The 72,089-nt window shown below is 38.1% G+C and overlaps 2 protein-coding genes and 1 long non-coding RNA gene across 4 annotated transcripts; 1 reads left to right on the top strand and 2 right to left on the bottom strand.

Moving 5' to 3' along the window:
• Nucleotides 1-46,169: 46,169 nt before the first annotated feature.
• On the top strand, nt 46,170-54,027 carry LOC120438210. Its single transcript, XR_005611722.1, has 2 exons — nt 46,170-46,210; nt 52,873-54,027. It is a non-coding gene; the product is annotated as an uncharacterized LOC120438210 (long non-coding RNA).
• LOC120432692 (H-2 class II histocompatibility antigen, E-S beta chain-like) lies at nt 53,474-58,335 on the bottom strand. Its single transcript, XM_039608617.1, has 5 exons — nt 58,281-58,335; nt 57,838-58,110; nt 55,193-55,406; nt 55,033-55,100; nt 53,474-54,926 (listed from the first exon to the last, which is right to left on the bottom strand). Exons 1-5 carry the CDS (start codon nt 58,333-58,335, stop codon nt 54,745-54,747), a joined length of 792 nt encoding a protein of 263 aa, XP_039464551.1. The 3' UTR covers nt 53,474-54,744.
• A 2,336-nt stretch (nt 58,336-60,671) lies between these two features.
• On the bottom strand, nt 60,672-62,863 carry LOC116334044 (RLA class II histocompatibility antigen, DP alpha-1 chain-like). Of its 2 annotated transcripts, none has more exons than XM_031757347.2 (4): nt 62,733-62,863; nt 62,396-62,644; nt 61,434-61,718; nt 60,672-61,176 (listed from the first exon to the last, which is right to left on the bottom strand). In XM_031757347.2, exons 1-4 carry the CDS (start codon nt 62,788-62,790, stop codon nt 61,028-61,030), a joined length of 741 nt encoding a protein of 246 aa, XP_031613207.2. In that variant the 5' UTR covers nt 62,791-62,863; the 3' UTR covers nt 60,672-61,027. The 2 variants fall into 2 exon arrangements, with proteins under 2 accessions (XP_031613207.2, XP_039464549.1); XM_039608615.1 differs by having other exon boundaries at nt 61,434-61,613.
• Between the last annotated feature and the right edge of the window lie 9,226 nt (nt 62,864-72,089).

Below are 72,089 nucleotides of genomic sequence, written 5' to 3'. Positions count from 1 at the left end.
GTGTGTGTGTGTGTGTGTGTGTGTGTGTGTGTGTGTGTGTGTGTGTGAGAGAGAGAGAGAGAGAGAGAGAGAGAAAGCCTTTTATGGGATGATCTCATTGTAAGATTTAAATTCAATATATTTAGACTGGTTGACTGAATTGGATCTTGTGTGTGTGTGTGTGTGTGTGTGTGTGTGTGTGTGTGTGTGTGTGAGTGAGAGAGAGACAGAGAAAGCCTTTTAATGATTCAATATAGTTAGACTGGTTGACTGAATTTGATCCTGTGTGTGTCTGTCTGTGCATGTGTGTTACCATATGTGTACATATATGTGGTTGTGTGACTGTTATACTTTTTTTTTTTGCTGGTTTTTTTTTCATTTAACAATTACATTTGAGGGACCCTTAGCATGTTCAGCATTTTTCAGCTGTCCATTTTGCTTTTCCAATTTTTCTATTTAGGTTATTACTATTGTGCTAAGTCATAGCATTTCTGCTGCTTTCCAGTATTTGTGCTAAATACAGCATTTCTGCTAAATCATACTATTTCTTCTATTTCATCAGATTTGTGCTAAATATAGTGTTTCTGCTACAGCATAGTATTTCTGCCAAATATAGTATTTTTGATTAATTATAGTTTTTCTACCAAATCATAGTACAGTTTTACTGCTTTTTATATGGCTTCTAAGACAACCAATCATATCCGAGGGCTTGCACATTCAAATTTGCATATTGTTGCCTTCATGGCTTCCCAGCCAGCCAATCATATCTTAGGCCTTGCACATTCAAATTTGCATATTGGGGCAATCATGGCTTCTAAGACAACCAATCATCTATGTCCTATATCTATGATGTTTCATATTTTTATTTTAAATGGTCAACATTTCAAGATTCTCCCATGTCTTCTGAACACAACGGTCTAAGATTGACCGTTGTAGCCCCTCTGGTTAGGAATTTATGGCTGTTTGTTTGAGGGGAGTCCTCACTATGACAAATAGACTGCAAAAATCCTGTCTCTCTCTCTGTGCTGTAAAAGCCTGCACTTGGTGCACCAGTTTTGGCAGGAAAAAGCACACAGCCCCTCTGATTGGTGGATTCAAATTGAGAATCTCACAGCTGTTTGACTGACCTAGAAACATGCTGTTAACAGCCCTTGTTCACTTGCTGATGCTATGTGTGTGTGTGTGTGTGTGCGCATGTGTGTGTGTGTGTGAGTGTGTGTGTGTGTGTGTGTGTGTGTGTGAGAGAGAGAGAGAGAGAGAGAGAGAGAGACACACACAAAAAGCCCTTTTAGGGCAGCATCTCATTGTTGGATAAAAATATAATATATTCAGACTGGTTGACTGGCATAGACCCTTGTGTGTGTGTCTCTCTCTGTACATTTGTGTATCCATATTTGATTTTGTGTGTATTTGTTGATTTGTGTATCCATATTTAATTTTGTGTGTAACTGTTGGCTGTTCTTATTTGTATTTCTAAATGTATTTTTATTTTATTTTTTCACAGGTGAACAACAAAATTAGTTTTGAGCAAACATAACCATGGTCCTTTTTATTCAGCTTGTCATTTTACCTTTCCAATATTTTCACTTAAGTTATTACTATTCTGCTCAATCATAGTATCTGTTCTAAATCATTGTTATTGAGCTATATTGTAGGATTTCTGCTAAATCATAGTATTTCTACTATATTATATTTTTCTTTCTAAATATATCATTTCTGCTATAGAGTAGTATTTCTGTAATGTTTAAGAATGTTTGGCTAAATATATTCTTTCTGTTATCTTATACTATTTCTCTGAAATTCTTGTATTTTGGGGAAGTTATCGTGTTTTTGGTAAGTTACAATATTTCTGCTAAGTTCTGCTATGCTATTGTATTTCTGCCAAGTATTATGTTTCCTCTAAGATATTGCAGTTCTGCTAAGTTACTACATTTTAGCAACGTTCCTTTGCTTCCGCAAAGTTTTTACAATTTCTGCAACTTTTCAGCTTTTTCAGCTAGTTTCAGCTGACAGCTTCAGCGTTCCAGCATCCACACTGCATTTTCGCAGGAAATGCAAATTTTTCTAGTTATTATTATTATTATTGTGTGGATGCTTTATGCATCCACACTATTGAGTTCCTGTTTCTCTTTATTCTTTATACTTTATTATTCTAGTTGCCACTTTTTGTACGTTTTTTGGCACTTAACTACTTTAACAATTTTCAGCCGATTTTCACCGTTCAAATTTTAAACTATTCTGCTATTTCTGCTAATGATGGCTATGACTTTTGGTATTTTATGCTATTATACTTTTTAAAATATTAAGCTTTTTTCCTTTAATTTGTCCCATTGAAATGAATGGGAAACTTCTGCCATTCTGCTAAAACTTGCTTGTTTTTGAAACTTAACTACTTTTTCCTACTTTCACGTAGAACAACCATTCAAACTTTAAAATGTTCTCAAATTATTGGGCTATTCAGGAATAAATCAGCTTTTTCAAATCTTTTATCGTTTTATTTTTATGCCTCTTAAAGTTTTGAGTTGCAAAATTGTGATTTTCACAAAATACATGCGTTGTTATGGTTGCTATGCACTTGGCTTCCAGTGTGCCACTGAAGGTTTTGCAGTCTTCTCTTCATGTCCGAACAACTTCTTGCTACTTACTCAATTTTCACTCAACTTCCACAAATTATACATCAAAACGTAGGTATTTTTGCTGGCTTTCCGAAGATGTCACTATCATGGTTGTCAGATTTATAGAATTTTGGCAAATCTCCTCAGACCAACACAAAGTCTCAAAACTCTCCATAGAAAGTCAATGGAGAGCTTGTTCAAAATCACCGCTTGATTTCTGTAATGAGAGGCATATTCGAATCGTCATATCTCCTAACGAAGCAAAGTTAAGAAATAAGGCTTGTCCCAATATATCTTCAGACACTCCTGACGCTCACAATTCAAGAATTTTTTTCTCACCTATTACCGTTCTGAAATGAGTTAGACTTGTTTGAGGGTAGGAAATTAGTCCTTCGCTCAGATTTCTTCAGATTTCAAACTCTGGAAATGAACCACTTTTTTCTCTCGTCATATCTTTTTTGATGGATTTCCACAGAGACCTGAAAATTTCCATGACTGTTCACCAAAGCCTGCTTTCTCTTACGGTGAAAAAATGATATTGATACTCCAAATAGATTTAGAGTTAGAAAGCGTTGTTTGAGGGCAAGTCAAGGCAGTTTTTGCTTTGCTCTACTCAGTTATGGTGCATTAGAAGTCAAATATCTTTAATAATTCATATTTTAATGATAAATTGTCAACACTTTAAGATTCCCCATCTCTTCTGAACAAAACGGTGTAAGAATGACTGTTCTAGCCCCTACGGTTAGGAAATTATGGCCATTTGTTTGAGAGGAATCCTCACTATGAGAAATTCACTGCAGAAATCCTGTCTCTGTGCTCTGTGTGTGTAAAAACGGCTGCACCTGTTTTGGCGGGAAAAAGTGCACAGGCTCTCTGATTGGTGGATTCAAATTCAGCAGCCCCAGGCTGCTTGACTGAGCTAGAAACTTGACTTCTCTCTCCCTGTGTGTGTGTGTGTGTGTGTGTGTGTGTGTGTGTGTGTGTGTGTGTGTGTGTGTGTGTGTGTGTGTGTGTGTGTGTGTGTGTGAGAGAGAGAGAGAGAGAGAGAGAAAGCCTTTTATGGGATGATCTCATTGTAAGATTTAAATTCAATATATTTAGACTGGTTGACTGAATTGGATCTTGTGTGTGTCTCTGTGTGTGTGTTTTTCAGCTGTCCATGTGTGTGTGTGTGTGTGTGTGTGTGTGTGTGCTGAGAGAGAGAGAGAGAGAGAGAGAAATACCCTTTTATGGGATGATCTCATTGTAAGATTCAAATTCAATATATTTAGACTGGTTGACTGAATTGGACCTTAATGTGTGTGTGTGTGTGTGTGTGTGCTAAAACAGAGAGAGAGAGAGAGAGAGAGAGAGAGAGTATTCCTGCTTGTTATGGGATGATATCATTGTAAAATTTAAATTCAACATATTTAGACTGGTTGACTGAATTGGATCTTGTGTGTGTGTGTGTGTTTGTGTGTGTGTGACTGAGAGAGAGAGAGAGAGAGAGAGAGAGAGAGAGAGAGAGCTTTTTATTGGCTTGTTATGGGATGATATCATTGTAAAATTTAAATTCAACATATTTAGACTGGTTGACTGAATTGGACCTTGTGTGTGTGTGTGTGTGTGTGTGTGTGTGTGTGTGTGTGTGTGTGTGTGTGTGTGTGTGTGTGTGTGTGTGTGTGTGACATGAGAGAGAGAGAGAGAGAGAGAGAAAAAGCCTTTTTCTCTGGGATGATATCATTGTAAAATTTAAATTCAACATATTTAGACTGGTTGACTGAATTGGATCTTGTGTGTGTGTGTGTGTGTGTGTGTGTGTGTGTGTGTGTGTGTGTGTGAGAGAGAGAGAGAGAGAGAGAGAGAAGCCTTTTTATGGGATGATCTCATTGTAAGATTCAAAATCAATATATTTAGACTGGTTGACTGAATTGGATCTTGTTTGTGTGTGTGTGTGTGTGTGTGTGAGAGAGAGAGAGAGAGAGAGAGAGAGAGAGCCTTTTTTTTATGGGATGATCTCATTGTAAGATTCAAAATCAATATATTTAGACTGGTTGACTGAATTGGATCTTGTGTGTGTGTGTGTGTGTGTGTGTGTGTGTGTGTGTGTGTGTGACAGAGAGAGAGAGAGAGAGAGAGAGAGAGAAAAGCCTTTTTATGGGATGATCTCATTGTAAGATTTAAATTCAATATAGTTAGACTGGTTGACTGAATTTGATCCTGTGTGTGTCTGTCTGTGCATGTGTGTTACCATATGTGTACATATTTGTGGTTGTGTGACTGTTATACTTTTTTTTGCTGGGTTTTTTTCATTTAACAATTACATTTGAGGGACCCTTAGCATGTTCAGGATTTTTCAGCTGTCCATTTTGCTTTTCCAATTTTTCTATTTAGGTTATTACTATTGTGCTAAGTCATAGCATTTCTGCTGCTTTCCAGTATTTGTGCTAAATACAGCATTTCTGCTAAATCATACTATTTCTTCTATTTCATCAGATTTGTGCTAAATATAGTGTTTCTGCTACAAAATAGTATTTCTGCCACATATAGTATTTTTGATTAATTATAGTTTTTCTACCAAATCATAGTACAGTTTTACTGCTTTTTATATGGCTTCTAAGACAACCAATCATATCCGAGGGCTTGCACATTCAAATTTGCATATTGTTGCCTTCATGGCTTCCCAGCCAGCCAATCATATCTTAGGCCTTGCACATTCAAATTTGCATATTAGGGCAATCATGGCTTCTAAGACAACCAATCATCTATGTCATATATCTATGATATTTCATATTTTTATTTTAAATGGTCAACATTTCAAGATTCTCCCATGTCTTCTGAACACAACGGTCTAAGAATGACCGTTTTAGCCCCTACGGTTAGGAATTTATGGCTGTTTGTTTGAGGGGAGTCCTCACTATGAGAAATAGACTGCAAAAATCCTGTCTCTCTCTGTGCTGTAAAAGCCTGCACTTGGTGCACCAGTTTTGGCAGGAAAAAGCACACAGCCCCTCTGATTGGTGGATTCAAATTGAGAATCTCACAGCTGTTTGACTGACCTAGAAACATGCTGTTAACAGCCCCTGTTCACTTGCTGATGCTATGTGTGTGTGTGCCCTGTCTGTGGTGTGTGTGTGTGTGTGTGTGTGTGTGTGTGTGTGTGTGTGTGTGTGAGAGAGAGAGAGAGAGAGAGAGAGAGAAAGAAAGACACAAAAGCCCTTTTTAGGGCAGCATCTCATTGTTGGATAAAAATATAATATATTCAGACTGGTTGACTGGCATAGACCCTGTGTGTGTGTCTCTCTCTGTACATCTGTGTATCCATATTTGATTTTATGTGTATTTGTTGATTTGTGTATCCATATTTAATTTTGTGTGTATCTGTTGGCTGTTCTTGTTTGTATTTCTAAATGTATTTTTATTTTATTTTTCACAGGTGAACAAAATTAGTTTTGAGCAAACTTAACCATGTTCCTTTTTATTCAGCTTGTCATTTTACCTTTCCAATATTTTCACTTAAGTTATTACTATTCTGCTCAATCATAGTATCTGTTCTAAATCATTGTTATTGAGCTATATTGTAGGATTTCTGCTAAATCATAGTATTTCTACTATATTATATTTTTGCTTTCTAAATATATCATTTCTGCTATAGAGTAGTATTTCTGTAATGTTTAAGAATGTTTGGCTAAATATATTCTTTCTGTTATCTTATACTATTTCTCCTAAATTCTTGTATTTTTGGGAAGTTATCGTGTTTCTGGTAAGTTACAATATTTCTGCTAAGTTCTGCTATGCTATTGTATTTCTGCCAAGTATTATGTTTCCTCTAAGATATTGCAGTTCTGCTAAGTTACTACATTTTAGCAACGTTCCTTTGCTTCTGCAAAGTTTTTACAATTTCTGCAACTTTTCAGCTTTTCAGCTAGTTTCAGCTGACAGCTCAGCATTCAGCATCCACACTGCATTTTCGCAGGAAATGCAAATTTTTCTAGTTATTCTAGTTGCCACTTTTTTTATTATTATACTTTTTATTCTAGGCACTTTTTGTATCTATCTACTCCACAATTTTCAGCCGATTTTCACCGTTCAAATTTTAAACTATTCTGCTATTTCTGCTAATGATCGCTATGACTTTTGGTATTTTTGCTATTATACTTTTTAAAATATTAAGCTTTTATGCTTTTTTTTTGTCCCATTGAAATGAATGGAAAACTTCCACAATTCTGCTAAAACTTGCTTGTTTTTGAAACTTAACTACTTTGTCCTACTTTGACCTAGAACAACCATTCAAACTTTAAAATGTTCTCAAATTATTGGGCTATTTATGAATGATTCAGCTTTTTCATATCTGTTACCATTTTCATCTTATCCCTGTTTAAGTTTTCAGTTTCATTTTTGTGATTTTTCACAAAATACATGCGTTGTTATGGTTGCTATGCAGTTGGTTCTAAGTGAGAGCCACTGTACCTTTGGCAATTTTCTCTTCATGTCCGAACAACTTCTTGCTACTCGCTCAATTTCCACTCAACCCACACAAATTATACATCAAAACGTAGGTATTTTTGCTGGCTTTCAGAAAATGTCACTATCATTGTTGTGGGATTTATAGAATTTTGGCAAATCTCCTCAGACCAACACAAAGTCTCAAAAATCCCCATAGAAAGTCAATGGAGAGTTCGTTTAAAATCACCGCTTGATTTCTGTAATGAGAGGCATTTTGAATCGTCATATCTCCCCAACGAAGCGAAGTTAAGACATGAGGCTTGTGCCAATATATCTTCAGATACTCCTGATGCTCACAATTCAAGAATTGTTTTCTCATCTATTACCATTTGGCCATGAATTGGGTTTGTTTGAGGGTAGGAAATTCGTCCCTCGCTCAGATTTCTTCAGATTTCAAACTCTGGAAATGAGACACTTTTTCTCTCGTCATATCTTTTGATAGATTTCCACAGAGACCTGAAAATTTCCATGACTGTTCACCAAAGCCTGCTGTCTCTTACGGTGAAAGAATGATATCGATACTCCAAATAGATTTAGAGTTAGAAAGCGTTGTTTGAGGGCAAGTCAAGGCAGATTTTGCTTGCCTCTACTCAGTTATGGTGCATTAGAAGTCAAATATCGTCAATAATTCATATTTTAATGATAAATTGTCAACACTTTAAGATTCCCCATCTCTTCTGAACAAAACGGTGTAAGAATGACTGTTCTAGCCCCTACGGTTAGGAAATTATGGCCATTTGTTTGAGAGGAATCCTCACTATGAGAAATTCACTGCAGAAATCCTGTCTCTGTGCTCTGTGTGTGTAAAAACGGCTGCACCTGTTTTGGCGGGAAAAAGTACACAGCCTCTCTGATTGGTGGATTCAAATTTAGCAGCTCCCAGGCTGCTTGACTGACCTAGAAACTTGATTTTCTCTCCTGTGTGTGTGTGTGTGTGTGTGTGTGTGTGTGTGTGTGAGAGAGACAGAGAGAGAGAGAGAGAGGCGAGAGAGTTTTTTATGGGAGCATCTTATTGTATGATTTAAATTCAATATATTTAGACTGGTTGCCTGAATTTGATCCTGTGTGTCTCTCTGTGCTTGTGTGTTTCCATATGTGTCCATATTTGTGATTGTGAGACTGTTATACTTTTTTTGCTGATTCTTTTTCATTTAACAATTACATTTGAGTGACCCTTAGAATGTTCAGCATTTTTCAGCTGTTCATTTTGCTTTTCCAATTTTTCTATTTAAGTTATTACTATTGTGCTAATTCATAGCATTTGTGCTGCTTTTCAGTATTTGTGCTAAATACAGCATTTCTGCTAAATCATACTATTTCTGCTATTTTATAAGATTTGTGCTAAATACAGCATTTGTGCTAAATCATACTATTTCTGCTATTTTATAGGATTTGTACTTAATATAATATTTCTGCTTAATTATAGTATTTGTGCCATTTTATAGTATTTGTGCTAAAACATAGTATTTCTAGTAAATGCAGTATTTCTGGGTAATCATTGTATTTCTATATATTTCTGCCAGGTCCCCAGGGAGTCAGTCCTAATATTCAAATTTACATATCAGGACCTGGACGGCTTCCCAGCCAGCCAATCATATCTGAGTCCTGGCACATTCAAATTTGCATATTGGGACCTTCATGGCTTCCCAGCCAGCCAATCATATCTGAGTCCTGGCACATTTAAATTTGCATATTGGTACCTTCGTGGCTTCTAAGCCCCCACCAATCATCTATGTCATATATCTCTAATATTTCATATTTTTATTTTAAATGGTCAGCATTTCAAGATTCCCCTATGTCTTCTGAATAAAATGGTCTAAGAATGACTGTTTTAGCCCCTACGGTTAGAAATTTATGGCTGTTTGTTTGAGGGGAATTCTCACTATGAGAAATAGACTGCAAAAATCCTGTCTCTGTGCTGCATGTGTGTAAAAGCCTGCACTTGGTGCACCAGTTTTGGCGGGAAAAAGTACACAGCCTCTCTGATTGGTGGATTCAAATTCAGCAGCTCCAGGCTGCTTGACTGACCTAGGGACATACAGGAAACACAGTATGCACAGCCACTGTTTGTTCACTTGCTGCTGCTGCTGCTGTGTGTGTGTGTGTGTGTGTGTGTGTGTGTGTGTGTGTGTGTGTGTGTGTGTGTGTGTGTGTGTGTGTGTGTGTGTGTGTGAGAGACCCTTTTTATGGCAGCATGTCATTGTAGGATTCAAACTGATTATATTTAGACTGGTTGACTCGATTACATCCTGTGTGTGTCTCTCTCTGTGCATTTGTGTTTCCATTTGTGTCCATAATTGTAATTGTGTGTATCTGCTGGCTGTTATTTCTTTCTTTTCTTTTTTTTTGTCAATTTTTACCTTTCAACAAGCACATTTGAGCAACCCTTACCATCAGCATTTTTTCAGCTGTCCATTTTGCTTTTTCAATTTTTCTATTTAAGTTATTACTATTCTGTTAAATCATACTATTTCTGCTATTTTATAAGATTTATGCTAATTATAGTATTTCTGCTTAATAATAGTATTTCTGCTGAATTATAGGATTTCTACCAAATCATAGTATTTCTGCTACTTTTTGGTATTGGTGATAAATACAGTATTTCTGCTAAAACATAGAATTTCTGCTATTTTATAGGATTTGTGCTAAATGTAGTATTTCTGCCAAATACTATGATTTCTTCAAATCATAGTATTTCTGCTAAATTATTATGTTTCTCTTAAGTCACAATTTTTTTTTGCTAAGATGTGATGCTACTGCTCCATGTCTGAAATACATTACAGAAAGCCCATGTCTCTGTCGGTGTGAGCAAGGGATGCAGCTGCACTGACAGGGACAACTACATAGCCTGATGAAGCAGACAGAAGTGACAGCTCTGATTGGTGGATTCAAATTGAGCAGATCCAGGCTCTTTGACTCTCATAGATACAGCTGAAAATATAAAGCTGAAAAAAAAAAAACCGGAAAAAGCCAATGTCAGTGTTTGAAGTTTTTAACTTCTAATAACTTTACAGAAGTGTGTGTGTGTGTGTGTGTGTGTCTTTGTCTGTGCTTGTGTGACTCAATTTTTATTCGTTGGTGACCAGCATCCATTAGTGTATTCAACTTGACCAGATTCAGACTGATTGACTGGCATAGAAACACACAGGACACGTTTGTTTGTCCCTGTGTGCCCTTGTGTGTGTATGTTTGTATGTATGTCTGTGTTTATGCTTGCATCCATGTTTTTGCACATTGTTTTCTGAATATGGGTTATTTATCACTGTGTGTGTTTGTCCCTATTTGTAAACATTGCTAGGCATCTAATTTTTGCCTTAGCTTTGTGTATCTGCTGGCAGTTCCTCTGTAACATTTCTAATGTTTCTGACAAGTTTTCACAGTTGAACAACAACTAATTTTTTGAGGAAACTTCAGCTTTTTGAAGCTGGCTGTTTTGCATTTCCAATATTTCCGCTAAATTATTACTTTTATGCTAAATTATTACTTTTCTGCTAAATTATACTATTTCAGCTCCTATGTTGCATTTCTACTATGTGTTACTATTATACTACTGTATATTAAGTTATACTCTTACACCATTTCTTCCTGGTTTTTAGGTTTGCGCTACATATTAACATTTCTGCTGTATTACAACACTTCTGCAATGTTGTACTACTTCTTCCAAGTTACTATGTTTCTGCTGAGTTACAATATTTCTGTAACTAACATAAATTTTAGCAGGCCTCAACCCGCCATGCATGTTAACCAGGTAAAATAAATATTTATGTAGATATTTTGCAAATATTTATTATTCATTTTTTAGGAGCATAGTGCTTTTTTCCAAATTCAGGTGAAGGCCCTTTATGCGCTGAAAGCCCAAAGGTGATATAAGGATCAGTTTTGTTTGATACATGGACAATTCAAGTTCAGCTTTTCAATTCATTTAAGAGAGACCTTCAACTGGATGTTTTTACTTTTTGTTATTTTTAAGAGTTCAAAATGTGTCCATTACATAAATAAAATTTCATTTACTTTGTAGCATTTCATGGATTTCATAAGCAAAACAGTATAGTTGTTTATACAGAGTATAAAGGTAAAAAACAATGTGTGAAGTGTTATCTTCATTTCAGATGTCAAAAAGTATTTGTGGCTCCCAGTGTTTTCTTTTTCGTGCAAATCGGGTCCAAATGGCTCTTTGGGTCTTAAATGTTGCTGACCCCTGGTTTAGATGGTTGTCTTTAAAACCTTCACTGAAGAGTCTTGTTGGAGAAAGCCACACCTTTACCTCACTGCAGCAGGGGTGAACAAGTGGGTGCAAGTCTATTTAGGTTAGAATCCATATGATTATAACCAATATGTATTAGAATAAAATAAATAAATGTGCAATGAACATGTCAGGAGTCACTGTTGAAAACCCTCATGGCAGTGGGGTTAAAGTACCTCCTGAACCTCTGATTCCTGCAGTGCAGCGAGGCGAGCCTCTGCAGCTCCTACTGTCCTGTGAGGATGCTTAGGTGAACACCAACACCAGCCCCTTGGTTTTGTTGTTCAGGAGAAGACTGTTCTTATTACTCCAGCCAGTTAAATAAATATATCATAAAACAGTACATTTTAACATAATGACCTTATATTTATTCATGACTTTTAACCATAATTTCAAATTAAAATAATCATGTTTGAAATATTTATTCAACTTATAGAATTAAATCTCTGCTAGTTGTTTTCTGTTCCAAAAATATCTAGTTTAATACTATTTAAATTTACATATATTTTTGTAAATTACACAAAATTGGCATTTTCAATGCCAATGCCATTACACAAAAAATTGGCATGGCGGAGTTTCCCACTACCCGTGAATGCCTCTTATTTTACGTCTCTGGCTGACTCCTGAATCTCCTCCCACTCTCTGCTTGATCCCTGCCGGTAAGCGCTGCTTCTCTGTCTCTCTTTTCTCAAATAAAATGTCTATAAGCTGTTTGAGTGATTTACCGAGTTGTTGTTAGTGACTTATAAAGCCAGTCTAAGTATAAGTCATATTAAAGTAACACAATGGCTGCTTTGTTAGTGAAACGTTGTAATTTTAGTATTTAAAAGGAGTGTTTGGTAAGCTAGCCCTAACAACAAAGTGCTAACGCCTAGCCTAGCTCCTATAGGCCCAGTGCAAAATGTATTTGGTTCATTTGATTGTTTAATACAGTTATTGTGTTGTATTTGGTTCATTTGGTGTGTTAGTGTTTCTGAGTCTCTTAGGGAAGCTGAAGTTAGTTCTCCTCTTCACAAATCAGTCAGTTAAAACGGCCTCATTCTATAGGTTATAAGGTAATAAGCTGCCATCTTAGAACCACTGATAAGCTGCTGAAGCAGCAGGGTCGGTAACTTCAAAGGAGCCATTTTACCGCCTCTGACAGAAGGCCGGGAGAAAAAGAGTAACGTGCCTGTGCCGGTGTGTCTGTGTTGTGGGTTAATTAACAGAAGGAGAGAGAGAGTGAGGATAAAACACATAATATAAGAATAATAACATTTCTTAACAAGAAGAAGTTTTTTTTTTAATTAATCAATTTTAGTTTTTAGTTAAATTTTAAGAACTGTTTAACAAACACTAGTTTGTGCAGACTGGTTTGTTTTTAAAGTAAAACCTACACCTGCAGCTCTGTTTAATTTTTCACAAAGTGAGAAGTTAATAAAATATAAAAAAGGCCACCTTCAAATAAATAAAATGCTGCAGTGCGCCATTAATATTATTAATATGATATGTACATATTTAAAACAACAGCATATTAAATGATACTAAATGATACTGTGTGCAGGTGATAATATTTTTAGGAAGCAGAATTTGAATGCAGACCAACTGAAATGTTGAAGCCTACAAATATATCATCCAAGCTTTCATTTATGATTGTTCATGCTTTTAAATTAAACTTTATCAATTTGATAAAGTGTGCAGTGCTAGGTGTAGCAAATCATTGCTTATTAAATCTGTGTTATCTAATAGCACCAAACTAATAGAGCTATCACATAACTGAGAAACTTGTGTGGCTTATTACAAATGGATGAAACCACATTTTACCTTAATGAAGACAGTAATCTTTAATAAGGTGTAGAAAAAAAGAGGTGAGTTGTTTGTTGCTGTGGTAAACAAAGAAGTGTACTGAATCTTTTGGACTACACAGATTGATGTAGTATTGATTGTGATGCTGATCTGAGTTGTCTCATTCTGTATTTTTGTGCTTTGTCTTTTGTTACACAGAGTGAACGAGATCTTTGGTTTTGCCTTTGCTGGTAAGTAAACAGTGATTGTAACTGAAGCAGTATGAACCTGGCATTGCGTAGCACATTTGACGACTTACATACAGTAGTTTGACCTTTTGTGATATGTTTCCATTTACTGATTGGCAAACACACAGGATTTGTGACCTGTAGCAGCAAAGCCCCCACACAGGACCCCTCTGACTCTCCCTGAAAATGTCCCTGAAGTTTAATAGCCCATTTATGTATGATTTAAATTTCTTATGGCTTATCAAATCTAAACATAACTAAATGTCAGATGTCTTTATACAGTTGTTCATTTTCTCCTTATGTTTGTGGATTTAAGTAGCAGACAAAACAATGAAAGTGTTTTAGGGGAGTCAGTATAAGTGGTTGCTCAAACACTTAAGAGCTGCACAGGTATTGATTTATATTGTCTGTCAAATTCTGATGTATTACATTAAAGTCAGAACATTGTAGAAGTATTTTGCCTGACTCGGTATAAGTAATAGCTTTAACAGTAATAAAAAACGAAGAGAACCAGAGGTGTGAGTGGACATTGTTAGGTAAATTACAGCCAGTGTGTCTAATTAGTTTATTACTTATTTAGTGAATATAATGTGTTTTAAAATTAGATAGAAAAGTTGCCAAAAAGGTACACTGCAAAAATTCATAAATATTCCTAGCAACGGGTACAATGAAATGACTTTTTAGTGTAATATTTTAAGACATTTAATTTTAATTACAAAACATGGTGCACCTCTGCTATTGTAACATGTTAATATTTAAATGTATTTTAAGATTTATATATTCATGTCAGACATGATGAGGTTTTCTGTTGCTTCTGATTTATATAATTACTTTGTATCTAACATTTTTAAAAGTTTTGGTTTTTCACACTTTATTAGCACTGACCTGTTGTAGAAAATGTTGGAGCCACAAGGCTTCTGTGTAGGAAATATTTGGTATATCCTGCACTTGTGCCAATTGATGGCTGTTCTTTGCATTTCTGTAGTAATGAATGCTTTTATTACACATGCCATGTGAGACGCTGCAGTTCATTTATCTCCTCTTTACACTACAGTAAGCTCATAAAGCCTTAAAGTAATTGAGGATTTTACTAGTTAATTTATGTCATAGTGAATTGGATTGTGTGTGAAGAGGCTCAACAGTCTGAATCATCAAACAGTGATCTGATGAATTGTTTCCTTTCTCTAGACTGCTGATCTGATCGTCTCAAGTCTGGTAAGTAAAGGTTTGTCTGATGTGCAGTGCTAGGAAATGTTTCTCATTATAGGAGATTCAGTTTAGTGCTGTGAGTCAGCACAGCTCTTGGCAATTATCAAATAATAGAAAAGTCTATGAAAACATTTCCAGACTTACAAATCTCTCTTATCATCATACTACATTTTTAATTAGGCCCTAATATCGGCCATGCTAAGTTTATTGTAGATTTAGCGGGTGTGTGTATTAAACATGCCCCATATTTGACTGAAATATGTAGAAACTGCTGTATAGGAGTCATCTGTCTCCAAATTTTTCATTTTGCCAAAAGTCATACTGAGTAAATTATTTTTACTTTTATGTTAACGGCTCCCCAGACATTATGATATAGTGTTGTACCAGGTAAGTACACACAGAATCGGGAATTTGAGACCTTTGGGCATTTAGGAACATGTGAGTTGAGTGCATGTGAAGTGTTTAAACCAGGTGGTCTGAAACTGTCTGCTCTGACTTCATTGTGTGGGTTTAGCTTGACCATATAATGTTTACAGTAAGTTACTGTAGCACCACATCTTGGTTTACAGACTCTGTTTGTTTTATTGTGTTAATAGAATGCAAAATATCCTTAGAAATGTTCCACCACCATATGTTAAACATTTTCATTCAGTTGAATCTAATAATGTACTGTACAACTCTTCAGTGTGTAATGATATATATGTTCTGTATTTTTTCGGACTGTAAGGTGCACTAAATTCTAAGGCACATTAAGTCAAACAAAACAGATAAGTCAAACTTTATTCAACTCATTTACAATAACTCTCAAAATTGTTCAGTTGTAAGACATAAAATACAGAACAATTCACTCACTTTTCAGGATTTGTGTATTGATGAATGTGGATTGATCAGTTTGAAATCTGCTTCATAAGCATGGCTCTCAACAGGTGCCAGGCCCTTATACACACACACCATATTATGTTGAAGCACAGTACTGAATTACTCTACGAGGGTGCTGACTATGGTAGCCATGCTCCGACAATACATCAAGTGGTGCTGCTTTGTAGCTTACCAAAGTCATATTAAAACATTTGACAGATGCCGTGAGTGCCGTGTACCACATAGAATTGGTTTGAAATCAGTAAACACAACCATACATAAGGTGCACTGTCTATTTTTGAGAAAATTAAAGGCTTTTAAATGTGCCTTATAGTCTGAAAAATACAGTAAAGCCAGGTTTATTGGAAGTGTGTCTAATTCCACTTTCTTTCTGTCTTACAGGTGACCTGCTGCAGAAAACCCTCTCCCTCTATCATTAACAAGCAATTCAGTCTGTCCTATCACTCTCCCTCTCCCTGCTCCATCTTTTTGACAAGCCATTCTATCTTCTATCATTTCTCCGCCATGAGCTCTATCTAAGTTGACAAGCTTGAACCTGAGTTGAAACGCAATCCTGTGACTTGAAATCAAGTTTTACCAGAATCTAAGTTTTTGGAATTGAAGTTACCAGAACTTCGTCAATCTGTTTTCAGAATTCTGAGAGATCTCCGCTCTCACTGCTCCATCTTTCCTGTCGTTAAACTCTCTCACATCCAGTCATTTTGCTGGAAATTACAAGTAAAAGTTGAATATACAGTAATAGAATTACAGTACAGTAGAACTCACTGTAGAAACTACTTACAGAGCCCTACATTTGTCATTTTAATTTTTACATTACACTTTGGAATAAACACTGATAGCTTGGCTTACGTGTGCAGTTACTTTGATAAATTATATAAAATACACACCTTTTTCAAGGTTTATTTGTAATAAGATAATCTGGTTATTTTGTAATACATACATTCAGACTTATATTCACATAAATAATAAATTGGATCCAAATATATTTTTCAAGTCTGTTTCATTGGCTATAACATTTGACTACAAGTTTATACTATTATTATTTAAGGACAAACCCTTTTTGTCACTCAGTGTAAGTATTCAGTTACAGTTGTCATCTAGAGGCTGCCCTGAGAACCCAGACTTCCTGTTTCCTGACTGCTGCAGAACGTCCAGCTGAAGAATCCCCATAGCCTGTCATCTGATCACCACACCATCACAGCTCCTTATATTTGCTTTAAATTTTAAATATCTGAAAGATTTACACAGTCTACTTAAAAGCTAAGAGTTTAATTATAGCCTGTTGATTGTTGAGATTTATTCTGCATATTACTTTACAGAAGTATAGACCAATTTGTTATCCAGTCTGGTTAAAAAAAATAGAAGTAATAATATACAGTTTTTGAAAAAGGTACAATAAAACAGACCAAAGTGTTTTCAAAGAACTTTAAATAAGTTAAACTAAATATTGAGTTTGTATTTAAGTGAGCCTTTTACATCAATTCTGATAAAGCTCTGATTTAAGAGAAAGTTGAGGAATCAGTTTTCAGTGTTTACAGGTTGAGTTTTGTTTACATTTGTGTATAAATACATATAAGGTCCAGTTTGTACTTGCACAAAATGCCAAGAAAAAGTCAAAGGTCACAGTCCCAGAAGCTTAGATGGCAAAAGCAGAAAGAACAGGTAAATGTTTCTCAGAGCGGTGAGGAGGTAAAGGTGTCTGTTACAACTATTCCCAGTCCAGAAGTGCAGAGCAGCGTTCAGACAGCCGCAGTGTCTTATGCAGATGTGGTAAAGAGAGGTGTTCCCTCAGCATGTGTGCCAGATGCTAAAGTACAGCAGGTAATCCAGACTGAACCCCAGGTAACTGTGCAAACGCAGCATGATGGAGAAGCTCCAGGACCGTCTCATGTACAGGTTACAAACAATGAAAGTCGTCCACGAGTGAGTAGCATCTGTGCGTCCCGAAGCCAGGCCGCTGCTAAGTATGGAAAGTACAGGAATCAGCAATGCATGGCGAACAGTTTGGTTTTCCTGTCATTCTTACACGAGGATGAATTCATTACCAGAGCAGATCTAAACCGTGTGTTGGACAAAGGCCATGCCGTGTATTCAGATGCCAGAAAGAGGTTTGTGAACAGCGTGTTTCTCGCCTGTGATGAGCTTCCCACAGTGGTCACCAGCCGCAGACACGAGTATCAAGTGGACATGTCTCAGTTTGCTCATTATGGCACATTTGATGGTACAGATCATTTTCCGAGCCTTGAACAGGGACTACAGTGTTTGGCTTCAGCGGTTCGCTATGCTTTGCTAGTCATGGGAGGAACCGTCATTGCAGTTTGCAGGCTGACTTCAGGTGAATACGCATACTTTGACCCTCACCCACGTAAGTCTACAGGAATGCCATTGTCGCTAGCTGTAAGTGGTGGAACTGCAGTTATGTTAAAATTCACACGTCTTAACGACATGATTGACAGGATCAAACGCTTGTACCGAATGTTTAGCATCGCGCCATCCTGCACTTATGAGCTACAGCCTGTCGAGTTTCACAGTGAAAACCCTGCTGACCAAAGAGATGCTGATGAAAACAGACAAACAGCTACAACTGTTCCAGCACCAGTTTTAAATGAACCTGAATTTGAAACCCCAAAATCCACTGAGCAGACACAGAAAACTGTGACCGACACTTTAGCCACTGAAGTGATGTCATCCAGAGTGGATTATTCAAATGAGCCAGCTGCTGAGCTGAACAATCGTCCTTCTGATTATTTAGAAATAGAAACCTCTGCATCTTCTGTAAGAGACACTCAGGTAACAAAAGAATCTGTTCCTCAGAATGATTTAAACACTGCCTCCTGTTTGACTGAGACAACAGAGGAACTCTCACATAAACTGTTGAAGCTTAATAAACAGCAAAGGAGAAAGATTAGGAGACGATTATTGGTCCAAGAAAAACTACCACAGAGAAAGGAAAATCAGAAAAAGAAAGAAAGACAGATGTACACTTTTGATGAAAGCTTTAAGGCAAAGAAAAAAGATTCTAGTAGAAAGTCTCATGATTCTGATCACAGTAAGAAAAAGAGTGTGTACAAAAATAATCTGTATAAACTCAATGCTACATATAGAGAGAAACAGAGAGAACATTTTAGAAAAATCTATAGAGATAGTGCTAAAATTAGAGAGAGAAAAGAGAACGTGTCATAAGGATGTATAAAGAAGATTCGTTATTCCGAGAAAAGCAGAAGGAGCGTATAACAAGAACATATAGAGAATCTCCCATTTTCCGAGAAAAGCAGAAGGAACGTATAACAAGAACATATAGAGAATCTCCCATTTTCCGAGAAAAGCAGAAGGAGCGTATAACAAGAACATATAGAGAATCTCCCATTTTCCGAGAAAAGCAGAAGGAGCGTATAACAAGAACATATAGAGAATCTCCCATTTTCCGAGAAAAGCAGAAGGAGCGTATAACAAGAACATATAGAGAATCTCCCATTTTCCGAGAAAAGCAGAAGGAGCGTATAACAAGAACATATAGAGAATCTCCCATTTTCCGAGAAAAGCAGAAGGAGCGTATAACAAGAACATATAGAGAATCTCCCATTTTCCGAGAAAAGCAGAAGGAGCGTATAACAAGAACATATAGAGAATCTCCCATTTTCCGAGAAAAGCAGAAGGAACGTATGAGAAAAACATATAAAGAATCTTATAGACAATCTCCTATGTTCAAAGAACAGCAGAAGGAACGTCTAAGAAGAAATTACAGAACTTGTGCTGGATTCAGAGAGAAACATAAAGCTTACATGAGGTCATATGTATATAATCTATATAAAGAAAGTGAAGAATTTAAACAGAAAAAGCGATCTTACATCACTAAACGTTATGGAGAAGAGAGACAATTTCAGCAGAAACACAAGGACAATATGAGAGAACGAATGAGAGTAAAATATTGGAACGGTTTTTCTTTTTAGACAGATGCATAATATCAGATGTGCAATGAACATAAAAAGAAAATATCGTCAGATGCATCGACCAGCTGAAAGTTTACAGTGTCATCCAGATAACAGTTTAATGAATGAGGCCATATCTCGTTTCAGATCAAACATTAAGTCAGCACCATCTTATGTTTGTACTGTTTGTCTAAAAGCTTCTTTTCCTAATCAGGTGAAAATCTGCAAAAGAGAAAATTACTCAAAACACCAAACTGTAGCTCAGCAGTGTCTAACTGGTAAATTTGTTCATGTGTGTGATGAAGCATGTAATGATCAGTGCAGCTTTCCTGTTGAGAGAAAAAAGGAGTATATCTGTCACACGTGTCACAGTTCCCTCAAAAGTGGACGCATGCCAAGGCTTGCTGCTGTCAATGGTTTAGATCTGCAGGATATTCCAGCTGAACTGTGTGATCTCAACATTCTGGAGAGACATCTGATTGCCAAATGCATCCCATTTGCAAAGATTATTCCACTTCAAAGGGCAGACAAAGACTCATACGTGGTAATGTGGTGTGTGTACCATCTGAGGTCCAACAAACAGTTGACTGTTTGCCTCGGCTCAGAAACCAATCACAGATAATGAGGATCAAGTTGAAAAGACGACTGTGCTACAAAGGCCATCAGCTGTTCCAGACTGTCACCTGGTCTAAACTGATCCAAGCCCTGCGTAAACTCAAACAGATTCATCCACAGTACACAGATATTGTTATCAGAGATGATGCATTGCTTTGTGATCCCACGTTACCTGATGATGACAGCAGTGATGAAGCCAGCATGGCAAGTGATGATTATGATGAAGCAGATTTAATGGAAATTGACAACTATGAAAAAGATGCCCTTTGTGTGAAACTGAGTCTGAAAGTGAACAAGATATTGATATGCAATCCTGTGATGAACAACCAGAGGAACAAAATCCAGAGGAACCAGAAAGTGATTTGAACAATGGAGGTTTTGCTCTAGAAAGTTGCCTGCAGCCTGTAGACATTTCAGAAGAGATTCTCTCTTTCACTGATAACACATATTGTGTGGCTCCTGCAGAAAGAAACAATCCTGTTAGCTTCTTCAGAACTCCTCATTTGGAAGCCATGGCATTTCCTGTGCAGTTTCCTACTGGTCAGAATACACTGGATGAAAAGAGACGTCTTAAACTCACACCAAGTGCTTACTTCAAGTCAAGGCTTTTCAACATTGATGCAAGATTTGCTAAAGATACAAATTACCTGTTTTTCTCACAGTTTGTCACTGAAATACACTTGGCTAATTCCAGCATGACAATACAGCTAAGGAAAGGTAAAACTATGACCAAAGATGGACGCAAAATCACATCAGGAATGTTACAAAGTAAGACAGAAGTAGAGAAGCTGGTAAGAAATAAAGATGCAATCAGATTTATGCAGCCACTCAGAGGAACTCCAGCTTACTGGCAGAAAACTACAAGAGATCTATTCAGTATGGTTCGTCAAATAGGAACACCTCAGTTCTTTGTCACTTTCTCTGCTGCTGAGATGAGATGGCCTGAAGTGATTCAAGCAATAAAGAGACAGCAAGGTGAAGAGGTTGATTTTGAAGCCCTGGACTGGTCAGAAAAGTGTGAAATTCTAAGATCAAATCCAGTAACCACCATGCGAATGTTTGATAAGCGTGTTGAGGCTTTGTTCAGAGATTTGCTTTTTCTCCTGCACAGCCCCTTGGTGAAATCATTGATTACTTTTACAGAGTTGAGTTCCAGCACAGAGGTAGTCCGCATATACACATGTTGCTGTGGATTCGAGAAAAGGTAGAAGTAGATGTGGATGACGACCAAACTGTCTGTGACTTTGTGGACAGATACATCTCAGCTCAACTCCCTGATCCAGAAAAACAGCCTGAACTGCACAAAAAGTCACTGAACTACAAAAGCACAGCAAAACCACACAAAGACATGCTTTAAGAGTGTGAACTCTGGTTGTAGATTTGGCTTTCCAAAACCACCAGCCACAAGAACAATGATTGTGAGACAGGATGAGGATTCAGACACTGAAGCTGCAAAAGCCAAACTCAGACCTTTGATGAACCTGCTGAAGGAACCTGAAGCTGCTTCTCTCACCATAGAGCAGATTCTGTCACGATGCAACTTGACAATGAATGAGTATGAACAATGCCTCCAAGACATAAACAAGAAAACAGCTCTTATTCTGAAACGTGACCCAAAGGACTGTTGGATCAACAATTACAACCCAGACCTGCTTGAAGCCTGGAACTCTAATTTAGATGTCTCGTTAATATTGAATGCCTATTCATGTATAGAATATCTCTGTAAATATATAACGAAGAAAGAATCTGGCCTCTCTGAATACCTGAAGACAGTTATTGATAACTCTGATAAGAACACGGTCAATGAATGTGATGAAATGAGAGCTGTGATGCAGGCTTATTCAAAAAGAGAGAAATCAGCGCACAGGTGTGTGTGACTCGAGTCTGTGGCCTAAAAATGAAAAAATGTTCCCGCAGTGTTGTATTTGTACCAACAGATGATAACCCAGTAAAAATGAGTCGCCCGATGAGCTACCTGGAATCCACAACACATGACAGTTGTAATATTTGGATGACAAGTTTGAGTGATAAATACAAATGCAGACCTGAGACACCAGAATATGAGGAAATGTCCCTGGCTGATTTTGCTGCCCTGTGCCGGTTGGTGAGTGGTCCAAATGAAGGAAAAGATGTGCTTCCTCTTCTAAACCAGCTTGGATTTGTACAAAGGCGAAAGAATGATAAACCAGCTATAATCAGGTATTACCACTGCTCACAAGAAAAAGATCCCGAGCAATATTATGGTCGACTGTTGAGACTTTACCTTCCACACAGATCAGAGCAGGAACTGAAACCACAAGGATTCCAAACCTATCAGTCCTTCTACAACTCAGGTTGTGTACGACTTCCATGTTCAGACCACAGTGAGTCTGTGAAAAGGGTTGTGAAGAGAAATAAAGACAAGTATGAGAAGAACTCTGAGGATATTGAGAGTGCACTGGAAGAGTTTGAACAAAATAGGGACGTTGTGATTGATGAATGGTGTAATCTGGCTCCTGAATCTGAAGTTGTGAGGTTGCAATGTGATGAGAATCTTCCTGAGAGACATTCTGATGATGAGAATGAACAGGAGAATGTTCCCGACTACAGTCGTCAGTCTGATGCTGTAACAGAGATCAGAGCCATCAGAGAACAACCTGCAGTCGATCCAGCTGTGGTACGTGTAATGTATCAGAATCTGAACCAGAAGCAGGCCTGCGTGTTCTATGCTATAAGAGACTGGTGTATTCAGCGAGTTTGTGGTTTGAACCCAGATCCATTTTTCTTCTATATCAACGGTGGTGCAGGAACTGGAAAGTCACATCTGATTAAATGTATTCACTCTGAAGCATCAAAGATCCTGAGCAGACTGCCTGCTAATGCAGAAGAAGCTGACATATCAAATCCAACTGTTTTACTGACTTCATTTACTGGGACAGCAGCTTTTTCTATCAATGGCTCTACGTTACATTCTCTACTGAAACTACCCAGGAGTCTGAAACCACCCATTCAAGGACTTGGTAACCAACTGGATGAAGTCAGATCTGAGCTTATGAATGCTGAAATTATTGTTATTGATGAGATTTCGATGGTTTCAAAACCCCTTTTTGCTTATGTGGATGCAAGACTGAAACAAATCAAAGGCACTCAGAGACCTTTTGGTGGAATGTCAGTTTTAGCTGTTGGAGATTTTTACCAGCTGCCACCAGTGCGACAGTCTAAGCCTCTCTGTGTTTATGATCCAGAACAGATTGACCTATGGCAGGAACATTTTCAGATGATCACTCTAACCGAGATCATGCGTCAGAAAGATGATGTGGCCTTTGCAGAGATGTTGAACAGGATTAGAATCAAAGAAAAGACAGATGAGCTTTCTCAGTGCGACAGAGATTTGTTGTCACAGGCTGTGACTGCACCAGAAGAATGTCCAATCGAGGTCTTACACATTTATGCCACCAACAAGAATGTGGAATCCCACAACACAGATACGCTCAAGAAGCTTCATTCAAACATTATAATCATCAATGCAGACGATTTCCAGAAGGATAAATGTACAGGCAGAATGGCACGAAGAGACAGACCATTTACAGGTGGGCGAAATGATTTACCCGACACCCTGAATGTTGCTGAAGGAGCTCGAGTGATGCTGACCAGAAACTTGGACACACTAAACGGTTTGGTCAATGGTGCTTTTGGTATACTGATAAAGGTGGTGAGATCTGAAAATGATGGACAAATAATTAAACTGGGGCTCAGAATGGACAACCGGCAGTCTGTAAGAAACAACCGCAGTGCTAATGCAGCATCTGATGATCTGGTTTATATTGAGAGAGCAGAGGAGAGTCTGAAGTTTAAAGGAGCGGTACGCAGACAGTTTCCTGTAAAGCTAGCATTTGCCTGCACAATCCACAAAACCCAGGGTCTTACAACACAGACAGCTGTAGTTTCAATGAAGAACATTTTTGAACCAGGTATGGCTTATGTTGCTCTCAGCAGGGTGACGTCTCTCAGTGGACTCTATTTACAGGACTTGGATGAGAAAAAGATTTACGCCAATCCCGAGGTAACTGCAGCGCTCCAAACCATGAGACAAGCCAGCGTTGAGGAAATGATGCCTCTTCTTCAGGTCAGAGAAACAGCCAGCAGACCTGACACTCTTACACTGATCCATCACAATACGGAGGGTTTGCCATCTCACATCAGTGACATCAAGAGTCATCATGAAATGTGTTTAGCAGATGTTTTGTGTCTCACTGAGTCTCACCTTCAAGGCTCCTTTGTTGCAGACAGTCTTCATTTGGACGGCTACACCATGTTCAAACGCAACAGACATGTGTCCTACACAAACTTTCCTCACATGGCCAGCAGAAGTGGTGGTGGAGTTGTTGTGTATTTGAGGAATCATTTTCAGGTTCAGGTAAAACAGTATCTGCATAATGTCACTGATCTTGAGTTCTTAGTGTTAAAGGTTCAGGCTCCATTCCCTGCGCTCATTGCTGTTGTGTACAGACCTCCAGACTACAGTTTGACACCATTCATGCAAAACCTGGTAAGTCTTTTAGATTCACTTGAAATAATGGACTGTCACCCAATAATTGTGTGTGGAGATTTTAATGAGAACCAGTTACAGAGTGGAAGAAAACAGATTCTGGAGCAGTTTCAGTCGAGAGGGTATTCACAGCTGATCACTTCTGCCACTACAGACAAGAACACCCTGCTTGACCTCATTTTTATTTCTCAGCCACAGCACAGTCTCCATTCAGGTGTCCTGAGGACATATTACAGTTACCACAACCCTGTGTTTTGTGTCCTGTCCTCCAGCCAATCATGAAGTCGTCTGGTGAGTTTTGAAACAATTACAGATCATGTTTGTTACAGAGTTTACTGATTGTAGAGCATTAAAAAGATTTTTCATTGAAAAATCTTATTTCTTCATATTGTCTTCCCTACTTTGTCTGTAAGAAGACCCTTTCTTATTGCAATGTTATTAATCATTTCACCAAATCATGGCTGTACTTCATGCAGAGCTGGGAGATCTGCTTTCTGTTATCATGCACCTCAGATCTGAAATATGCTGCAAAAAGTATTAAACAGACATAATTTATTTTTATTCTCATGTTTTAAATGACTAAATCTACTAATGCATTTTTTCATGGATGTTAATTGTCATCTCCTTTTTGATACTTTTTTACTCTGATGTATGTATCTCAACAAACGAGAGCTTCCCCTCAAAGGGCTTTCAAATATGAAATAGTAAATAAATAAATCCCAGATAAATGCAGGTATTTATTATGGGTCACATGAATAATAACAGAAAATTATATTTTCTTGATTATAGTAGATTTTGTAGAATCAAACGTTTTGGGAATGAATGAGTTTTTGCTTATCATGTTTTACAGGTAAAAAAATGTTAAAAGTTTTAAACTATCTTTAGGCTACTAGAGATGTCTATAATGATACATTATGTAGAGAAAACATTTTACAGCTTACAGAATATATATTAAATCTGATTTAGAAGTACATGGAAAGTTTCTGCATCCATTTTCTGACTTGGCCTTTATCCGGGTGGGTTTGGGTTTGGGTGGATAAAGGCCAAGTCAGAATTCTCTGAGCAGCTGGAAAAAGCTGCTAATAAACAAAGACATCAGAAAGCGGGGGCTTTAGGTGTAGCCCCCGCTTTCTGACGCACTAATTAGATTTAGTAACTGACACCCCATACCAGCATTACATAGACACTTGGGGGCTGAGATGGGTGGGTGGGGAGGGTGGGTGGTGTTAAAAGCACTTTATGTTTTGTAGATGTATTTTTTTTTCAGACAGGGCACACACAGTCCTGTTTCCTTTGTGGGAAAACCTTCAAACTTCACCATCCTCAGCTGAAACAACAACATCTTAACACCATCTTCATGAACTGTTGAGCCAAACCTGATCCATCAGTGCTGGACTGCACAGATAACTACATGCCACAAGGAGACTGCTGTGTTATGAACTGCCATACCAGTGTGTCTTCAATGGAGAAGATGACACACCCATCACCTGACCTCCTGCCTGATCTGGAGACCATCATCATGCTGCCACACTACACACCTCTGAGACCCTCAATGATGACTGATACTGAGGAAACTGTATTTCCTGTCAGAGATGCTCAGTGATCCTCAGAGCAGAGAGAGGTATGATTCTTTATCTTTGATTAAAAAAAAAATGTCATTGCTTTTAATTCATTTAATTAATTTAAATCCTGTTTATTGCATAAAGAATTCCACACTCAAATGATTATACTTGTTGACACTTTTGAGTTTTAATTCACAATATGGATTACAAATCTATGCTTTTTCTACTCTGTCTCTCTGTGCAGGTACTGCTGTCTCCTGAGTTCTTCAGTGTCCCAACTGAGACATTCAAACCTCATTGCAGAGCTCATGCCTTTCCTCACCATCATGTGAGTGTGAGATTGCTCTGGATTCTGGTTATGTGGCCTGCAGCACCTATAAGGTATTTCAACATTGTCCATTTTATAACTTATTTCTAGTTTTTAGGCCTTAACACAAATAAAATGTTCCTTTTTCTGTATTTTTTTTTTAGAACAAGCTCGTACAGTGTGCCTGCATTCCAGCTTCTTAGACTCTACGTAAGTGGACAGTATCAGTGTTTGGCCGCTCTTACAGACACCGACTTCTGTCAACTCACTGCTACTGATCAGGCACCTCACTTCAGGAAGACAGAGGGCTGCAAGCCTGTCATCGTTTCCAGTGTGGCTTTGAATTCTTGGGGTAGTATCAGATTTTTCCCACAAATATTCAAAGGTAACACTTATTTTAAGCTTAGTTATTAAATCAAAAGTCTTCCTTGTGTTAATTTTTTTATTATTATTTTATTTTATTTATTTATTTTTTTTTTAGATTTATATGCAGTGATCGGATGTGGTGGAGCTTTGTTAACTGTGTGTAAAACATCTGTTTGTGATGATATTTACAATGAGGCTTTAAGGTGACAGTTTCCATGTAATTTCAGTCCTTTTACTAAGCAAAAACATGTTTGCAATTAACATATTTTTTTCAGTTTTGTCTTTTGGATTTATGGTTAACATTCCTCTGTGACAGCAAATACTAAACTGGTCCAAGTAACCAGCATATCATTGGTTAAAGGCAAAAGGACCACATGTCACACTAGCAATGAATTTTTGACTGTGTTTGTGTCACCAGATTTAACAAACAATATCAGACATATGAAACTGAACTCTGGATTAATGTCTAGATGTTTTTGTGTTTTTTTTTATTGTTGAATAATTATTTTGTAGGACAAACCCAATCTATTTACCCAAACAATGTAACTTGTTTGGGTAAATAGTGGATTAATATATCTAAGTCTATAAGTATAGCAAGCTGAATTCATACAAACACACAGCTCTAAATCTTGAATTGTAGGATGTACAAAAATGATCATGTCATTATTATGGACATTTAAATAACTATATCTATTGCACTATTAGACATATTCTTTATAGAAATTACACAATCTCAAAATGTGAAAAAGAAAATGTTTAAGAGAATAAATAATGTGTGTTTGTATGAATCCTGCCTTAGTATGGGGTGTCAGTAACTACATTAGTATAGACTAGGTCTAACAGTGGTTTTCGACATCTGCTCTAATATATATAGATAATGGGTCAGACATATAAAGTCATTTTGAAAAGTTCATAAAGGTCACATCAATTTATATGTGTTCCTCTTTTATATTTATATCAGGTCACACAGCTGACTTGAGTTTTGATCAGAGTAGAACCATAACATTCATGCTAATGGTTCTACTGTTTACAGTTACTTTATGATGGATTTCATCCTGGTCACAGCACTATGTGAAAAGCTGTTAGAGGTAAAGTTAACCCAATTAATACCTCATCATAAGTCACTCTTTAACGCAAAGCAGTGATTATTTTCACTGTAATTTATTTCACAATAATGTTCTTTATTTGATCCCTGTTTCTTTAAATATGCACATCGATTGTTCAGCTGTGTGACTCTCTACACCTCAAATATATCAAAATGTGGACTTCATTTCGACAGTATTTTGTAGATTGGTACCATATTTATCATAAAATCAGGAAACTGTAAACTAACTGAAAAAAAAATGAAGCTTATGAAAATTTTAACGTGGCATTGGAACATGTTGTTTATCCTTGCCAAATGGTATTTACACAAAGCTCCAAATCAGAGCATATATTTTCTCTCTCACTTGCTGTTTATATATGTGTATATTTTTGCAGTTAATAGCCTATCATGTGTCTGCGCATCTTAGGGCCATAAACATAAACATGGCAAACAAGGATATGTTCACAATTCCAACAGATGCTTCAGTTGTTTGTATAGATGTTAGATTCATTTGATTTGCATTTTCTATTAATATTTTTCTGTTTGTCCCAAATGGGATTTTTATTTCTGTATGCCATTATTGTAATCATTGGAAACAACTGAGTAAATATTTTGTATCATATGTTTCTAAATATATTTGAATGTTCTACTTTTCTACTACTGGTTTTCTACTTTCTAAACTTTCTGTCACTCTTTGGCATTTCAATAACATTATTTTTGGGTGTTTTTATCTCTGACCGCAGCATCTTGTGCATTTATTACCTAAATGTTGTTTGTGTGGGTTTTGTTTTGTTTTGGGTTTTTTTTGTTTGTTTTGTTGTTTTTGTTTTTTTTGCCATTTTTAGATTTCACCAGCTGTGTAAACTCTGTTATTTTCCTTGGTTTTGTTCCACATCAGTTTATCTGCTGGCTGATTTTCTTCCTTTTCTAATGTTTCTGGTAATTTTTAACAGATAAACAAGTAACTTTGAGGTTACTTTAGCCTTTTCAGCTGTTATCTGTTGACAGTTTTGCCTAATTATTACATTTCTGCAAAATTATAGCAGTTCTGGTAACTTGTAATATTTCTGCCAAGTTTTTAATTTTCTACTAAATTATATTATTTTTGCTAGGTTACACTACTTTTATTTATTATGTGATGTTATGTTAAGTTATGTTATTCTAAATTATTTCATTTCTGCTAAGTTGTAGCTTCTGGTAAACTACAACATTTCTGCTGAATTGTTATGTTTCTTCTAAGTTATTGCATTTCTGCTAAGTTATTACATTTTTGTTAACTTGATGTTGTTCTGCAACGTAATTAAAATTCAACAACTTGTTAATCACTGACTTTGATTTCTTCAGCTATTTTCAACTATTTTCACCAGACAGCTTCAGCTTTAAAGCATCCACACTGCATTTTCGCAGGAAATGCAAATTTTTCTAGTTATTATTATCCTACTTTATTATTCTAGTTGCCACTTTTTGCACTTTTTTTGGCACTTTTCTACTTCCACAATTTTCAGCCGATTTTCACCGTTCAAATTTTAAACTATTCTGCTATTTCTGCTAATGTGCGCTATGACTTTTGGTATTTTTAACTCTTATACTTTTTAAAATATTAAGCTTTTTTCCTTTAATTTGTCCCATTGAAATGAATGGGAAACTTCCGCAATTCTGCTAAAACTTGCTTGTTTTTGAAACTTAACTACTTTTTCCTACTTTCACGTAGAACAACCATTCAAACTTTAAAATGTTCACAAATTATTGGGCTATTCATGAATGATTCAGCTTTTTCATATCTGTTACAGTTTTACTTTTATCCCTCTTAAAGTTTTGAGTTGCAAAATTGTGATTTTTCAGAAAATACATGCGTTGTTATGGTTGCTATGCACTTGGCTTCCAGTGTGCCACTGTAGGTTTCGCAGTCTTCTCTTCATGTCCGAACAACTTCTTGCTACTTGCTCAATTTTCACTCAACTTCCACAAATTATACATCAAAACGTAGGCATTTTTGCTGGCTTTCCGAAAATGTCACCATCATTGTTGTGAGATTTATAGAATTTTGGCAAATCTCCTCAGACCAACACAAAGTCGCAAAACTCTCCATAGAAAGTCAATGGAGAGCTTGTTCAAAATCATCGCTTGATTTCTGTAATGAGAGGCATATTCGAATCGTCATATCTCCTTAACGAAGCGAAGTTAAGACATAAGGCTTGTCCCAGTATATCTTCAGACACTCCTGACGCTCACAATTCAAGAATTTCTTTCTCACCTATTACCGTTCTGAAATGAGTTAGACTTGTTTGAGGGTAGGAAATTCGTCCTTCGCTCAGATTTCTTCAGATTTCAAACTCTGGAAATGAACAACTTTTTTGTCTCGTCATATCTTTTTTTTTGATTTCCACAGAGACCTGAAAATTTCCATGATTGTTCACCAAAGCCTGCTGTCTCTTACGGTGAAAGAATGATATTGATACTCCAAATAGATTTAGAGTTAGAAAGCGTTGTTTGAGGGCAAGTCAAGGCAGTTTTCGCTTCCCTCTACTCAGTTATGGTGCATTAGAAGTCAAATATCTTTAATAATTCATATTTTAATGATAAATTGTAAACACTTTAAGATTCCCCCATCTCTTCTGAACAAAACGGTGTAAGAATGACCGTTCTAGCCCCTACGGTTAGGAAATTATGGTCATTTGTTTGAGGGGAGTCGTCATTATGAGAAATAGACTGCAAAAATCCTGTGTCTCTCTGTGCTGCGTGCACCTGTTTTGGCGGGAAAAAGTGCACAGCCTCTCTGATTGGTGGATTCAAATTCAGCAGCTCCCAGGCTGCTTGACTGAGCTAGAAACTTACTTCTCTCTCCTGTGTGTGTGTGTGTGTGTGTGTGTGAGAGAGAGAGAGAGAGAGAGAGAGAGAAAGGCTTGTTATGGGATGATCTCATTGTAAGATTTAAATTCAATATATTTAGACTGGTTGACTGAATTGGATCTTGTGTGTGTGTGTGTGTGTGTGTGTGTGTGTGTGAGAGAGAGAGAGAGAGAGAGAGAAAGCCTTTTTATGGGATGATCTCAATGTAAGATTCAAAATCAATATATTTAGACTGGTTGACTGAATTGGATCTTGTGTGTGTGTGTGTGTGTGTGTGTGTGTGTGTGTGTGTGTGTGAGAGAGAGAGAGAGAGAGAGAGAGAGAAAGCCTTTTTATGGGATGATCTCATTGTAAGATTCAAAATCAATATATTTAGACTGGTTGACTGAATTGGATCTTGTGTGTGTGTGTGTGTGTGTGTGTGTGTGTGTGTGTGTGTGTGTGTGTGTGTGAGAGAGAGAGAGAGAGAGAGAGAGAGAGAGAAGGCTTGTTATGGGATGATCTCATTGTAAGATTCAAAATCAATATATTTAGACTGGTTGACTGAATTGGATCTTGTGTGTGTGTGTGTGTGTGTGTGTGTGTGTGTGTGTGTGTGTGTGTGTGTGTGTGTGTGTGTGTGTGTGTGTTGTGTGTGAGAGAGAGAGAGAGAGAGAGAGAAAGCCTTTTTATGGGATGATCTCATTGTAAGATTTAAATTCAATATATTTAGACTGGTTGACTGAATTGGATCTTGTGTGTGTGTGTGTGTGTGTGTGTGTGTGTGTGTGTGTGTGTGATTTAAATTCAATATAGTTAGACTGGTTGACTGAATTTGATCCTGTGTGTGTCTGTCTGTGCACGTGTGTTACCATATGTGTACATATATGTGGTTGTGTGACTGTTATACTTTTTTTTGCTGGTTTTTTTCTCATTTAACAATTACATTTGAGGGACCCTTAGCATGTTCAGCATTTTTCAGCTGTCCATTTTGCTTTTCCAATTTTTCTATTTAGGTTATTACTATTGTGCTAAGTCATAGCATTTCTGCTGCTTTCCAGTATTTGTGCTAAATACAGCATTTCTGCTAAATCATACTATTTCTTCTATTTCATCAGATTTGTGCTAAATATAGTGTTTCTGCTACAGCATAGTATTTCTGCCAAATATAGTATTTTTGATTAATTATAGTTTTTCTACCAAATCATAGTACAGTTTTACTGCTTTTTATATGGCTTCTAAGACAACCAATCATATCCGAGGGCTTGCACATTCAAATTTGCATATTGTTGCCTTCATGGCTTCCCAGCCAGCCAATCATATCTTAGGCCTTGCACATTCAAATTTGCATATTGGGGCAATCATGGCTTCTAAGACAACCAATCATCTATGTCCTATATATCTATGATGTTTCATATTTTTATTTTAAATGGTCAACATTTCAAGATTCTCCCATGTCTTCTGAACACAACGGTCTAAGATTGACCGTTGTAGCCCCTACGGTTAGGAATTTATGGCTGTTTGTTTGAGGGGAGTCCTCACTATGACAAATAGACTGCAAAAATCCTGTCTCTCTCTGTGCTGTAAAAGCCTGCACTTGGTGCACCAGTTTTGGCAGGAAAAAGCACACAGCCCCTCTGATTGGTGGATTCAAATTGAGAATCTCACAGCTGTTTGACTGACCTAGAAACATGCTGTTAACAGCCCTTGTTCACTTGCTGATGCTATGTGTGTGTGTGTGTGCGCGCATGTGTGTGTCAGCCTGAGTGTGTGTGTGTGTGTGTGTGTGTGTGTGTGAGAGAGAGAGAGAGAGAGAGAGAGAAAGACACACACAAAGCCCTTTTTAGGGCAGCATCTCATTGTTGGATAAAAATATAATATATTCAGACTGGTTGACTGGCATAGACCTTGTGTGTGTGTCTCTCTCTGTACATTTGTGTATCCATATTTGATTTTGTGTGTATTTGTTGATTTGTGTATCCATATTTAATTTTGTGTGTAACTGTTGGCTGTTCTTATTTGTATTTCTAAATGTATTTTTATTTTATTTTTTCACAGGTGAACAAAAATTAGTTTTGAGCAAACATAACCATGGTCCTTTTTATTCAGCTTGTCATTTTACCTTTCCAATATTTTCACTTAAGTTATTACTATTCTGCTCAATCATAGTATCTGTTCTAAATCATTGTTATTGAGCTATATTGTAGGATTTCTGCTAAATCATAGTATTTCTACTATATTATATTTTCTTTCTAAATATATCATTTCTGCTATAGAGTAGTATTTCTGTAATGTTTAAGAATGTTTGGCTAAATATATTCTTTCTGTTATCTTATACTATTTCTCTGAAATTCTTGTATTTTGGGGAAGTTATCGTGTTTTTGGTAAGTTACAATATTTCTGCTAAGTTCTGCTATGCTATTGTATTTCTGCCAAGTATTATGTTTCCTCTAAGATATTGCAGTTCTGCTAAGTTACTACATTTTAGCAACGTTCCTTTGCTTCCATAAAGTTTTACAATTTCTGCAACTTTTCAGCTTTTTCAGCTAGTTTCAGCTGACAGCTTCAGCGTTCCAGCATCCACACTGCATTTTCGCAGGAAATGCAAATTTTTCTAGTTTTTCTAGTTATTCTTCAAGTTGCTTCCGTACGTTTTTTGCCGTTTAACTACTGCCTCAGTTTTCAGCCGATTTTCTCCGTTCAAACTCTATACTGTTCTGCTCTTTCTGCTAACGTTTGCTATGACTTTTGGTGTTTATTACTGTTATACTTTTAAAATATTACACTTTTTTCTTTAATTTGTCCCATTGAAATGAATGGAAATCTTCAGAAATTCTGCTAAAACTTGCTTGTTTTTGAAACTTAACTACTTTGTCATACTTTCACCTAGAAACTCCATTCAAACTTTAAAATGTTCTCAGACTATTGGGCTATTGCTGTGTGATTCAGCTTTTTCAGATCTTCTACCGTTTTAATTTTATACCTCTTTAAGTTTTCAGTTGCAAAATTGGGATTTTTCAGAAAATACATGCGTTGTTATGGTTGCTATGCAATTAACTCAGAGTGTGCACTCGTCCTTTCTGAATTTTCTCTTCATGTCTGAACGACTTCTTGCTACTCGCTCAATTTCCACTCAACCCCACAAATTATACATCAAAACGTAGGTATTTTTGCTGGCTTTCAGAAAATGTCACCATCATTGTTGTGGGACTTATAGATTTTTTGCAAATCTCCTCAGAGTAACATAAAGTCTCAAAACTCTCCATAGAAACTCAATGGAGAGTTTCTTCAAAATCAGCGCTGGAATTCTCTAATGAGAGGCATTTTCAAATCGTCATATCTCCTTAACGAAACAAAGTTGAGACATGAGGCTTGTGCCCATATATCTTCAGACATCCCTGATGCTCACAATTCAAGAATTTTTTCCCACCTATTACCGTTTTGAGATGAGTTACACTTGTTTGAGGGTAGGAAATTGTGTGCCTTGCTCAGATCTCTTCAGATTTCAAACTCTGGAAATGAGGCACTTTTTCTCTCGTCATATCTTTTGATGGATTTCAACAGAGACCTGAAAATTTCCATGACTGTTCACCAAAGCCTGCTGTTTCTTACGGTGAAAGAATGATTTTGATGCTCCATATAGATTTAGAGTTACAAAACGTTGTTTGAGGGAAGGTCAAGGCAGTTTTGCTTTGCCTCTACTCAGTTACAGTGTGTTACAAGTCATATATCTTCAATAATTTATATTTTATCTCTGAATTATGAAGACCTGCAGATTCCCCCATCTCTTCTGAACAAAACGGTGTCAGAATGAGCGTTCTAGCTCCTACGGTTAGGAAATTATGGCCATTTGTTTGAGGGGAATCCTTAATGTGAGAAATACACTGAAGAAAACCCATAGCTCTCTCTGTGTCTGTGTGTGTAAGTGCTGATTACAGCAGGTGCAGCTAATTTAGCTGACCTAGATATACCAAGCCCAGACTCTCAACAGCCCCTGTACACTTTGCTCTCTGTGTATGCGTGTGTGAGTATCAATATTTCTCCCATGTTAAAGTATTACTCCTCCATAATAGTATTTGTGCTAAATCAAAGTACTTCTACTACATCTTAGTACTTCTGCTCAATCATAGTATTTCTGCTAAATCATAGTATTTTTGAAAAATCATGGTGTTTGTGCCAAATCATGGTTTTGGGGCAAAACCATAATATTTATTTTATGTTATAGTATTACTACTAAGTGGAGGAATGTGTGTTATGTTATAGTATATTTGCTGAATATAGTATATCTGCCAAATCATAGTATTTATCCCAAATCATAGTATTTGTGCAAAATTACAGTATTTCTGCTAAAAAGCAGAAATAGTACCTTTAGCAGAAATTTGTGTCAAAAGATATTATTTATGTTAAAACATAGTATTTCTGCTAAATCATAGTATTTCTGCCAAATCATAGTATTTGTACTTATTCATAGTACTTGTGCCAAATCATAGTATTTGTACCCAATCATAGTATTTCTGCAATATGATCGTATTTGTGCCAAATCATGGTATCTTTTGCCAAATCATGGTATTTGTGCCAAATCATGTTATTTGTGTCCAGTTAAAATTTCTGTTATATTATAGTGTTACTACTAAGTCGTAGAATTTCTGTTATGTTATAGTATATCTGCTGATTATAGTATATGTGCCAAATAATAGTATTTATAGCAAATCATAGTATTACTGCCCAAATATTTCTTGTAGTATTTGTAGTAGTAGTTGTTGTAGTATTTGTGCAAAAACATAGAATTTCTGCAAAATCATAGTATATCTGTTATGTTATAGTATTACTACTAAGGCATAGTATTCCTACCAAATCATAGTATTCCAAATCATAGTATTACTGCAATTCCATAGTATTTGAGCGAAATCGTAGTATTTGTGCAAAACCATACTATGTCTGCAAAATCACATTATATCTGCTATGTTATAGTATTACTACTAAGGCATAGTATTTCTACCAAATCATAGTATTCCTTCAAAATCATAGTATCACTGCAATTTCATAGTATTTGAGCGAAATTGTAGTATTTGTACTAAATCATGGTACTTGTACCAAATCATAGTATTTTTTTGCAAATCATATTATTTGAACCAAAACATTGTATTTGTAACTGAAGTCACAGTATTTCTTCTAAATCATAGTATTTCACCCAAATCTCAGTAGTTGTGCTAAAACCCAGTATTATTGCCAAATCGTAGTATTTGTACTGAAACATAGTATTTGTGCCAATAAGAGTATTTGTACTAAATCATAGTACTTGTGCCAAATCATAGTATTTCTGCCATATTGTGCTAGTTGTGCAAAAACATAGACTGTCTGCAAAATCATAGTATATCTGTTATGTTATAGTATTACTACTAAGTCACAGTATTTCTGCCAATTCATAGTATTTGTACTAAATCATACTACTCGTGCCAAATCATAGCATTGAAATCAAAATATAGTATTTGTACCAAAGCATTGTATTTGTACAAGTACAGTATTTCTGCCAAATCATAGAATTACTGCAATTTCATAGTATTTTGAGGAATCCCTTTTGTTATAGTATTACTTCTAAGTCATAGTATTTCTGCTTTGTCATAGTATTTGTACTGAAACATAGTATTTCTGCCAAATCATAGTATTACTGCTATTTCATAGTATTTGAGTGAAATTACAGTGTTTCTGCAAAAACATTGTATTTCTGCAAAATCATAGTATTTCTCTCATCTTAAAGTACTCAATTATTGTATTTGTGCCAAAGTTTAGTATTTCTGCCAAATGATATTATCTCTGCTAAATCATAGTGTCTGCCAAATCATAGTATTTGTGCCAAATTATGGGATTTTGCCAAAACATGGTACTTGTGCCAAATTATAGTATTTGTGCCCAATTAATATTTCTGTTATGTTATAGTATTACTACTAAGTCGTACAATTTCTGTTATGTTCTGCCAAATCATAGTATTACGGCTATTTCAAAGTATTTGAGTGAAATTACAGTGTTTCTGCAAAGACATTGTATTTCTGCTAAATCATAGTATTTCTGTTATCTTAAAGTACTTGCACTCAATTATAGTATTTGTGCCAAAGTTTACTATTTCTGCCAAATCATATTATCTCTGCTAAATCATAGTGGCCACCAAATCATAATATTTGTGCCTAAGCACAGCATTTGTACCAAAACATAGTATTGCTGCTATATCATAGTATTTGAGCCAAATCATAGTATATGTCCTAAAACATAGTATTTCTGCCAAATCATAGTATTTGTCCTAAAGCATAGTATTTCAACAAAATTACAGTATTTCTGCTATGTTATAGTATTTGTGCTTGTAGAAAACCTGTGTTAGTGTGAGCTACATTACCCAGCAGCCTCTGAGCAGTGAGGGAATTCATGGGACTTCTGAGCTAGATGGTCTTCCTTCGCTCCTGTGCTAACGATTGAGGAGAGAGCTGCTGGGAAGGGGAGCAAATAGCCCATCCTGTATTTGTTGGGGATGGTGTGTGTCACATAAACGTGAGTTAATGTTCCATGCTTAAGATGTTTACCCTGCTACTTGTGTGTGTATTGGTTTTAGTTACCTTTAGCGTATGTGCTAGTTAGCGATAGCTATGGCAGCACAGTTATTTGATTGTTTTGGGCTTGTTCCTGCTTTGTTTGGTCCCCTGCAAATTTATGTGAATTTGTACACTGTAATATCGCTGTATTACGTAGTGGCTAAGTAGGAGGCTGACTGTTACTAAGTGCATCAGTGTACATAGGTCATCTGTTGTGTTGGAGTGCCCTCTTGTGGCGCCTTTTTGGGTAGTGCCTTAGTAAACACTGCAAAGAAGTGGTATCAGACTGGTTTGTAGTGGAGGAATTTGTTGCCAGTTTCTTTCATCTTTAATCCGTATTCATGTTGTAATGTAGTAACTTTTGTGGCACAAATACCACAATATGGCAGAAATACCATGTTTTGGCACAAATACTTTGATTTGGTATACTTTAGCTTCTTCACCCCTTTTCAGCAAAATTTTCATTTTTTCACCCTTTTTCAGCACAAATTCCAGCTTTTTGGCGGTTTTCAGAAAAAAAACTCTTTTCAGCAGAAACTCTGCTGATTCACCTCTTTTCAGCGCAAGGTTCTGCTTCTTTGCCTCTTTTCTGCAGAAATTCTGCTGATTCACCTCTTTTCTGCAAAATTTTCATCCTTTTTGCCTCTTATCAGCACAGTTCTCAGCAGCTTCTGATAATTTCAGCACAATTGTCAGTCTATCTACCTCTTTTTTGTGAGAATGAGTTTGGCTCAGTGAGATGAGTAGCTGCCTTGAGACCAGGAGGTTCGAGGGGAATCCTGAATGTGAATGTAAGAAATACACTGCAGAAAACTTATACCTCTCTCTGTGTCTGTGTGTGTAAGGGCTGATTACAGCAGGTGCAGCTAATTTAACTGACCTAGATATACCAAGCCCAGACTCTTAACAGCCACTGTTCCCTTTAGGCTCTGTGTATGTGTATGTTTGTGTGTCTGTATCAATATTTCTCCCATGTTAAAGTATTACTCCTCCATAATAGTATTTCTGTTAAATCAAAGTTCTTCTACTACATCTTAGTATTTCTGCTAAATCATAGTATTTTGGCCAAATCATGGTATTTGTGCCAAAGCATAGTATTTCCACAAAATAACAGTATTTCTGCTATGTTATATTATTACTGCTCATAGTATTTCTGCCAAATCTTGGTATTTGTTCCAAAGCATAGTATTTCTGCCAAATCACAATATAACTGCAAAATAAAGGGTTTTTTTTTTAGACAAATCATAGTGTTTGTGCTAAATCCTAGTAATTCTGCTCAATCATAGAATTTCTGCTATGCTGAAGTGCTTTTTGCTAGATTACAGAATTTCTGCTAAGTCAAAGTATTTCATGTAAGTCATAGTATTTATACCAAGTCCCAGTGTTTCTGCCAAATCATAAATCATAAATAATGTGGCGTGTTGGGGAACAGCTAGTTCTCTCCCATCATGCCTTGGGACATGTGCTGCATTTGAGATGTTCTTGTTTCATTGTTTATGGTTATGTTACTTTTAACTGTTGTCTTGAATGTTGTGTTTATACTATGGTACAAAGTCACTGAGAGTTATTGTTTTATAGGAAGAATGCAGTACCATAAGTGAGTTCTGTTATGCTGTTATTGACCCTTGAAGCACATTGTGACACAAGCAAGTATGTTCAATAAAAACTCCCCTACCAGCTTGGGGTAGAAATACAGGCTCAATCTGTCCCTGTGAGCTTCTTTGCAAGATTCATCTGCATGCCACAATAATTTTAATAAAGCAAAGTTAAGACGAGAGGCTTGTGCCAATTCATCTTCAGACACTGCTGACACTCTCACGGTTGGAGCAGTTTTTACTGTCATCTTACTGTTGAGCCATAAATTACGTTTGTTTTAAACTCTTAAAATGAAGCCGTTTCTTCTCTCGTCATATCTCCGCGACGGAGGTACAAAGAGCTATCACAGTCAAAGTTCATGAAATTCTGCTGATTCACCCAGTAAAGGAATTGTGCTTCTATCCCACCTAGTTTTTGAGTTACACGACGCTTTTGTAACTCCAGAAAACGGCGCTTTACGCCACTCACTGCGATCTAATTCTGACTGCTCATCTCCCTGTTTTCCAGGCACTGGCTCTCTTTGCCGGTGGCGCATTTGGTAATGACACGGGTCTGCAGCCCAAAGGTCGTGGGTTCAATCCCACCTTGGTCCACATGTTTTTTTTTTTTCACTACAAATTTATACACTATCACAGACCTGTAATTTATATTGCTAATTTATTACAATTCTGCAAAGTTTTATGATTTTAGCAGCTTTTCTAATGTGGACCTCAGATTCTTGTTAACGCTCCATGGCAGAAACAAGTACACAGCCTGATGACGCAGACTGAGGCAGTACCTCTGATTGGTGAATTAGAGCAGAACCAGGTTGTTCTTTCATTTCATTTCTTTATTTATTTCACACATGGTTCAACAGTGTTTCTTTTTCTACATACAGAACCTTCTGCCTCTTTTCAGCAGAAATTCTGCTCATTCACCTCATCTCTTGTGTTGGAGTGCCCTCTTGTGGCGCCTTTTGGGTAGTGCCTTAGTAAACGTGAACACTGCAAAGAAGTGGTATCAGACTGGTTTGTAGTGGAGGAATTTGTTGCCAGTTTCTTTCATCTTTAATCCGTATTCATGTTGTAATGTAGTAGTACCACAATATGGCAGAAACACTATGTTTTGGCACAAATACTTTGATTTAGTATACTTTAGCTTCTTCAGCTTCTTCACCCCTTTTCAGCAAAATTTTCATTTTTTTCACCCCTTTTCAGCACAAATTCCAGCTTTTTTGGCTGTATTCAGAAAAAAGACAACTCTTTTGAGCAGAAACTCTGCTGATTCATCTCTTTTCAGCGCAAGTTTCTGCTTCTTTGGCTCTTTTCTGCAGAAATTCTGCTGATTCACCTCTTTTCTGCAAAATTTTCAGCCTTTTCACTTCTTCTCAGCACAATTCTCAGCAGCTTCTGCTCATTTAGCAAAATTGTCAGTTTCTCCATCTCTTTTTTTTGAGAGAAAGTTTGGTTCAGTGAGATGAGCAGCTGCCTTGAGATGAGAACGGTCAGGTTCAAATCCCGGTCATGGCAAAACCTGTTTTCAGTTTTCTTTTTGTTCTGCCTCTTTTCTGCAGAAATTCTGCTGATTTACCTCTTTTCTGCAAAATTTTCAGCCTTTTCACCTCTTCTCAGCACAATTCTCAGCAGCTTCTGCTCATTTCAGCAGAATTGTCGGTCTCTCCTCCTCTTCTTGAGAGAATGAGTTTAGCTCAGTGAGATGAGTAGCTGCCTTGACACCAGGAGGACCAGGTTCGAATCCTGCTCAGGGCGACATGTTTTTTTTCACCACCATACAACTTTTTGCAACTTTTCAGCTTTTTCAGCTTTTCAGCAGACAGCTTCAGCGTTAAGGCATCCACACAGCATTTTCGCAGGAAATGCAAATTTTTCTAGTTATTATTATTCTCCATCTTCCGCCTAAATTTCGGCACGTATCACGCCCCGCAGTTTTGAGACAAGCTTCATATATGTTACCTCATTTTGTGCGGCCGGATCTGGAATGGTGTGCTATGACTTTTGGTGTTTATGAATTTTATAGTTTTTTTAAATATTAATATTTTAGTGAAAATTTTCCCGCGCTCCTCTGCCAAACAGTTTTGACATTAGGATTACATATGTTAGATCATTTTGTGCGGCTGGAGCTGGACTATTATGTTGTGACTTTTGGTGTTTATGACTTTTATAGTTTTTAAATATTAATATTTTAGTACAAATTTAGGCCAATTCATCTTTTGGCGCCAAATAAACAGACTTCATTTGTGGTGTCTTGGCTCTCTCTAGTGGTATACCGGGGAGTAGTACAGCCGAAAAGATTTATCCTTGTGTTGAAAACTCCATATCCCACAATTCATAGCACGCCTCTACAGAGTGAACAATGGCGGCCACCACTTCGTTTTATATGTCTTTTATTCGTGTTTCTAGGTCACAAAATAAACTTTTAAGATATTTTCAGGCGAGAATGTAGGTGTGTAAACTTCAAATATCTGCTTGTTTTATCAAGACATCCCATATTTAGCGACAGTGCTCTGACAACGTTGGTCCTGCCTGACAGCTAGCCGGCTACCTAGCTAGCTGCCGCACTTGGCTGCAAATGGATAGCGAGGGGACTCTCTCTGTCGTTTCACCTCCCCGGTCTCTCGCAAATGCTCGCACAGAATCGGAGTTACAGCTGGATGTGGAAAAAATAACTGAGTTGTTTGGTGGTGCTATAACGCGGAGCTACAACAGTGGGCAGCTATCCACCGGTGTATGACAGAAAGGACATGCGGCGACCGCCGATCGACCGGTGTTTGCTAACGCGGAGGTCAATCGTGGATCAGGGAAAGCGAAGGCAGGAGCGTGAGGTGAACTGAATTTCAGGTAAGAAGTTATGACCTGCACTCTATTTGGGTCAGATATAAACCGAGTTTAGGTGTAGTTTATTTAGCAGCAGTTCTCTTATGTGTTGCTGATAGCCGGCTAGCTAGCTAGCGCCGCTAGCATAGTTAGCTAGCACCGCTAGCGACCCTTCGTGAAAAAAAGCACCCAGGCTTGGCTTATATTGAGGCGGGTGAAACTCGTGTCAGCACCGGTCGCTCGCCGACAGTATGTGTTTTAGCTGGACTTATTTTTCGCTTTATATGGACCGATGATTTATTTATTTATTCATTTTAGTAACGGTATAAACAGTGAAAGGTGGTGGATTGGCCAGATGTAAACTTCAAATATCTGCTCGTGTTACCAAGACATCCCATATTAGCTCTGATGTTTTCGGTGCCTGCAAAGAGCTAGACAGGTAGCTAGCTAACCCGAGCTGGCTGTCTTTTGACTCAGGGTCATAGCTGGACTTATTTTTCGCTTTTATGAGCCGATGAGGGTTTTTTTTTTAGTAACGGTACAAACAGTGAAAGGCGGTGGATTGTCCAGTTGCTGGTCGATGTGGAAAAAAATAACTGAGTTGTTTGGTGATAAGCTGACGCGGAGCTACAACCGAGGGCAGCTATCCACCGGTGTGTGTCAGAAAGAACATGCGGGGAACGAGGCGGCGAGGCGACCGCCGATCGACCGGTGGTAGATCGTGGATCAGGGAAACCGAAGGCAGGAGAAGCAGGCGGCTGCCGGTCGGAGCGTGAGGTGAATACAGCTGTGTGCGCGCTAAGTTACCGATGTTACCGATGTTGAACTTTATGACAGCCTCCCCTGTCATTCTCTCGCCTGTTCAAACTTCAGTCATGAAACTGATCAATGATCGGCTTTTCTCTCTTGTTTGTTTATCGCGCTAAACAACAGCAGCACGTTTAAGCTTGATCAGCTGTTGTTAGAATTCATTTGATTTTAATTTCTAGTATCAGCTGATGTTTGCTGGAGCCACAGCTGTAGAAGCGGCTGGTCGAAACCAGGAGATGACCTTACTGAATCATCAGAGCTGAACTGGTGATGGAGAAACAGGTTTACCTTTTTTTTAGGTGACATGAATGAGTTGAAGGGAAGTTATGAACTGTTTCTGAGAGAAATAAACACCAAGCTCCTTTTTTTATTTAGCTGACAGCTGGTAACTGTGCAGGGGCGGATCTAGCAAAGCTTTTGCCAGGGGCCAGGTAGGGCATTAACAGAGAAAGGTGGACACAAAGATATACTTTTCTTTCTTACTCTCATACAGGGAGTGCAGAATTATTAGGCAAGTTGTATTTTTGAGGAATAATTTTATTATTGAACAACAACCATGTTCTCAATGAACCCAAAAAACACATTAATATCAAAGCTGAATGTTTTCGGAAGTAGTTTTTAGTTTGTGTTTAGTTTTAGCTATTTTAGGGGGATATCTGTGTGTGCAGGTGACTATTACTGTGCATAATTATTAGGCAACTTAACAAAAAACAAATATATACCCATTTCAATTATTTATTTTACCAGTGAAACCAATATAACATCTCCACATTCACAAATATACATTTCTGACATTCAAAAACAAAACAAAAACAAATCAGCGACCAATATAGCCACCTTTCTTTGCAAGGACACTCAAAAGCCTGCCATCCATGGATTCTGTCAGTGTTTTGATCTGTTCACCATCAACATTGCGTGCAGCAGCAACCACAGCCTCCCAGACACTGTTCAGAGAGGTGTACTGTTTTCCCTCCTTGTAAATCTCACATTTGATGATGGACCACAGGTTCTCAATGGGGTTCAGATCAGGTGAACAAGGAGGCCATGTCATTAGTTTTTTCTTCTTTAAACCCTTTCTTGCCAGCCACGCTGTGGAGTACTTGGACGCGTGTGATGGAGCATTGTCCTGCATGAAAATCATGTTTTTCTTGAAGGATGCAGACTTTTTCCTGTACCACTGCTTGAAGAAGGTGTCTTCCAGAAACTTGCAGTAGGACTGGGAGTTGAGCTTGACGCCATCCTCAACCCGAAAAGGCCCCACAAGCTCACCTTTGATGATACCAGCCCAAACCAGTACTCCACCTCCACCTTGCTGGCGTCTGAGTGGGACTGGAGCTCTCTGCCCTTACCAATCCAGCCACGGGCCCATCCATCTGGCCCATCAAGACTCACTCTCATTTCATCAGTCCATAAAACCTTAGAAAAATCAGTCTTGAGATATTTCTTGGCCCAGTCTTGACGTTTCAGCTTGTGTGTCTTGTTCAGTGGTGGTCGTCTTTCAGCCTTTCTTACCTTGGCCATGTCTCTGAGTATTGCACACCTTGTGCTTTTGGGCACTCCAGTGATGTTGCAGCTCTGAAATATGGCCAAACTGGTGGCAAGTGGCATCTTGGCAGCTGCACGCTTGACTTTTCTCAGTTCATGGGCAGTTATTTTGCGCCTTGGTTTTTCCACACGCTTCTTGCGACCCTGTTGACTATTTTGAATGAAACGCTTGATTGTTCGATGATCACGCTTCAGAAGCTTTGCGATTTTAAGACTGCTGCATGCCTCTGCAAGATATCTCACTATTTTTGACTTTTCTGAGCCTGTCAAGTCCTTCTTTTGACCCATTTTGCCAAAGGAAAGGAAGTTGCCTAATAATTATGCACACCTGATATAGGGTGTTGATGTCATTAGACCATACCCCTTCTCATTACAGAGATGCACATCACCTAATATGCTTAATTGGTAGTAGGCTTTCGAGCCTATACAGCTTGGAGTAAGACAACATGCATGAAGAGGATGATGTGGACAAAATACTCATTTGCCTAATAATTCTGCACTCCCTGTATAAAATATTTAGCTTTTATTAAATAGTTATCTGAATCTTACAACCAAAGTTTGTATAATAATACACAAGATTGGCTGTAGACCATTGTTCATCATTCAGAACACTATGTAAAATAACAAAAACAAAAAGTGAATGCGAAAGTGCATACATATTTATTTTATGTGTTTGATGTGTGTCGGGCGTGGTCTGCAGTGCCGCTGCAGGGGAGGTGGACCCACGGGTGTAAAGTCTGTGCTCTCTTGGCTGTTTTTGGGTGTGTGTTGGGCTATGAGTTGAAAAGCTACGGCTGCCTGTGTGGGTACACCAACCATGTGTGAAAAGTGGTCCATAACGTAATGCTTCAAAGCATGTTCATGCAAACATTGTCGGGGTCTGCCGTGATACAATGGGACTTCTGCTCATGAACCTGTGTGCACAGCGCCTGCAAATCGGGCTGTACTGAAGTCACCTCATCTTTACCCAAAACTGTAAGCTGTCATCTGTGAGGCGAGCGGTGTTTGTTTTATCATAATTCATGGTGGAGAATGGCTGCTCTGCTGAGTTTTGCTCTCTGTAGCCGTATGAATGGCAAACTACACTGATTAGCAGCGCATAGGCACACATAAAATTTCTTCTGAAATTTTCGCTTTCTAGTTATTATTATTCTCCAGTTTCCGCCTGAAATTTTGCAGCTTAATCTCGCCTCGCAGTTTTGAGACAAGCTTCATATATGTTACCTCATTTTGTGCGGCCGGATCTGGAATGGTGTGCTATGACTTTTGGTGTTTATGAATTTTATAGTTTTTAAATATTAATATTTTAGTGAAAATTTTCCCGCGCTCCTCTGCCAAACAGTTTTGACATTAGGGTTACATATGTTAGATCATTTTGTGCGGCTGGAGCTGGACTATTATGTTATGACTTTTGGTGTTTATAACTTTTATAGTTTTTAAATATTAATATTTTAGTGCAAATTTAGGCCAATTCATCTTTTGGCGCCAAATAAACAGACTTCATTTGTGGTGTGTTGGCTCTCTCTAGTGGTATGCCGGGAGTGGTACAGCCTGTGTACCCTTATTTGGATTACCGTAATGATGACAATTTCAACGGTGCGCACAGCGTCGCTGCTTTCAGGAGCCCTTGGAATTTTTAAGGTTGCGCAAATCATTCAAAAGTTACGGTAATGCTTGGTGGAAAACTCAATATCCCACAATTCATAGCACGCCTCTACAGAGTGAACAATGGCGGCCACCACTTCGCTTTTATATGTCTTTTATTCGTGTTTCTAGGTCACAAAATAAGCTTTTAAGATATTTTCAGGCGAGAATGTAGGTGTGTAAACTTCAAATATCTGCTTGTTTTATCAAGACATCCCATATTTAGCGACAGTGCTCTGACTACGCCGGTCCTGCCTGACAGCTAGCCGGCTACCTAGCTGGCTACCTAGCTAGCTGCCGCGCTTGGCTGCAAATGGATAGCGAGGGACTCTCTCTGTCGTTTCACCTCCCTGGTCTCTCGCAAATGCTCGCATAGAATCGGAGTTACAGCTGGATGTGGAAAAAATAACTGAGTTGTTTGGTGGTGGAGCTACAACAGAGGGCAGCTACCCACCGTGTGTGACAGAAAGGACATGCCGCCAACGAGACATATGAGGCCGGGCAGGCGATTGCTAACGCGGTGGTCAATCATGGATCAGGGAAAGCGAAGGCAGGAGCGTGAGGTGAACTGAATTTCAGGTAAGAAGTTATGAACTGCACTCTATTTGGGTCAGATATAAACCGAGTTTAGGTGTAGTTTATTTAGCAGCAGTTCTCTTATGTGTTGCTGATAGTCGGCTAGCTAGCTAGCGCCGCTAGCATAGTTAGCTCGCGCCGCTAGCAACCCTTCGTGAAAAAGCACCCAGGCTTGGCTTATATTGAGGCGGGTGAAACTCGTGTCAGCACCGGTCGCTCTCTATTTGGGTCAGATATAAACCGAGTTTAGGTGTAGTTTATTTAGCAGCAGTTCTCTTATGTGTTGCTGATAGTCGGCTAGCTAGCTAGCGCCGCTAGCATAGTTAGCTCGCGCCGCTAGCAACCCTTCGTGAAAAAAGCACCCAGGCTTGGCTTATATTGAGGCGGGTGAAACTCGTGTCAGCACCCGTCGCTCTCTATTTGGGTCAGATATAAACCGAGTTTAGGTGTAATTTATTTTCGTTGACCTTTACAATCGTAATGCCACGGGAGTTTATATACAGCTGTGTGCGTATTAAGTTACTGACGTTGGACTTTATTTTATTCATTAGGGTTAGTTCATAGAGTTGCCGTGCCGTACAAACGGAATCGCTCCACATTCAGAGAAAACATTATGATTTATTCTGTCGTTACGAAGCCTCCCCTGTCATTCTCTCGCGTGTTGAAACGTCAATCATGAAACTGATCAATGATCGGCTGTTCGCTCTTATTTATCGCGCTAAACAACAGCAGCACGTTTAAGCTTGATCAGCTGTTGTTAGAATTCTTTTGATTTTAATTTCTAGTATCAGCTGATGTTTGCTGGAGCATGAAGATGAAATCAGGAGATGTCCTTACTGAATCATCAGAGCTGAACTGGTGATGGAGAAACAGGTTTACACTTTAGGTGACATGAATGAGTTGAAGGGAAGTTATGAGTTGTTTCTGAGAGACAAAGACCAAGCTCCTTTTTTGTGTAGCTGACAGCTGGTAACTGTGCAGGGGCGGATCTAGCAAAGCTTTTAGGGGGGGAGCTAGGGCATTAACAGAGAAAGGTGGACACAAAGATATACTTTTCTTTCTTACTCTCATATAAAATATTTAGCTTTTATTAAATAGTTATCTGAATCTCACAACCAAAGTTTGTATAATAATACACAGGATTGGCTGTAGACCATTGTTCATAATTCAGAACACTGTGTAAAAATAACAAAAAACAAAAAGTGAATGCATGTGTGAAAAGTGGTCTATAATGTAATGCTTCAAAGTGTGTTCATGCAAACATTGTCGGGTCTGCCGTGGTACAATGGGACTTCTGCTCATGAACCTGTGTGCACAGCGCCTGCAAATCGGCGCTGTAATGAAGTAACTTCATCTTTACACAAAACTGTAAGCTGTCATCTGTGAAGCGTGAGCGGTGTTTGTTTTTACCATAGTTCATGGTGGAGAATGGCTGCTCTTCTGAGTTTTGCTCTCTGTAGCCGTATGAATGGGAAACTACAGTGATTAGCAGCGGCATAGGCACACATAAAATTTCTTCTGAAATTTTCGCTTTCTAGTTTTTTATGTTATCTCCCAGGATCCAACCTCCAGACATAAAGAGTCCAAAAGGACCAGGGCCAAACCTACTCTGCATTTTTAAAGACCAAAATCTAATAATTGTAAACCTTACCTGTTTTAAATTTGGCCGATGTACTAGCTTATCTTCTTTTCCAACAGTGATTTCATTTTGATATTTTTGAGCATATTTTTGTAATCTTATGATCACCTTGCATATAATTTGCTTCACTGTGTTTCTGTATTCTTTGCATATATGTGTATGTTTGTGTATAAGATGGGATAAACTCATGTTTCTGATTACTTGTAAAAAGAATTATAACTTCATTTTTTTGTACCTTTATGTTTTGGATCTGTACAAACCTGCCATAAGCCTACAATTATCAGCTCTTCTGTTCACATCAGTCTGCCTTCAACATCCTGCGATTTGGTCCTCACACTCCTCTATACTTAACATAAGGTTTATATTATAACTATGTGAATCTGATCACATTACAAAGCAAAAAAATGTAACAAGTACAATATGATTTATGCTTTAAAAACAGCAGGATGGACCTGCTTTTAAATTCACTCAGATGTTTTTAACAAAAGTGACATAAAAATAAATAATACATAAATTTAAGCAGCAGAAAGTAGAAATAAAGTCAAATATAAGACGGAGTAAATACTTGCTGCTGTTGTCTCCTCTTCTTCAGTTGGTGGTTGCTTGTTTTCTTCAGCCAGGTGTTTTCATCACGTCTCTCAATCTTTCTCTCCTTTAATGTGACATCAGCAGCAGTTTTGTTTTGTTTTAATAATAAAATAGTTTGTAGGAGAAGAGAGAGCAAATAAATCTGATTAATATCTGAAAAAAAAAAAAAATAAAAAAATAATAAAATAGTTTGTGAGAGTCGATCATTCACGATCAGCTCAGCAGATAAAAACAGTTAAAAGCTAGTTATAAAACAGGGAACTATATATAAACCAACGTCATTCTAAGCCAAAGACTAGAAAATGTGGTGAAGCATATCTTCTCTTTGGCTTCACCTGCACAAGTGCCAAGGTAGGTCTCCCCTGCAAAATTCGTTTTCCCTGCGTCAGGGGCAGCGCTGGGCTCTCCAAATCACGGACAAACAGGATCCCACATTCTTGATTTTTATTTCACAAACACTTGTTGTAACAACTAAACTACTCCTGACATTTTGGAGATGTTACTTTATGCAGTAAAGTTACAGTGGGATACAAATAACATCAGGCTGATCCTGCCATGATTTGTTCCCTCGGTTCAAATCACTGACAAACAGTATCCCACAGCTGTTTATGTTTTTGAACCCATTTTGCACAGAAAGGCATTTTTTGAAAAATGTATTGACAGCAATGTTGAATATTATTACACAGGAAAAAAACAACTACACGTAAAATAATTACACCATGACGCCTCTGCCTTTCTAAATGGAGGGACAGTAACTGCGTGTGTATATGTAAGCCTGTAAAACCTGAAGATAGTCAGATTAACAGTAACAGTATTTTGTCTCTATCTGCCATTCTGCAATTCGTCTCATGTAAACAATAACGTGGCGCACAGCGTGACGTGAAAAAAGGCACATACCTTTGACGTTGCGTGCTGAACTCTGTATTCCTCGTCCACAAGTAAATGTTAAAAAGGAGTTTTAAAAAATCTCCTTTTAAAAGAACTGCTGGAGGTTCACCTTCCAGCGGGACAACGACCCGAAACATGGTTAACAGATCGTACCCGAGCTATTAGAAGACAATGTAGGAAATGTGAAAGACAGTGGAAAAAAGATAGATTGCATGTCTCCCTGGAAGCCCTAAAGATTAGTTGGAAAACTTATCAGAGGGCAGTTAAGGCCGATAAACACTCCTACTTCTCTCAACTTATTTCGGGCCAACTCTCATAACTCTCGTGTTTTATACAATACTATAAATTCTGTACTTAACTTGGAGGGTTACAACCTTTTACCGTCCTCTGAGGCTATGTGCAATAGGTTTATTACCTTTTTTGTGGACAAGATTGCTAGCCTGAGGCCTCTGATCCCACCTATTATTGATCCGGCCATGCATGCTCCTTGTTCAAGCCTATTCCCTGCTTTTGCACCGATTTCTCTGCGTGATTTAGAGGAGTTGGTGCTACATGCTAAGCCCTGTGGCTCCCTGAACGATGTTGTTACTCCCCGCTTTCTCCAAAAAGTATTTCCCATCATTGGACCTTATAACCTGAAAATTATCAATACTAGTCTGTTAACCAGTCAAGTTCCTAGTGGGTTTAAACATGCAGTCATACACCCCTTACTTAAGAAACCTGGCCTTGATAGTTCTATTATGTCAAATTTTAGACCAAGCTTCCCTTTTTAAGCAAGATCTTGGAGAAGATTGTACATACCCAGCTATTGGATTATTTGAACGACTCGCAGCTGTATGAAATCTTCCAATCTGGTTTTAAGCCCTTTCACAGTACGGAGACAGCTCTTGTTAAAGTTATGAATGACATTCTTGTTGCTACTGATCGTGGTAAATATGCTGTGCTTGTGTTATTGGACATGACAGCTGCATTTGACACAGTGGACCATGACCTGCTGATCTCCCGCTTACACCACTGTGTGGGAATTTCTGATTTGGCATTGTCATGGACAAAATCATATCTTTCCGAAAGGAGTTCTTGTGTCAAGCTGGGGCTGGCCGCTTCCTCTGTGGCCCCTCTGCTTTGGGGTGTGCCCCAGGGATCTATCCTTGGGCCATTATTTTTCTCGCTGTATTTACTCCCCCTTGGTGCGATTTTTCGTAAACACGGAGTGTCATTTCATTTGTATGCCGATGACTGTCAGCTTTATTTGCCTTTTAGTCATTTGGATACCTCCCCATGTCAAGCACTGCTTGACTGTATTAGCGATATTAAATTATGGATGGTCGCAAAACGGAAGCAATTTTATATGGCCCGCATCACTCTACTGATTCTCCAGATGTTGATTATTTTAGGTGATTTGACCTCCCATCTGAAAAGTTCAATCACTAATCTTGGTGTTAAACTTGATTCCGCGCTTACTTTTGAAGGTCATGTAAATGGGGTGGTAAAATCAGCTTTTTATCACCTCAGACGCCTGACAAAGGTTAAGCCTTTCCTTTCCAAACCCAATTTGGAAACTCTTATTCATGCTTTTATCACCTCACGTCTGGACTATTGTAATTCCCTTTAAAAAGGGGTCGGGTCGGGCACCTTGTCACGCCTGCAGTTAGTGCAAAATGCGGCGGCATGATTTTTAACCGGTAGTAGGAAATTCGATCACATCACTCCGGTTCTGGCTTCCTTGCATTGGCTTCCCATTGAATTTAGGGCTCGTTTTAAAGTCCTTTTATTGGTTTTTAAATCTTTAAATGGTCTGGCTCCTGTCTACTTATCTGATTTGCTGAAGCCACATGTTCCTCTTCGCTCGCTCCGTTCAGCTGAGCAGCTGTTGCTGTCGGTCCCTAAGTCGCGGCTGAAATGCAGAGGAGACCGAGCGTTTTCAATTGCAGCTCCGATGCTCTGGAATAACCTTCCCCTCCAAATTAGACAAGCATCATCAGTGCAGGTCTTTAAGTCCAGATTGAAAACCTATTTTTATTCCCTGGCTTTTAACTCTGTAGGAAACTGACACCTTCTTATTTATTTTATTGTATGTAATGATTTTATGGTATTTTTAATTTGGTAGTTGTTTTGATCTGTGTTGTTCAGCACTTTGGTCTGCCTGGTGTGTTCTTAAAGTGCTATACAAATAAACAGTGATGATGATGATGATGATAAAGCCAGGGCAACAATGGAATGGTTTAAAACAAAACATATCCATGTGTTAGAATGGCCCAGTCAAAGTCCAGATCTAAATCCAATCGAGAATCTGTGGCAAGATCTGAAAACTGCTGTTCACAAACGCTGTCCATCTAATCTGACTGAGCTGGAGCTGTTTTGCAAAGAAGAATGGGCAAGAATTTCAGTCTGTAGATGTGCAAAGCTGGTAGAGACATACCCTAAAAGACTGGCAGCTGTAATTGCAGCAAAAGGTGGTTCTACAAAGTATTGACTCAGGGGGCTGAATAATTACGCACACCGCACTTTTCAGTTATTTATTTGTAAAAAATGTTTGGAATCATGTATGATTTTCGTTCCACTTCTCATGTGTACACCACTTTGTATTGGTCTTTCACCTGGAATTCCAATAAAATTGATTCATGTTTGTGGCTGTAATGTGACAAAATGTGGAAAAGTTCAAGGGGGCCGAATACTTTTGCAAGCCACTGTATTTCCTGCTCTGCTGTTTTTACCCCAGCGTGTTCAAACTAGAAAGTTAGTTCCTCATTTTATTGGTCAAGTGCAGGTCTTCACCTTTTGACCCACAGGCCTGAGGCGTGACCTTTCCATCACCCTGATCTTAACTCTGCACCATCGTGCACATCCCACAAGTATGGTGCAGTTCCTTATTTCAGCTGCATCTGAAAGCTTTTTATATCAAAGCAGAAGGTGTCATAACATAAAAAACAAAACAAAAAAAAAAAACAGTTGTTTTCTTCAGCCGTTGAGGTCAAAATAAGTTCAGCTAGTTCAAGACTCTTCACTGGAATTTTCCATTACAGTGTCACAACTGAGTATGCACGTAAGAACTTTTTTTTCACTATCTGCAGTGGTCGCATTACTGTGTGCATGTACATTTACCTTTACATTTACCATGTACATAAAAAGTGTGACCTCTTTAATCACTGAGAGCTAAAACAACAGGTAGTATCAAAGACGTTGGTGTGTTCTGTCAAATAACAGGGTTACACAACCCAACACGTCCTTCAGGCTGAAAACAAGAAGAGAAGCTTTTTGTCACTCTTCTGGACTAATTTCTGTATTTATGTGTTCTTTAAAAAAAGTGATTCAAAAGTTTGTTTTATTTTTTCATTAAAGAAGTGTTGAAGATCTAATTTTCTTATAAACAGGAAGTCATTTACAATATGAAGCAGCAGGATGAATTTGAAGTGCTTTTAATTGTTTCAGTTATTTTTTCCAGAAATATTATTTACAGCTGTATTTATTTAAGCAACATCCATTAGAATTTATATTTATTATTATATATTATTTATTGTTTATATTTATATTTTCGAATCCGAAACAAAAGGCATCCAAAAGGCATCCAAAAGGCAGTGGCGGCGACACCTGTGGAGGAAATCCAAAGCCCGACCGTGCGGAAGGCAGATGGCGGTGACAGAGGCGACCCCGTTCAGGGGGCCACCCTCGACGGCGATGACGTCCAGCTAGAGGCCTGGAAGATGGCCGGCAAAGGCGAGGTGGTTCAGGCTGAGCTGGATCGGGCAGCGGTGTAGAGGCGGCAGAGGCTGGACCAGGCGAGGATGCTCGGGGCCAGGCGGCAGCGTGGCAGCTGTGGATGGTGACGCTGCAGGTGACGGTGTGAAAGCCGCATCTCCATTTTTCAGAACATAAAGTTCCAGGTTGCATTTATTTTCTTATATTCCACTTTCACTTTTAGTGGTTTATGTTTTCAGTTTCACTTAGGTGTGTTAGAGTTTCAGATTGGGGAATTTGTCTCTGTCTTCATATGAGATAAGTGAGAGGGCAGACCCAGTGTCAAACTCCATTTGTAACTCAACCTCTTGTATTTTTGGTGTGAGCCATATTGCCTCCTTATCTTTCTCTTGTATTGTATTTAGCTCAAGGCATGCCAATTCCTCCTGAGAATCATTTGAGTCTGTCTTATTTACTTCATGCTACTTCACCTGCTCCATCCGAGCCACAGGCCTCCACACTGTCTGGTCCAAGCCATCACCATCATCAACGTCCCCCAAAGCTACACAGTCTGGGTCATTGGCCCACACAGTTTTTAGATGCACTTTTGGACAGATTTATGAACTTTTTTAAAATTTATTCATGATTTTTAAAAATTAGTCATGGTCCCTTTGCCTCGCAAATGGACCCCGTGTTACGCAACATGTTTTGTTTTCTGCTCTCTCTCTCCTCTGCCGGGGCGGTGCTCATTACAGGCTCGCGCCACTGGCCCACGCACCTGTGTTCAATCTCCACACCTGCCACTGATCTCCACTCATCCTGAAGCCCTACTTAAGACAGCAGCGCTTTGCTACTCATCGCTGGATCGTTGAGCAAAAGATTTCTGAGACATGTCATGAAAGAATGAACAAAAAATTGATATAGACAAACACTGTTCCTCGGTGCACAACACGGTCAGTGTTTAAAGTAGTGTAAACTGGTTTCTTTGACATTAATGTGTTGATGCAGGTAAATAAACACACAGGTGACAGTTTCTGTTTATTGTGGTTTGAAGGCATGCAGTGAAAATCTATAAATGTGTTTAGTCATGGATCAGATTCAGAGTAGCCCATTATAGAACTCACGAGTCTGTTCAACACACGAACCAGCTGATTTTGTATTCAACCAGTAAGAATGACGACTAGGATCAGGATCCCACCTCATTCATTGGAAAACAGAGTAGGACCTGAAAAAAGCAAGATGAACAGACTCAATAACAAACTTGTATCCACATTGTGAAAACACTTCTGGATAAAACATTAACAATAATGATTTGGTTAAAATCCCAGTTTCAGCAAATGGATTCTGCTTGCCCTGAAAAACCTATCTCAAGTGGTGTAAAATCCCTCAGGTTTGTCAAAGAGATGGAGATCCCTGAGGCCTCAAGCATCTGATGCTGTCTAAATACGGGACTTAACATCTAATTCAAGGATATTTAATAAAGTCCAGAGTTCAGTAATATAGACATGTAATTTTGCTAATTGGTAATTTTGCTTAAAATCTGGTATTAGAATCAACAAATGCAATAAAGGCATAGAATCAGGCGGAGAGCCAATCCAGACCTCTTGTACAGGGATACTTGGGATCTATCAAATCTGAACACAGCAGTGAAATTAGACTGTGGTATAAAAATGGACTTAAACTTGTCTAAATTGTGAGAAATTGATTTAAAACTACCTGAAAATGAATTTAGAGCACAAATAGTCTACTAACAAGACTGATATGAAGTGCTGTTAACTGGTCTGTGAGTGTGAGTCCTGGTCTGACCTCGGGCTTTCCACCTGTAGAAAATATATCCAACTAGAAGTAAGATCAGACCCAGGGTCAGTATAGAGGCTCCGATGGCAGTCAGTGGCGTTGATTCAGACGTTGATTTGTCCGAGGACGACTCTGAGTCGGACAGGTGACAGACAGAGGCCAATAGTCAAACAGACAGGTGAGCAGTCAGATGCATATTTGTCTGTACAGACAGACAGACAGACAGACAGGTATTTACCCCAGTCAGTGATCAGAGGTTCACTCAGGCTGGCGTGCTCCACCACACAGGAGATCTTCTCCCCAGACCTTCAACACAAACATCACTGATTCACAGACTACTCACAGAACTGGATCTGAATATAGACCTGGACCCGAATCCGGCTTTGATGTGGACTCACCTGGGTTTGTACTCCAGGTGGGAGTGGGTCTGGTAGTACCAATCACCATTTGGCATCACTTCAGTGGAAGTGACATCAGAGTAGACTTCCTGTCCATCTCTGAGCCACCTCACTTTGATCTTAGTGGGAAAGAAGTCGTAGACGCTGCAGACCAACATGGCAGGATGCTGACCAGAAAGCGGGGTCTTGGACTTAATTCTGACACTGGGCTGAACTAAAAACAACACAGACATTATATTTCCATTGTGGCAATAATATGTGTGATGGCATTTTTCAGGTGCTTTATTAACAGTAAGATTTACAGTGGCAGAAATACACAATTATTTCAGTTTCACAATTATCTGATACCAAATCAGAAACAGCATAAATACAGAAGCAGATAGACACCTCTACACTTCATCTGTAGAAACATTGTGTTATTTGTAATTAGTTGCATTAGCATTGCAAATTTCAAAGTATCTAAAGAGATTCTTTAAAATTCTGTTTTATTTTATTTAGCTCCAAATCACGACAAAAACCTCAAGGGAACTGCACCCTCGCTGAAAAGAAGTCTCTGCAGCAGATAGTGAGGACAGCAGAGAGGATCACTGGAAGTCCTCTCACATCCATCTCCCAACTCTATGACAGACACATTATTCGATGTGCGAACAGTGCAGTGAAGGACACTTTCCACCCCTCATGTGCACTGTTCTCCCTCCTTCCATCTGGCGGACAGTTTTACAGCATTAAAACCATAACAACCAGGCACTGCAAGAGCTTCTTCCTCCAAGCAGTCAGAGCCCTCAACTCACTACCACCAAAGGACCGATATACACATACACCTTTACAAACACTTTACAATAACCATCAAAAGACTCAAAAACAACAAAAACTACCTCAGTTCCACTACAAACTGGTCCTGGGAACAACATGCTTATTTGCACACTCACATAGTTCTGAACACACACCTAAATTATATTATATTTGCACATTTTGTATTTTGCATGTCTTTGTCATGTCTCGTCAATAATATCCTGACTTGAAACTGCTATTCAATACCTACTGCACATTCCACTTTGTATTGTGTCTGTCCTGTCTTTGTTTATCATACAGTTAATATTGCACAGTTACAATTATAGTATTGTATAGAGTTGTATAGTTAGTAATTAGTAACTTTTTTCCCCTTAATTTTTACCAAACTTAGCATACTATTTATTTGTAATTCCTAGTTTTATATCTCTTGGAGATATATCCTTTAAATATTTATAAATGCACAATGGGGGGCTTAGGGTGAAACAGCATTTCGATACACTGTATACTGTGCATACTACCATATTGACAATAAAGCTCTTGAATCTTGAATCTTGAAGGTGCTTTATATATTAAGGTAAAAACTCTACATTAATACAAGGAAAACAAACAAACAAACAAAAAAACTGCAATAATCATATGACCCCTACAATGAAGCGTTTTGGTGACAGTCGGAAGGAAAAAGTCCCTTTTATAATTCAGGGTCACCTGATCCAGCTCTAACTATATGCTTTACCAAAAATGTGATGTGATGAGCAGAATTTTGAATTCAATTCTGGATTTAACAGGGAGCCAGTGAAAGGGAGCCAATACAGGAAAAAGTATGCTTTCTCCTTCTATTCCCGGTCAGTACTCTTGCTGCAGCATTTTGAATTAACTTAAGGGTTTTAAGGCAGTTTTTAGGACATCCTGATAATAACAAACTACAGAAATACACCCTAGAAGTAATAAATGCATGAACAAGTTTTTCAGTGCCACTCGGAAACAGGATATTTCTAATTTTAGAGATGTTGTGGAAGCGGAGGAAGCCGTCCTACATAATTTTTTAATATGTACATTGGAAGAAATATCTTGCAAAAATGACACTTTTTGAAAGCAAGATATTTTTCTCAAATTCCATCCACTCTCTTCCACTCATCCTTGTCAGTCTGGCTGCAGGGCTAACACGAAGACAGACAGCCATTCGCATTCACCCTGTGGGCAATTTAGGGTTACCAGTTACCCTAAACCCACTAACTACATGTCTTTGGACTGTCGGAAGAAGCCTGAGTGCCTGGAGTCAAAGCACGCAAACACAGGGAGACAGAAGGAAATACAGTGAGACCCAGAAAGGCCCTGGCCAGGGGGTGGAATCGAACTCAGGACTTTCTTGCTCTGAGTAACCACCATGCCACCATGCTGCCCTCGCTTTCAAATTGCTTTCAAATTACTTTCAAATTATTTATTATTAATAAATAATTATGAATTAACATTAACAAGTCAGTATGAGTCGCTGTGGCATGAAAAAGTGGAAACAGCGGATGTTTTGCCACCAGGATGCGACACCAACTGTATTAGACAAGTATTTGTTAAATCTTTTTAAAACTATTATTCTATATCTTTTTAAACCTTTTTTATTTTGGACTTGTATTTAAAGCATTAATTTATAACTTAAATAATTAAATAAAATACACTTTTTTTAATTGTTAACCCTTTTTCTTGAATTTTAAAGAAACAGAACTCCAGTAGACTCAGAAATTCTAAATGAATTTAAACCTTTACGAGTTAAAGCATTATTAAACTGAGTGATATAGAGTGTTGATCAATGTGAAGCTGAACATGATCATCTGATGATGTCATACAAACTACACACTCACCTGATTTAGCTAGAATAGCCCGATCATGAATATCAATGTTGTTAAGGCAGTATGTCGCTATCTTACTTCTCGTTGAATTCAGCTCTTCAGTATCATTGTTCCAGTGTTTTGCCAGGTTCTCGCCAAACTCAGTGACTCCAACATACTTCCCCACACTGCTGCTGAACCTGATGTACTCTATCTTGTTGTAATAGTGAGAGTAGATGTACTCCATGTCCTTCAGCTCAGTGGAGTTAAATTTACAGCGTTCCACCATATACTCTAAAAATCCATCTGAAGAACAAAACAGAACCACAGTGAAGTGCAGACTGTGGAGTACTGATCATACCTGCTGTTTAATAGATGGTAAACTGTAAACAGTATGCTGCATTGATCAGTTGATCATTGACCAGTGTATTAATCGGTATGAGTATATTAATCAGTGATCAGTGCATTGATTGTACCTGCAGTGTGGATGCTGATTAAGAGGAGGGTGAAGCAGACAAAAGATGAAGCCATGGTCCTGAGTGCTCTTAACAAACTGAGTCAGTCTGACTGAGAGCTGCTTTAAAAACCAGATGACACAGTCACGTGACCACAGCATCACCTGTTAACAGGAAGAACTCACTCAGATAGGCTTCAGCTATAGCCAATCACCCCACCCCACTTCACAGATAAACCAAATTATGAAGCTAGAGACACCAGCAACCATAATCAATTGTCTTCCAGGGGCCAGAGCTGGCGACATTGGGGAAAATTTAAAGTTGCTGGCTAAGGGTAATCGTAAATTCAGTAAAATTATAATTCAAGTCGGCAGTAATGACACCCGGTTACGTCAATCACTAGGGTCGTCACTAAAATCAATATTGAATTCGTGTGTAATTTTGCCAAAACTATGTCAGACTCTGTAGTTTTCTCTGGTCCCCTCCCCAATCAGACCAGGAGTGACGTTTAGCCGCATGTTCTCCTTAAATTGCTGGCTGTCTGAGTGATGTCCAAAAAATCATGTGGGCTTTATAGATAATTGCAAAATTTCTGGAAGAAACTTGGTCTTGTTAGGAGACACGGCATCCATCCTGCTGGGTCTGCGCTTCAGCAGGTCCACCAGTTCAGACTTATTCCCATAAACAAAGCAAGACGGTTGGATGAAGCAGCTCTCATTTCTAGAAATCTGGCCAAATTTATTAAACCCCCCTAAATGTGACTATCCAGAGTTGGGACCAGGAAGCAGAGTTGCAGTCTTACATGCCTCTCTGCAGCTTCTCTCCTCCTGTTACCCCCCCAAAGCCCCATCTCCATTGAGACTGTCAGTTCCCAAACAGACACCTTGGGCCAACTATTCCTGTAGCGTTAACTACTAATGAATTCTTGAACTTCTTCATGAATAAAATTTTAACCATTACAGAAAGAATTACTCATATTCATGTCACAGATGTAACATTATCTAAAGCTACTTTCAGTTACTTTGGTATTCATTAAGAGTCTTTTTCTCCAATTGATCTGCATTGATCAGTTGATACACAGAACACAGTTATCAGTAATCAATATCAATAATCAATCACACTGATCAATAAATGTGTGTCACAGCTGGATCCTGGATCTGATGTAAATATTTGAGTAAAGATAAGGTTGAAAAGACTCTGAAACTGAACTAAATGGATTAAAAGGGATATTTTAAAAGTAGCTGCAGACACTCTAATTCAGGGGTGGGCAATCTCAGTCCACGAGGGCTGGTATCTCTGCAGGTTTTAGATGTGTCCTCGAACCAACACAGCTGATTTAAATGGCTAAATTAGCCCCTCAACGTGTCCTGAAGTTCTCCAGAGGCCTGGTAACGAACTAATCATGTGATTCAGGTGTGTTGACCCAAGGTGAGATCTAAAACCTGCAGGGACACCAGCCCTCGTGGACTGAGATTGCCCACCCCTGGTCTAATTGTTTCTTATATTATGTTGAAATATGATCATGTGATCAAATAATCAGTAAATGGTGCAGAGAACATTGTCAGTGTAAATAGTAACTGAAGATTTAAAGTTTGAACATGCAAATCACCAAATTAGTTGACACGCAGGTCCAACAGTAAACCATGTTTGATCTGTTTGGTTCTTGTTTTTATGCACGGCTTCATTTGATGCCTCTCCTGTTACAGTTGAACAATTAGACTTGAAAACATGACAGGGTAGAGCGAGCTAATTGGAATTATTCTTTTCTCGCCTACTCCTAAGATCAATATCATACTTATTAGTGACATGGTTTCATATCCCTGCTGCTCTGATTTCAAATGGAGGATCTGCTCCATTATTTATAGTGAATCCTGGTATGTGACCTCTATAGATGATGACTTTATGCTATTAACTCAGGATGAACATACTCAGAGGTGTGTATAGGCTGACTCTGATCAACTGTTCTGCAATCGGATGCCCAGAGATTCTTTAGCCAGTTTTTTGGAACGGATACAGGTTAATATGAACATGTTTGTTTGAAGAAAATCTGAAAAATGTCACTGCACTAATGTCTCCTTTGTTACCTTAAAATGATGTCGGATTTGAGCCAAGTGACTCTAATAACACGATTCAGGGTACTGAAACTCCTAAATGCCAGGAAAACTAAACAAAAACAAAAAACAGATCTACAACCACAACAGTTGAAATTTGAGATTTTTAGGCATGTCTGAGGCTTTTGTCTAAACCCATCAGTATGAGAGATGCATGCTACTTCCAGGTGAATATTGGAGTCTGTAGGAACAGGGCAAACAAACATTTTAGTTCTTTCAGTTGTACTCATCCAGCAGATCACACATGTATCATTCAGGTCATACTGATGATTCATAAAACATAACAAAACAAAGAACTGACTCATGTTTACAAGTGAGGATTTATTTCAAATTCAGGTTTATTTACATCTGTCTGAATCATATAGATGGAACTGACAGCAAAGATAGTCAAAGATAGCAAAGACAGATGGGTTGTTTCAGAACACTAGCTTAGCCAGCAGGTTACTTGGTCATACTATCCAATTGATTAATATCACTTGTCATTTTTATTTTGTCTGGCATTTTAAACTGAATCTGTTTAATAGTGTGAAAATAAAGTGAACGTAATGTTCCATGTAAACAAAGGCAGGGTCACATGAATGAAGATCAGAGAGCAGAGCAGCAGCCTTAAACGACATTGTCAACACAAGAACTGATGACATCATCAACCCGAGACAATCAGATACATTTGTTTGCTTTCAAGATGAAGAAGATTCCACCTGCAGCACTGAGTAAGCCGATAATCACAGCGACTGCACAGAACACTGCAGGTCCAACACTGGGCTTAGGTGTCTCAGGTGTCTCAGGTGTCTCAGGTGTCTCCACATCTGGAGGCAGAAACAGACACATGACACAGAAATCTTTCAGACTGTGATCTGATTAATTACAGCTCAACAATGTGAACCACAAACATCTGCTGAAAACTGTCAGCTGATTAACTAAAGTCAGCTGTTCAGGTTAATACTGGGCCAAGGCTTTGTGAAATCTGCAGGCAGAAACACGAAGACATGAACCTTCATAATTGTGCACTATTGTCTCTGTGTTTCAGTCTGTCTCCTCTGTTTAAATAAAAAGTTTTTCTCACTATAGGTCTTGGTCAGTGGGTCGGTCAGAGCCAGATGTTCCACTGTACAGCTGTAGACGTCTCCCTGCTGTGGGATGAACTTCAGTCTGGCAATCTGGGTGAAGGTTCCATCTTTGTTGGGATAGGGAGTGTTGATGCTGGATCCTTCAGTTGTAATCCGTCCGTTCTTGGTCCAGGAGACTTTGACAGGAGCAGGATAGAAACCAGTCACATGACAAATCAGAGTGTTTTTGACTGTGAGCTCCACCTCATTTCTGGTGTAGATCATCACACCTGAAGGAGCATCTGTATACAAACACAAGTCAGTTAGAGGATGGTTGAGGAATCTGCAGAGTAGAAAATGTCTTGTCTTAATCTGAGATAAATTACTTCTTCAAAGACCCTGTCAGGTCTGTCAGCATGAAAACTCAACAGAGTTTTAAATGAAGAATTTTCAGTCAGAATGTACACATGTTATGAAATACCAAAACGTCAATGTAAAAAAAGATCAGTGGGACCCATGTAGAAGGTCCTGCTCTAAAACTTGAACTGAATATCTTGAACTTTGGGGACTTGAAAGTATTGAAGAAAATCTAAATAAATGTAGAGGTTTGTGATTTATTAATGGTTTGTACTTGGAAAGTATGGAACATACAGTATGATAAGAGGGACACCTCAATGTTAGCCATATATATAATTTATGTAATATACTGGGATATTCATAATTGAGCTATTTGTTCCATTTTGTAACTCTGTAATATGTTGTATTATTTAGTTTAGTTTAGTCTGTTACTGCTCTTACTGTCTTGGAGTAAGTGTGACCACATCATTTCTTCAGGGATGAATAAAGTATTCAACCTCATTGATCATATGACACTGATGACAAAATTTATATCAAAGTAAATTTAATTCCCTATTTTAGTTCATTAATGGAGATTGTATTGAGTTGTGCTATTGGTTTGTGTGTGGATGTATGTGTTTACCACGTTGTGCAGGGTAGTCCTTTAAACTCTCCCGAGTAAAATGAAGGTTTTGTCTGCAGGTATCTAAATTAGACACAGCTGCTTCATAAGCGCCAGCTCCAAACCCGATGGGCTGAATAAAAGTTGGTTGAGGGGAAACATCCATCTGTTTCTCAAAGTCTGCGTACCAGAGTTCTTCACGATCCAGTCCAAACATGACCCCTCCATGAATGTATGAACAGCCAATGACATGAATGTCCTCATGTAGAGCTGAAACATGTTAGTGAAATTAAACAATCAATTTATAACCTGATCAATAAGCTGCTGACTGTCTGTCAGTTTAAAGAGAGAAACTCACCATCAGCAGAGACACAGAGCACACAGGAGAGGAAGAGGAGCAGTTTCTTCATCTTCATCAGCAGCTCTCACTGACTAAAAGAGTTAAACTGTAACTGTATGAAGTCTCTGAGTGAACTGACAGGACGTGTAGCTGCGGCTGAGCTCACAGCACAGTTTACAACTCATGATGTCATAAAAGACACAGAAACACACACTCACACACACACACACACACACACACACTATAACTGAAACAATTTAAAATATATTTCTGCCAAATAAATGCAGGTAAAGACTTTTACAACAGATCAGTGTATAAAATGTCAGGTGTAGTTTAGGATTAAAGAGACATTCTGTATCTAAATGTTAAATACTAACAGTCAGATTTCATGATTCAACAATAATAAACTGATTGGGCAAAAATGGTATCTCATTGAGAGTTCAAGGAGAAAACCACTGCCAACCAAAAGAAACACACCTCTGTCAACAAACATCTGGATAATCTCCGAGAATTCTGGGAAAATGTTCTGTGGAGAGATAAAAGGTGAACTTTCAGGAAGGTGTGAGTTCCATTAAATCTGGCATCAAACTAATAATATTTCACGAAAAGAACAGCAACATTCTGATGTGGTGTAAGTGTGATGGTGTGGGCTACTTTGTTGCTTTAGGACTGCTGTCTACAATGAAATCCTGAAAAAGGAAGTTCAGCTATCAGTTTTTAAGTAAAGTAATTTCATTCATTAAGTGTTTTTCACAGTCAAAAAACCCTGTACACAGAAAGAGTAAACCAAACAAACCAAAAAGTGCCACCATAAATAAAAAATACACAGTAAACGGTTAGTTTTAAAATAAATGAATAACAAGTCAATAATATTTCTCAGCAGAATGTCAGTTTAAATGTTTTTAACTTTTTTTAAAGACTCCAGATTCAACAAAATGTAGTTTCACACCCTAGGTGCTGTAGGCTGAAAGTGGTCTCTCTGCTGTTTGACAGCATATATGACATAGTGAACACTGAACAGAGCAACTTAACAGAGGACAGTCTGTGGATGAATCAGCACTGATCTGAACAATGCTGATGAAGCACAAGAAAGTTGACAGCAGTTCATGTAATGTGTTATTCATTTCAGTTTTCTGTGGTTACACAGCTCCTTTAACCTACACAAATGTATGTAAGCACGTTACAGCCTAAACCATTTTACCTCCGTCTGTTCATCTCACACTTTATTAAAAATCTAACTGCTGTGTATCCCAAAAGGTTGACTCATCTGGGCGTAGCATTTGCAGTGACAGAAACGTTTCGTCATCATCCAGGTGACTTCTTCAGTCTCAGCTGACTGCAGGTTTCCCCAATCTTATAAACAGTACATTTGCACAATGACTGAAACTATAGCACCACTGGCAAACAATGGGCTGAAGTCAATTTCTTGAATGTTAATATGCAAATTGTCATGACCATTGATCAATGGCCATGAGTACCATTCACAGAGAGTTGGGGAATGGCTGCAATCACAGCATTGTAAGATGGCAAAATGAAGGCCCCCTCCTCGATTCAGAGATGGTCTTTCCCTTTTTTAGTAAATGGCCTCCTTGACTCCGCACTCAAATCAGAATTCCTCCCTGTCCAGGATGTGTACATCATCATTGAAAGAGTGTCCACTGGCTTGTAGATGTGAAAGGACTCGTCGTGGCCTGGTGAGTTAGCTCCTCTGTGTTGTGCCATCCACTTTGCCAGAGATTGTTTGGCTTCCCCGATGTATAAATCATGGCAATCCTCCTGGCACTTAACAAGGTGGACCAATTTTTGGCGCAGCATGTTTTGGGGTTTAAAGGCCACGGAGGCGCGGTGTTTAGAAAAAATGCATCTCAGTTGTTCCTTTCCTGGATGATTAAACATGCATTAAGAAACTGGTGTAAAAATCAGTCAACCTTATACTTATACTTTTCCCATCAACAGTAGCCCACGACACAAAACAAAGCTTTATTTCCTAAGTTGGGATGGGCTCCCGCCACTTCACAACCCTGGAATGTATGAGCACATAAAACCATCCATGGAATTTTCTTTTATTGTTTTTATTGCTTTTACTGTTTTACTGTTTTATTCTTTTAGAAGGAACATTTCGGTCAGCAGTTTAACTTTAACCAGATTATGACCGTTTTGTTTTTCTTACTTCAAAAAGACCCATATCTTTATATCTTGCCTCTGCTTCTACACTGATGCAATAAAGTCTGCAGGTTTAGAGGCATCAGACTTTTTAGGACTGTTTACTTTATATAAAAATGGTTCAAGAATGGACTCTGTCAGATTATTTCAAAGGAGGTCAAGGTAACCGATATGTGAGAAACCTGACTGGATAGAGAATTTTTTTTCTTTTTTTGATTAAAGGGATAAAACAGGGACACAGGACAAATAAGCTGGTAATTATTGTTTTCCCAGTTGTTCTATTTTAATTTGCTGTTTTTCACAGCAGGAGAAATGAGCGTTTCTTCAAAGGGAAATTGATAAAATAGTTCTGCTTTGTTCCTTCACTGTATGACCAGAGTTTTGTGTTTACTGATGTGTTTTCTTTACATTTTGGGGTGATTTCCAAAAGTTCAAAATTGCTATCGATCTCCTTCTACATTGATGATGTTCTCATATGTTTGTCTAAAATTCTCCAAAGCTGCTGAGAAAACAGAAACACTAAAAATATACCACATCAAAGTGAGAGTCACAAACTGTCAATTCAACTATTCAAGTGAATAAAGGACAATTTTGTCACATTTCACAGTATTTCACTAAGACTATGGAATAAATATGTTTTAGGGCAGAATTAAAGCCTTGGTTTATTTGAAGTATCAGATAATAGCATATTCACTTTTTTTTGTTTTGGCACCACATCTAATTTTTTACTTTTCATTTAATTTTTGAAAGTACAACTTTTGTTTGACTTTTGATTAATCTTTAATCAAAGTCAAACTTTGATTAAAGATTAAATATTTATATATAAGTTCAGTGATTCACTGGCTGCTCAACAGCTTATTGTTATATTTTATGATGAGCTTTATAAGCAGTCTGACTTTGTTTCCTGGTTTCCTGTGCTGTGAGTGCTCTAAACAGCAACAGCACCTCTGTGGTCTTCTATCAGTCACCTGAACGCAGCGCTCTAGAAAATTCCTAGAGTAGCTGCACAAATTCTGGAGGATCAGAAAACGAAACCAGACTAGTCTAAATGTTTCTTTCTCAGGTGAATCAGAGCACTTTATTAATCCCAGGGGAAATTATGTGATCACAGTTGCTAGGTAAGTACAGTAAAAAACTAGTTAAAGTACCAATTAAATAACCCAATGTACAATAAATGACAAAATACCTGTAATATATAAATATCCAAGTCTGTTACTAAAATGAATATGAATAACACTGAAATTGATATGTCCGTCTTACCATTTTTATCAGGGCTGTGCAACTATTACAGTCTGTAAATGTTGATGAGGTTATTGCTGTGGAAAAAATAAGCTGAGCACCAAAACACAAACTCAAAACTGATTTTCTTATATTTATTCAAAGTTGAAAGCTTTAAAAAGAGATCAACTCTGGATGGACAACTTTGCACCACCATTAACTAAGGGGCAAGATAATAACAGCTGCTTTATAGCCATTGTGTGGAGCCATTGTCTATTCAGCGGTTATTCTTAACTTTTTCTAGGCACCAGCTTTTTTTTTCTTGTCCAGTTCAGTACTTTAGCAATCAGAATTATTGTCTGAAGGCCAAGAAAGATGATTTATTTTTCCAAGTGGATCATTATGGCTTGCCATATTGGTCGACTTGACTGGTTTTTATTATTATTATTATTATTATTATTATTATTATTATTATTATTGTTGTTGTTAATTTTTTATTTTAAGTTATTACAAACTGGACAGAGACGACTGGGGTATAGGAAAGGGAGAAGAAAGGGAGGGAAAAAAAACAGAGTGGAAGATGAGCAGTGAGAAAATACACTAAAAAAATCAGCTGGATCACATGTTGAAAGAAAAAAAAAAAGCAAATAGAGAACAATACAGTAGGGAGACCACAGCAACAACCTAGATAAGTGTAGGTAACAGTAAATACTGAATACTGAATGTTACTGAGCAGTGCGCAAGACCGACAGTCCACGATATGTTTTCAGGCAGCAATCAAGTCTGTGAACACCTGTGTGCGTGAGGGTGCTTGTATTCAAAAGGTTTTTACATAGAGGGTGTGGGGAGCGATAGCCCCGCCCCCCAGGGCATGAAGCAGGCATGGAGGAGATCCAGGCCCCAGACATCCAGAGGCCTCCAGAGTGCGAGAGCCCAATGAGGGGCAACCGTGCCACCCTGCTGGAAAGAGGTGAGGAGAGCTCCAGACATGGGGTCACTCAGCAGCACGGAGCAGAATTAACTGCAGAATGCACAGCGGGCTGCGGTGACATGACATTTTTACTCCATTTCTGCAGTATCTGCAGTGCTCTCGTTACTGTGTGCATGTACGTTTACCATATAGAGAATGACTTCTTTAAACGTTTAAAGAAAAAAAACAACACGTTCTCCAGGCTGAAAAAAAACAAATAAAATGTTTTGTTTAACACTTGTGGACTAATTATGTGTTCAGCAAAGAAGTTTGTTTTATTTTTCATTGAAGAACTTTTGAAAAACTCTGAGAAAAAGAACACTGACATATAAAAAAATCAAACTTTCTTATAAACAGGAAGTTATTTAAGACAAAGCAGCAGGATGAATCACATCAGTGACTGCACCTGAGTGTTGACATCACTCAGATGTAGATTTATTTGCACAGAATATAAAGTGATTTTAATTGTTGTTATTTATTTATTTTTTCCAGAAACAATATTCATAGTTGTATTAATTTAAACAGTATCCAGGAGAATGTCAAAATGGCAACAAAACATGTTAAACAAAGAGATACATGAAGTCTGATGTTGGATTATACCTCGCCCCAAAACGGTCCGATTTTCAGTTCTGGGCTCTGACTGCCTGCAGCATTCATTTGACGTACAGAGACATAATGCACCTGAATGCCTCTTGCAGTCAAAAAGACCTCCCTCGGTTACTTCAAGCAGCAGAGGAGCAGCGTGTTGCGTTGTGAATTAAGTTTTCTTCCTTAAAAAGAAAACGAATGATAGAAAGACAGACAAACAGCACAGCTGCTGATGTAAGTCCCTGACCCAGAACAATGTAAAACCTTCTCCAGCCCCATGTGAACTCATAGTTTACTCTGAGGTTGGGGCGAATCGGCTTCTTCTGAAAAAATATATTTGGTGACCATTCTGTGCAGAGCTAAGTCCAGATGTGAACCATTTAAGGAATATGGTGTGGATGAGTTGGGTAGTTTGTGAGCTAATGAAAACAGAAGGGATCATCTGAGGACACCTCATGGACACTCAGAGGAAGACAAGTTTGTGTGCATGCAGAGAGGAATTGAGCAAACAGACTTCACTAAAGAGAAAGTCATGTGGAAAAACAAACCATGCGATGGAGTCTCCTCAGTATGACAGACATGTTTAAACCTCTATGATTTTTGTTTCTACTACACCTGTTTTCAGTGTGTATTATTAAATTTTTAATTTATTAATAGTTTTTATTGTCAACTTTCAAATATTTTCATATTTCGAAGGCTTTTTCACTCTCATGTTATACAGTGTTTAAGTGTACGTCAACAATTTCACGTAGTAATTGGTGAAATCTAATTTACAGATGCTTAAAATGTTATCACCATAACTTCAGAAATGTCTTATACTCTTTATTCATAAAGTACAGAAGCCATTTAAAAAACACACACACGAGCTCCAAATATTTAAAACTAAAGTCCAGCAGCTGCTCTTTGTGACCACACTGACAACAGTCAGACACTTGTAAAAGTGCCTGCTTCTGATTTTAAAAAAATGTCATAAAGTCACAACAAGTAACCTCAAATATAAATTTGCATTCATTTACAATAAAAAGTGAACAGATGAGCTACATCATGAGAAGCTAAGGCAGTGGTCAGCAACCCGCGGCTCTTTTGGCTCCTTCATCCTTATATTGCGGCTCCGCGTGGCTTAGGAAAATAAATTGTAAGCATTTAACTTTTATTTGTGTGTGTTCTTTTTTAAAATTGTAGTTCTAAATTGGAAGATTATTATGATCATGAAGTATTAAGAATAAATTATATTTCATTATTTTTTGTCTCTCAAAATAAGCATCACACTCCTGGAAGCCGGTATACCGGCCAAAACGCCATGCATTTATCGAGACTTTGAAACCCACAGGGCAAAAGCTGATCTCGCTGTAGCACTCTTTCAGGCCCATCTGTTCCTTCAGGCAGCACAGCAAAAACAGGTGAGTCCTGAATCTGTCTGATTACAGTGAACACAGTTCAGTTCCACCATCAGCAATTTTGTGCTTACCCCTGATGGCAACATTCCTTAAGTTGTTGCTAAAGTTTCCGTTTCATATCATGAAGCTTCCAGGATTTTAACCCAGGACCTCACACACCCAAAGTGAGACGTTTACCCCTAGACCAATGAGCCACACCACATGACCTGCAGTGCTCTCAGATGTTCACTTATTTTGTCACTATGGTGACTGTCTTTAACAGAGATGGGCAGTAACGCGTTACTGTAATCCGATTACTTTTTTCAAGTAACGAGTAATGTAAGGGATTACCATTGCAAAAACAGTTACTTACTGTTACGGTAATTAGATTACCGTTACTTTCCCGTAGGAACGCTGCGTTACTGCGTTACTAAAGCCGTGAGTTTTTTGCGAGAATGTCTCATGATAGTGACGTAAGCGAGTGCGACGTTCGTGACAACAGCTGTCTGCAGATCAACAATAGATAATATATCGAGTGCGGGAGAGAGTATGAGCATGCAGCGTTTAAAGCGTGGAAGTACTGACCTTATTTTGAGTTTGATTCCATAAAAAGTGACAAAAACATTAGCGTCCGTTGTGCGTGGGAAGAAAACTTCTTTTTACAGCGAAAAAACCCCTAAACTTCCAAGCAAACACCAAGTGCGCTACGACGTAATGGGAAATTCACAGAGAAACTCGCGGATTCTTCCACTGAGCGCTGCGGCACACCTGCACCAGGGTAAACCTCTGCCTACCCCAGTCCTGCTTTACAGGTGAAAATAGAGCAACAGGACTGCTAGTCTTTGACTTTATTTATTTTCTGCTGTGTTTTACTTGCATCTATTTGAAAGAGTGAGTGTAAACACAAAAAAATATTTTATTTTATGTGCTGGAATGTGCAGAAAATAGGTTTAAATGTTAAACAAATTTCTTCCAGTCAGAGAATGTTGCATATAATTTAATTTTTGCTTGATGCATAAAGTTAAAAGATTAAAACTAATAAAACAAGTTTTAAAAAGAGACTTTTCCATTTGATTACATTTTGTATGATGGATTATGCAGAAAAAGTAGAATTGGGCTGAAAGATCTATCACTTTATCACCTATTCAGGTTGTAAATTGTGTTTTTAAAAAGTAACTAAGTAACTAAGTAATTAATTACTTTTGAAAATAAGTAATCAGTAAAGTAACGGGATTACTTTTTGGGGAAGTAATCAGTAATTAGTTACTGATTACTTTTTTCAAGTAACTTGACCAACACTGGTCTTTAATTTGTTGGAAACCGTGATATTTGGCACAAAATACAACAGGCTTTAAATCATAAAGCTAATCTTTCACATACACAGTAATAATATAATCACCGTCCTCCACTGCTTTATGTTGGCAGGTCCTGTGTGGAGAGAGAATCTCACACCTTTGTGAAACCTTAATGGAGCCACATCTGTGAGGGAAATGCATTTGTGGGTTGTGTCAAAGCCAAACAACTTTTTGTGTGACCTACACAACCACACTGCCTGATGGGCGAAAAACAGTGGCTGAAGAATGCGATGCCATCCACAGCAGTGTGTGACCAGCATGAGGAGGAGGTGCCGGGCTGCTGTGTGTGGTTCTTTCACATACTGCTGAGGCCTCTGTTTGTTAAATGAATAAACTGATTATTTCCAGTATGTCATATTTCTTGTGCATACTCAACTTTTCTGCTCAACCAACAAATGCATTTTCCTCACAAACGTTGCACCATTTAAAGGGGAATAAACAGACTTTCCAATGTTATAAGATTAGTGTATTATTAGATAACTAAACGTAATTCAAAAAAAGGTTTAGCCACCAGTATCATCATAGTTGAGAGCTGAAGGTTTGCAGATTTTTAGTTTTTCCACAGTAAACTAAACAACAGATTTTCACGCTGAGATGTCAGCACACAAAGAGGAACATGTGTGGTGTTTGATTGGACAATGGCGGAGCGTCGTGTAATTCAGGCGCCTGACGTCATTAAACCGCTCCAAACAAAGCTCCATGTGTAAAAGAGAGACAAGAGAGAAGAGAACGGGAGAAATTACTTAATTTCCAATAGTTTGGAACTTGTCTTATTGACTGGTGTTACCAATTTAAAAAGATTGCCCTGTGATCAGTAAATATTGATAGTTTTAGTCAAGTCAAGTGGCTTTATTGTCATTCTAACCATGTGCAGTGGTACAGTACACAGTGAAATGAGACAGCGTTCCTCCAAGACCATGGTGCTACATGTAATATATAACCAGTGTTGGGTAAGTTACTTTAAATTAGTAACTTAGTTACATTACTAGTTACTTCTATCAAAAGTAACTCAGTTACTTCAAGTTACTCGTTACTTTCAGAGTAACTAGTTACTAGGGAAAGTAACTTTGGTTTTACTCAGAATTCTCTTGTCAATGTGTTGCTTCCGTAACTGGATACCCAGCAAGACTGCCAGTCTTCTAGCTTGCTTACTTGCCACAAGTGCACTGTGCCACCTACCAATAGAAAGGAAAAAATAATGTGCACATTTCCACGAGAGAAATCCCACGCCTGGACCGTCATTGACCCCCGCCATGATTCTAGCCTACTTTTTACATCCAACACAAAAACTGCAGTCGTGGTGCTTTCGATTATACTCAGAACTCAGAAATTCTGCCTTCTGAATAGGAAGATGTAGGTAACACCAGACTGCAGATGAGCTGCATACAGAGCTGGACTGGGACAAAACAATAGTCCCGGGCATTTTGACTAGAGACCGGCCCACCATTATAGGAAAAATCATAAAGCCTTTGAATGAAAACAAACACTGTTGTGACAGTGATGTACACTGTTCTGATGGTATATATGTATCAATCTATCAATTGTTTGTTGTAAGACTCAGATAATTATTTTTTTAAAAGCGAGACATTTTAAATGAGAATAAGAAAGAAAAGTATTTCTTTGTCCCCCCCTTTCCCTGTTAATGCCCTACCTGGCCCCCTGGCAAAACTTTGCTAGACCCGCCCCTGCACAGTTACCAGCTGTC

Source organism: Oreochromis aureus, linkage group 3, assembly GCF_013358895.1.
Source record: "Oreochromis aureus strain Israel breed Guangdong linkage group 3, ZZ_aureus, whole genome shotgun sequence".
NCBI lineage: Eukaryota > Metazoa > Chordata > Actinopteri > Cichliformes > Cichlidae > Oreochromis > Oreochromis aureus.
Note: the sequence above shows the minus strand (reverse complement) of the source record. Positions and strands in the feature narration are given on the sequence as shown.

Excerpts from the sequence above, each read along its gene's own strand:
- LOC120432692 (XM_039608617.1), bottom strand. The coding sequence starts at position 58,335 with ATGGCTTCATCTTTTGTCTGCTTCACCCTCCTCTTAATCAGCATCCAC. Across the intron at positions 58,111-58,280 it reads AATCAGCATCCACACTGCAG|ATGGATTTTTAGAGTATATG; the intron begins GTACAATCAATG and ends TTTGTTCTTCAG. Across the intron at positions 54,927-55,032 it reads ACCTCTGATCACTGACTGGG|AGTCGTCCTCGGACAAATCA; the intron begins GTAAATACCTGT and ends TGTCCGACTCAG.
- LOC116334044 (XM_031757347.2), bottom strand. The coding sequence starts at position 62,790 with ATGAAGATGAAGAAACTGCTCCTCTTCCTCTCCTGTGTGCTCTGTGTC. Across the intron at positions 62,645-62,732 it reads GCTCTGTGTCTCTGCTGATG|CTCTACATGAGGACATTCAT; the intron begins GTGAGTTTCTCT and ends AACATGTTTCAG. Across the intron at positions 61,177-61,433 it reads CCCACTGACCAAGACCTATA|ATGTGGAGACACCTGAGACA; the intron begins GTGAGAAAAACT and ends TTCTGCCTCCAG.